Here is a 72,089-nt window from a genome sequence, read left to right as displayed (position 1 = left end):
TTTAATATAAATATTTTAGATATATATTGTATTTTTATTATTTTTGGTCAGATGCCGGCATCGCTTATTAGTAACTTATTTTGAATATATCATTTTTAATATATAATTTTTAAATTATATTTATTTGCATTTTGTTAAAATACATTAAATGTCTTATACTTATCTTGGGTATCCGTAAATCTTTTTATAGTATACACTATTTTTATTCACTTTTTTATCATCCTCTGGTCGGCTCTATATTGGAGCGCTTGTCCCACCCCTTTTGTTTTCTGTATATTATACACCTTTACCCCATACCTGAAACGCTTGAAAGGAATATACTGCTTGAATCCCAGCCTTCCCTTATACTTCATCAGGGATTCACCCATGCAAATATTCCTTCCAGGTGTATGGGTAATCAGGGAGCAGATTTTATACAGCCTGTCAAATTGGGGATGCTCCCTAGGGGGGCACAGGCTGTTGTCGCTGAAGTGCATGAAATGTAGAATAATTTTATACCTCTTCCTCTACATACATTGGGAGAAAATGGGGGTAGAGCAGATGGGGCTACTGCTCCAGTAAGAACGAATGGAGGGTTTCTTTATGATGCCAATCAGCATAGTCAATTCACAGAATTTTTTAAATTCTGGCACATCGATGGGGGCCCATTGCTGCTTTGCCAAATATGAGTCCGACTTTGCAGCACGGAACTAATGGGCATATAAATTAGTTTGGGCGACAATGTTCCCCAATACATCGGGAATAAATCCTGCAACATCCATATTTATGCCAGGATTTGCTGTGAAGAGTGGGATACCTGGCCTCTGGTGATGGACATTACCCACTCTTCAGCAGCAATGGCAGCTGCAGCAACACGTCTCCTTCTGGCAGGGGGGCTACCTGGAGGGGCTAGCAGCCACAGATGCATCACTATCAGTTGAGACTGTATCTAATGATGTATCTGAGCATATGGCAGGGTCAAAATTGGGGTCTGAGTCAGACATAGAGGCGTCTGACTCTGATGCAAGGATGTCATACGCCTCCTCAGCACTATATATTCTCTGTGACATTATTTTATCTGTCGCAGAAAAAAAAAATACTAAAAAAAATCAACACAATTTAATTTTAAATTAACTAAATGGCTCTGAAAAGAGCCTTTGGGTCTCACAATTTTTACTAAAATTAAATTAAACTAGCTAAATGACTGAAATAAAAAAATGCACAGACAGCAAAAAAGTGCAGCTATGCTACTGCCAGTGATTTATAGTGATCACTGGCAAGCTAGGGGTTAATGGCTCCGAAAATTAATTTAAACTAGCTAAATGGCTCTGAAAAGAGGCTTTGGGTCTTACAAAAAAATTACTAAAAAAAAATGAAACCCTAAAAAAATGCACAGACAGCAAAAAAGTGCAGCTATGCTACTGTCAGTGATTTTTAGTGATCACTGGCAAGCTAGGGGTTAATGGCTCTGAAAAGAACCTTTGGGTCTCTTTTTTAACAAATATACTAGATAAATCTCTCTCTCCTAAACACAGATCTCTCTCTCTCTCACAAAAACGCAAGTGAGGTGAGGGAGCGAGATCCACACTGGTCAGAGTCAATATTTACAAATATTGACATGATCAGACAAATTAAATATCTTTTTTTTTTTTAATTGTGACAAGCTCAGATTAGATGACCCTAGCCTGCCCATATGATGAGTGCAATGATGCACTGGGCATCACCATCTTTGAAGCCTCATGGGGGTGGGGGGCTATATATATATATTCAGTGGCGTCACTAGGGTTGGTGTCACCCGGTGCGGTAAGTTATGGTGTCACCCCCCCAGAAAGCAGACACACACAAAAACACAGGCACACACACATACAAACACTCAGACACACTTAAAAACATACTCAGATGCACACACAAACACTCGGAAACACACTCAGACACACACACACAAAAACACTGAGACACACACACAAAAACTCAGACACACACTTACAAAATATGTAAACTACACTGCATTAATTATAAAGCGCATGCCTAGAGCTGCTCCCTGGCTCAGCAGAACATCAAATGAAAGATAAACAGAGCACTCTAAAAATAAATCACTAAAGAAAAGGTTTAGGTGCAAACTATGAAAATTCTGCTCTCTGACTCTGTTCCAAGCCTGTCAGTGCACAGCCCCGGGCCGTGTGCCTACCGCTTCTTATGGCCAATCACCTCTGCATTCTGCCCACCCCCAGACCCCCGCCCGCCCTCCTACCTGTTCAGTGTGCACTTAGTGTACCGTAACCGTAATGGTCTGGTGGGCATCATACGTGGCTCCTTCACTTTAAAGACAGTGTCAAACAGTCATGCGGTCAGGTGCCAGGCATCCCCTCATGATTTGCCAGTTCCCGTTTAGAGAGACAGCACAGCAGTGAGTGACTCCACTGCTCCACATGTCACTGAGCAGTGAGCACAGATAGGCAGGCAGGTTTAGGCTAGCAGCGCAACATTGCAAGCCCCACGGCATGCCCACAACATTCATAGCGAAATTGCGAGAAGCAAAGTACAAACAAGCAAAAGCAGCCCGGAAAACTATTTGTTGAAATTGCAGCACTGGCTCAAGGGGCAAAAAATGTGTGTGTCTACAACTTCCCCAATCCCACCAATGTTCACAAATGCCAGCCCCTCTAATAAAAAAAAAAAATCTATGCATCTCAACATTGTATTTCTTTGAATTTCAATAAAATAAAAAAAATAAAAAAATAAAAAAAAAAAAATTTTTTTTTTTTTTTTTTTTTGGTGTCACCCCCTGGAGGGTGTCACCCGGGTGCGGCCCGCCCCCCCCGCCCCCCCCCTAGTGACGCCACTGTATATATTTTTTTTTTATATTATTATTACTTACTAAGTGCCTCGACCCACTGAGGCACTCAGCACACAGTCAGAGCATCGGAAGCCTGTCTGATCGCTTCCAATGCTCTGCTAGACTGCCAGGCTCCACGTGGAGCGAAACCGGAAGTGATCACTTGTGGCGAGTGATCAATCCAGGTTCCGGCAGTCAGGAACAGTATTGCAGGATGCCTCGACATTGAGGCATCGCTGCAATACTGTTAGAGTGGCTGGAAGTGATCTCGATCGCTTCCAGCGCTCAGATTACCGGAGGACGTACAGAATATGTCCTTGGTCGTTAACGACCGTTCTTTGTAGGATATACCCTGTACGTTGTCGGTCGTTAAGGGGTTAAATATAATCCTCAGAAATACTACACTATTGAGGCCTCCTCTTATGAATTGTCTTAAACTTTTTTTTAAAAAAAATATTCACAGCTTATTTTTGTGCATAGCTTAATAACAAATGTGGGGAAAATCTTCTCAGAGATTATTTTTAGTCACATTTAACGTAACAACTATTTAAAGGGACAGTCAACACCATAATTTTTGTTTTTTAAAAAGATAGCTAATCCCTTTATTACCTATTCCCCAGTTTTGCATAACCAACACAGTTATAATAATACGTTTTACCTCTGTAATTAACTTATATCTAAGCCTCTGCAGACCGCCCCCCTTATTTCAGTTCTTTTAACAGACTTGCATTTTAGCCAATCAGTGCTCACTGCCTCTACAATTGTAACAATGAGTCATATGTACTGTTTTTCCCCACCTTTATTAACCTATGTTCTTGGGTACTATGAAGAGCATTAACCAACTGCCTTTACTTTCAAGGTTGCAAACTCAGGTGCCATGTTGTCATTCATATTTAGGACTTCTGTAAAGGTTATTGGTTATTCTGAAGGCTGAATAACCATTGTATAACCACTAGAGGATGCTCTCTGTAATGTCTTCTTCTTGTCTAACACACTGAGTTTAGCACGCTTTGTTTTACACATATCTTCCTAAAAAAAAACAGTCCAATGTTCAATTCCACTAAATCATCTTCTCATGACTATGGTCTTCTGCAGCTTCCAAACTAAAACTCTGGTAGTGACAACACAGAAGCTAATATTTGCAAACACTCGGCTAGACAGGTCCTAACGCTGCTTTTTCACTACTGCTGCTATTTCGAGCCTTGCAGGTTTAGGGGCACCGCACACTTCTTTGGCCTTACTGTAAACCGACTTATGTAAACTTCGTAAACCCTTTTTTCTATGGGACTTACATAGCGCTGGTATTACGAGTCTGTCCTGGGAGGCCAAAAAGTGAGTGGTACACCCTCTACCTCCAAGATTCCTAACGCATTCTAAAGTCAGTAGTTATGAGTTTTACACTACAACGCTGTAGCATAAAACTCATAACTAAAGTGCTAAAAAGTACACTAACATCCATAAACTAACTATTAACCCCTAAACCGAGGCCCTCCCGCATCGCAAACACTATAATAAAATTTTTAACCCCTAATCTGCCGCTCCGGACATCGCCGCCACTAAAATAAACATATTGCCCCTAAACCACCGCACTCCCGCCTTGCAAACACTAGTTAAATATTATTAACCCCTAATCTGCCGCCCCTAACATCGTCACCACCTACATTATACTTATTAACCCCTAATCTGCCGTCCCCAACGTCGCGCCACTATATTAAATGTATAAACCCCTAAATCTAAGTCGAACCCTAACACCCCCTAACAAATATAATTTAAATAAATATAAAGAAAATTACTATAATTAACTAAATTATTCCTATTTAAAACTAAATACTTACCTATAAAATAAACCCTAAGACAACAACAATATAACTAATAGTTACATTGTAGCTAGCTTAGGGTTTATTTTTATTTTACAGGCAAGTTTGTATTTATTTTAACTAGGTAGAATAGTTATTAAATAGTTATTAACTATTTAATAACTACCTAGCTAAAATAAATAAACATTTACCTGTAAAATAAAACCTAACCTAAGTTACAATAACACCTAACACTACACTAAAATTAAATAAATTAACTAAATTAAATAAATTAAATTAGCTAAATCACAAAAAAAAACTAAATTACAGAAAATAAAAAACAAATGACAGATCTTTAAACTAATTACACCTAATCTAATAGCCCTATCAAAATAAAAAAGCACCCCCCAAAATTAAAAAAAACCCTAGCCTAAACTAAACTATCAATAGCCCTTAAAAGGGCCTTTTGCTGGGCATTGCCCCAAAGTAATCAGCTCTTTTACCTGTAAAAAAAAATACAAACAACCCCCCCAACAGTAAAACCCACCACCCACACAACCAACCCCGCAAATAAAAGCCTAACTAAAAAAACTAAGCTCCCCGTTGCCCTGAAAAGGGCATTTAGCTCTATTGCAGGCCCAAAGCCCTAACCTAAAAAATAAACTCACCCAATACACCCTTAAAAAAATCCTAACACTAACCCCCGAAGATTCACTTACAGGGAGAAGTCTTCATCCAAGCGGCAAGATGGCCTCAAGGAATCCGGCAGAAGTGGTCCTCCAGATGGGCAGAAGTGGTCCTCCAGACGGGCAGAAGTCTTCATCCAGACGGCATCTTCTATCGTCATCCTTCCGACGCGGAGCGGCTCCATCTTCAAGACATCCGGCACGGAGCATCCTCTTCAAACGACGGCTTCTTCGGAATGAATATAACTTTAAGTAACGTCATCCAAGATGGCGTCCCTTAGATTCCGATTGGCTGATAGAATTCTATCAGCCAATCGGAATTAAGGTTAAAAAAATCCTATTGGCTGGATTGAGCTGGACTAATTAAATAGGACTAATTTAGTTAATTATAGTAATTTTATTTAGATTTATTTAAATTATATTTAAGTTAGGGGGTGTTAGGGTTAGACTTAGATTTAGGGGTTAATACATTTAATATTATGGCGGCAATGTTGGGGGTGGCAGATTAGGGGTTAATAAGTGTAGGTAGGTTGCGGCGACATTGGGGGCGGCAGATTATGGGTTAATAAATATAATGTAGGTGACGGCGATGTTGGGGGCAGTAGATTGGGGTTAATAAGTATAATGTAGGTGGCGGCGGTGGCCGGAGCGGCAGATTAGGGGTTAATAAATATAATGTAGGTGTCGGTAATGTCGGGGGCGGCAGATTAGGGGTTAATAAGTGTAAGATTAGGGGTGTTTAGACTCTGGGTTCATGTCAGGGTGTTAGGAATCAATGGGGCTGCAGTACTGAGATTTACGCTGCTTTTTGGCAGGTGTTACATTTTTTCTCAGCCGGCTCTCCCCATTGATGTCTATGGGGAAATCGTGCACAAGCACGTATGACCAGCTCACCGCTGACTTAAGCAGCGCTGGTATTGGAGTGCGGTATGGAGCAAAATTTTGCTCTACGCTGACTTCTTGCCTTTTAATGCCGGGTTTGTAAAAACCTGTAATACCAGTGCTGCAGGTAAGTGAGCGGTGATAAAAAAAACCTGCTTGTTAGCACCGCACAGCTCCTAATGCAAAACTCGTAATTTCGCCGACTGCTTGCTTAGTGCTGCATCCAAATGTTTCCCATATGCAATTTTGAAAATGTACCTTACATTTTTTTTTCTAATATAAAACAATTTCTATATTATATTGCATTTGTAGGACTTCCATTATGGTTTGTTATTGGTTTTAAGGGTGTTATAATATACTCATATTTTAATATTTAGTAAACTCTAATAGGCATTCATCTCTACATTCAGGTGAATTAAAAGTTCACCACCTCTGGGACTAACAACAGTGTGAGTACTAAACCCTAAATCGCAAACATCCAGACATGTTACAATATATTTTATTTATTTATTTATTTATATTTTTTAAGCTTTTATTGAGGTTTGTAAAGATTACAATGCATATATATATAATATATATATATATGATCATAGTTACAGCAGCATTATGTACAAAAATATCAACTCAAAGAGGTACACTGTAGAGTAAGAGTTGGACACACATCTAGAAATCTATTAATAGGTAATAGGACAAATATTGGAAAGTACAGCTAGGCACGCTTGTAGCCAATTGTGAAGATATCTCAACATATTTGAAATAAGTTAATACAGTCCCTTGCTAATACAGTGAGTGGAAAACAACCTACTGGATAAACATAGCTAGTAAAATAACATCATGTCTATATTAAAAATAAAAGAACATGCCAGATTCCATGACAATAAGAGAGCAGATATAAATAAAACCTAATTTTTTGATTATAATTTAGAATAGGGTCCTCACTAAGGGCCAATCTTGGGCCTAATAACATTGGTTATGCAAAGTAGAGTGGCCCTAAGCTTATGAACAGGCCACTTTTGGGCCCTAAAACAATTAGGATTAATCCTAATTTGGAAAGGAGATCCAACTTGTAATAAAATAAGATGGGTTATGCAATGTAAGAGAGGTTAACGCAATGGATTTCAATGGATTACATAGGATACAATGAAATAAAATTATAATATTGAGTCTGGAACCTCAGTTTAGGGTATATTTAAATAGGTTTACTAGGGCCTTTAATTAACAAAATGATAGCTAGTAATGAGAACTAAACTAAGATCAAGATGGACATTAGAGCTCTCATAAATTGCAGGAGTAAATGTTGTTAAATAGCACATGGTCCTATGATGCCCTGTTTGAGGTATATGTTTAATTGGAACATGTTAGGGGCAGCAGAGAACACCGACGGGAACGAGTACATGAACAGAGTGTACAATCAACTAGTAATACTGCATTAAACAGACATAATATAGTACACAGCATAAATGAGCAGGTATTAGTAAACTGTGTTTACAAGCATATCATAGAACTGCCTGGAGTAGACATAATGAAGCATAGAACACAAATGGGACTATGCTAGGGACCGTTGCTCGTAGTCATACAATAATACTTACTGAAGAAAGGGTAAAAACAAACGGATTGGTTTAAAACAGATTTTTAACTGAGAAAGTGGGGTAGAATATAAGCAGAATGTAACTGTCCTCTGAGATATTTGATCCTACGGTTAAAGGGACAGTCAAGTCCAAAAAAAACTTTCATGATTCAAAAAGGGCTCGTAATTTTAAACAACTTTCCAATTTACTTTCATCACCCATTTTGATTTGTTCTCTTGGTATTCTTAGTTGAAAGCTAAACCTAGGAGGTTGATATGCTAATTTCTTAGACCTTGAAGGCCGCCTCTGCATTTGACAGTTTTTAACCACAAGAGAGCATTAGTTCATGTGTTTCATAGAGATAACATTGAGCTCATGCACATGAATTTACAGATGAGTGAGCACCGATTGGCTAAAATGCAAGTCTGTCAAAAGAACTGAAATAAGGGGGCAGTCTGCAGAGGCTTAGATACAAGGTAATCACAGAGGTAAAACGTGTATTATAACTGTGTTGGTTATGCAAAACTGGGGAATAGGTAATTAAGGCATTATCTATCTTTTAAAACAACAAAAATTCTGGTGTTGACTGTCCCTTTAAGGCTTCGGACTGCAGAGTCCTCATAAAAAGTTCCATCCAAGGAGAAAATATTGTAAAAAGTCCTAATAGATATAGGGGTACAGGAGAGATACCCAGGGCCGGATTTCCCATTAGGCACAGTAGGCATGTGCCTACAGGCGCCTTGCAGTGAGGGGCGCCTGCCTGTCAGTAATTTTAAAAAAAAAATTTTTTTTTTTTTTTGTGAGGGCATTCATTTTAGTAAGAATTGTGCTACCAGGTGATTACAGAGTCGAGTGTTTCATTGGGAATATGTTACAGCAGTTGAGGGAGCCATGAAGGAGAGAGGGGCAAAGATTAAAACTATATTTTAGTTATTTTATGTACTTCTGTTGCCTCACACAGCCAAGCTCCATGCTGATGTGTAGCAGACAATTTTTGTTGAAGGAATGAAAGCTTCAGAACAACAGGTTAGGACTGTACAAGGCTTCTAATGCTGCCTAGAATGACAACATAACAAGCAGAGCACTTTAACCCCTTGGCTACCAGAGAGGGTTGCAGTGTATTCACTTGTTATGTGCTGTAGTGCATTTTGATAGCCAAGGGGTTAAATTCTGCTTCAGGATGAATGTTTTTTTTCTATAAAGGCCTTGGAGGTGAGGAGGTTATGTGGGACTAGCTGCTCTGCTCTTTATTAAAAGCTGCCAATAGTGATTTACAGCCTTTAGGGCACTTTGACAACAAAGTTTGTAGACTGTAAGGCTGTAAAATGTGTATGTGTGTAAACCACTCACATGGCATATTTGTTTGTATGTATATGTATGTGTGTAAACCACTCACATGGCATATTTGTTTGTATGTATGTATGTATATATATATATATATATATATATATATATATATATATATATATATACATACATACACACACACATCACATTAAAATTTGCTAATCTGTTCTTTTATCAAGTAAGTGTGGTATGTTTGTGTTTTGTGGTAAATTGAATTTCTAATTTCTAATTTTAAACACATTTGTTGACCCCTGGATTACATATAATCTACAACATTCCATTTTTTCCTTTGAGAGCAACATCATATTATATTTATATTTCAGAACTAAATAAATGTAAGATCTGTGTGTATTTGTACCAAAAATATCAGAGTTCACAAGATTTTTTTCATGTAGTGGAAAAAAGACCTACATTTTATATTTTCTTCCACTGTGCAGGTTGTTGATGAGCTTGCATGCTGCTAGTTTTAATATTGCTATTGTTTACACAAAACTGTGTTTAACTCCAACAAAATGTTAAGCACATAGTCAAAGTCATCTCCAGAAAAGCAATACACTAAGGGCTTGTAAGTAAACATGTCCTCTGAGCCCATCTGGGTCTGCACAGATGTGTATTGCTGTCTCAGAACTGACATTGACTATGTGTTTAACTCTTTTGCAAGAGACTAACACACTTCTGTGCAAGCACTAGTGCAATAATAAAATGCCCTAGCAAACTGTCACATTTTATGTCCCTTTAAATAGGGTTTTCTTTAGAATATTTTGCATTAAAAGTTTAACATGATTTGTTTGTTATACATAATAGAAATTGTATGGCCATTTGAGTTAAGTGAATATTGATTTTTGGTGTAGCTTCCATTACAAATATTGCAATTGGTGTGGGTATTTGTGTATCTCCATAAAAGGGAAAATTTAATTTTACATCTAATATTTATTTTTAGTTGTCCTAAATAATAATAAAAAAAAGTCCTCATTTTTTCCACTTTTTTTTTTTTGGGGGGGGTAGCTTCAGGTTTTTGTGCCTACAGGCACCTGAGATGTAAATCCGGCCCTGGAGATACCATCTTACCCCACACCAGCTATCCATATAGCCAGCTTTGTATAAGGAGGCCTACTGGAAGGCGGGATAGGAGTGTGTTCATTTAAATATTTAAGTCTCATCCAGCCTCTTATTTTCATATGTCTCCGGTTGTCAGGATAGGAGCAAAAGTTCCTCTCTCACCATGTTCCTATGTGCTGTCGACGTCAGGAACGGATGAGCTTGAGTAATCCCTCTCTTTAGGTTCAACAGCTCCAGCCTTGTGGATCTAGCACTGCTCCGCTTTCTTTTAGCAGTTATAGCTTTGTTGCTGGGCTCATAGTTGGGAACTTTCTCTTTCATTGGGCCAGATAGGGTATCCGCTCCGGATTCTGTTACAAATGCGTTTCGTTCACACATGGCAGCTGGGTCTGCAGTGCCAGACTTGGTTCCCGACATTATTGTTCTCTCTGCCTGGGGTTCCAAGGTAAGCAGAGGTGTTTTGGTAGTGGTAGCTTAGTGTTCTTTATGAGTTTAGGTGTTGGGGACCCCTTTATCATTATCTCTAGCCACACTGCCACACTAGGCATAGGATCATTAACCGGTTCCCTATTAAGCTGATCTTTGGGTTCTAATATCGCTCCCTCAGTGTTCAGAGTGTTTATAAGTAAGCCACACAGTTCCTTCTCTAAATTCTAGAAGTAACAGTCTATGAGCTTGGTCATTTGGGATTCCCATCTACTCAGGCCCTCCATTTTCAGTGTAGAATCTAGGTGGATTGTTGTGGAGACACCTTGCTGCGGTTTTATTTGAATAGGTGAATCCCTCTGTATTGTAAGGTAGGTTAACTAGGCAGCACAATAAAACAAAGAACTGTCCAGTTACAGTTGAACTGGTCTGGTAACCTAGGGTTCTGTGTGAGGGGGGGGGGTATGTACACGGTAGCCTCAACAACACTGATAGTCAGAGGATTAAGGCCTCTCAACCTCGTGGCTAGTCACAGTGAAGTTAGCTGGGGAACAATACATAGGTAGGTCCGTAGTATGCTAGATATTCCTAGACTCCTCTTGAGTAACACAAGTTAGTTTAGCTTGAGTTTGCCAAGAAAAAAAATAAGTAAAAAATAACTCTTAAAAGGCTGATTAAGTCCAGGAGCCCCTCAAACACACACACGTCCTGCCGCAACAGCTATAGGCTCCGCCCCAAATATTTTTGTATGGGATACATTACACATATCTTAACCTTTTAACGCCGTTATGCCATTCCATTCCGTCATAATTACACTGGGCTTTAGAGCCGTTATGACGGAATAGAACGGCATAACGGTTTTCAGCTCCTGTGCCCCCTCCAATATTTTGTTTGTTGTGGATCCGGTTGGGGGATGTGCCTAGCACCTCTGGCACTCCCCCAGGATCCAATCAGCATGGAGGGGGTGTATTGATTGTCCCCTGTAACACTGTAGCAGCCAATGAGTGGAATCATTGGCTGTTACAAGTGTATCCGCTTCCTCTCTGCTCTCAGTGCGATCTGAGAGAGAGAGGAAGACAGTTTAGTGTTTGTAGTGCTAGAGAGGGGGAAAAAATATATATATAAAAAATAAATACAATATATATATATATATTTTTTTTTGCTGCTGGTCACAGAGCTGCTACTGTGATCAGCCTAATATAACTTGGTTATCCAGTTAGGGCTTTGATCAGTGTTGATCAAAAGCTTTGGGGGTTTATTTGTGGGGGTTACAAATATATATATATATATTGTTTTTGCTGCTGATCACTGAGCTGCTACTGTGATCAGCCTAATATTACAGTGATCAGCCTATCAGGGCTTTGATCAGTGCCCAAAAGTTTATTTGTGGGGATCTTTAGTTATTATTAACCCCTTCCCTGCTGTTCCCAATCACTACCCTTCCCAGTTCCTTTTTTTTTTTTTAGTTTAGAAAAAATAAATAAATAAATATATATATATATATATAAAGAAAAAATCATTTTTTTTTTTTTTTTTTTAAATCTGAGGGAATAGGGTGGGTGGGAATAGGTGGGTGGTAATTGGGAGGTGGTAATTGGGGTGGTTTAGTGGGATTTTGGGGAAGGTGAAGTGGTAATTTGTACTGAAAAAAATCCCTTACGGCACGCTATTCAGCAGAAGAGGCTTATGCCATTCTTGCCGCAGATTCAGGGAGTGAAACCCTCTCTGCTCTGTCCGACAGCGCAACCCTTACGGCATCAGATATAGAGCCCCTGATACATCTGATGCTGGTGCTCCCTGCCCGCCACCTAAAAGGAGGCGTCGCACAAATGACCAAAATTGGATACCCCCAAATTTCACTGCCCCAGAAATGCCAGAATTTACTGAGACTCCTGGCATCACAAGTGATGTTCCAGTATGTGAGCCAATAAACTATATGTCCCTGATTCTGACAGATACCATGTTTGAGCATATAGTTGCTCAAACAAATTTATATGCCAGCCAGTATCTGTCCAAAAATGCCCAATCTCTGTATGTCAGAAAAAATAGCTGGCACCCCACTGACATACCAGAGATTAAAAAGTTTTGGGCCCTGACATTAATAATGGGGATTGTGAAGAAACCCAGCATTCGTTCATACTGGAGCCAGAACCCCATCCTGGCTACCCCTCTTTTTCCAGGGGTTATGAAGAGGGACAGATATGAACAATTGCTGCGGTTTCTCCATTTTAATGATAATACCAAGTGCCCCCCCAAAAATGACCCCCTGCATGACAGGTTATATAAACTAAGGCCCCTGATAAGCCACCTGTCCCAAAAATTTAAAGAAGTTTACATACCTGAGCAGGACATTTGCATTGATGAGTCGCTCATGAAATTTAAGGGGAGATTGCTTTTCAAGCAATATATACCATCCAAGAGGTCCCGCTATGGGGTAAAATTTTATAAGCTCTGTGAATGCAGTACTGGGTATACCTGGGCATTTCGCATCTACCAGGGAAAGGATAGCCACTTGGATCCACCTGGCTGCCCAGATTCCGTTGGCACAAGTGGGAAAATTGTGTGGGATCTCCTACTACCCCTGCTAAATAAAGGGTACCATTTGTGGCTCGATAATTTTTACACCAGCACAGAGCTATTAAAATTTTTATCTTATTTTGAAACCGTGGCCTGTGGCACAACAAGAAAAAATCGCAAAGGTTTCCCCCAGAAGCGGACATATGGAAAAAAAAGTAGGGGCACAACGTCAGCTTTACGCCACAATGAGCTACTGGCCCTTCAGTACACTGATAAAAAAAGATGTGTACATGCTCTCCACAATGCACGATGAAGCTACAGTGCCAGTGTCTGTGAAGGGAAGATCTGCACAGATCCTAAAGCCAAAGTGCATTGTGGAGTACAACAAAAACATGGGGGGGGTAGATTTAGCTGACCGGTGCCTGCAGCCATATCTAATTCAAAGAAAAACTAGAACTTGGTACAAAAAAGTAGCCTTTTATATTATGCAGATCACAGTATATAATGCATGTGTGCTGTACAAAAAAACAGGCACAGGGAAAACTTATACTTTTTTGGAATTTGTGTTAAATGTAACATCTGATATTTTGTTTAACCAGACCCCTAATCCTCCCACTGTTCAATCTGAAAATGTCGAGCGACTCTGTGGCAGGCATTTTCCCACTAGGATCCCCCCCACTGCCTGCAAATTAACACCCCAGAAAAGATGCAGAGTCTGCTATAAAAAAGGAGGGAGGAGGGATTCTAGTTACCATTGCCCTGACTGCCCCTCTCAACCTGGCCTCTGTATCACTGATTGCTTTCGAATATATCACACAGAGTTAAACTTTTAATTTGAAAGCAATCTGTATGTGTTCCTAATTTATTTTATTTTATTATTCTGTATTCCTAACTTCATAAATCCCCTGACCTTGTCCTGTCCCTTTATATGTTAAGCCCATCCACTCTAAGGCCATTATAAGTTATACAAAACAACTAAAATACTCCTTTTAGAATATCCTGAGTTATCCACTTTTGCAAATGGTATGTCATGAGGGGGGTAATTTTCATTCCTGGGCTGCCATACTGTCTCAAAGGCAACATAGGTCCAGAAAATCAATGTGCCAAATTTCTATGCAGACCCTATATATATAAAACCGCATAAAACCTGTGCATAGGGGGTATTGTTGCACTCATGGGAGATCACTGAACACAGATATGGGTGTATTATAGCAGTAAAAAATATAATGATGTTGATCTAAATAGAAAAAAGGCAAAGTCTGTGTGAGAAAAGCAAATAAAAAAATATGACTACTAAATTTGACCAGGTTTTGTGACTAAGTGGCTACAAAAAAAGACTAAACATAGTCCTTTTTCAATACCCTGGGTTGTCTACTTTTGCAAATGGTATGCCATGGTGGGGTAATTTTCATTCCTGCGCTGCCATACTGTCTCAAAGGCAACAAAGGTCCATAAAATCAATGTGCCCAATTTCCATGCAAATTGGCAGACCCTATATTGGGCGTTGTAACTTCCTGAAACCACATAAAACCTGTACATAGGGGGTATTGTTGTACTCATGGGACATCGCTGAACACAAAGATGGGTGTATTATAGCAGTAAAATATACAAGGATGATATAAACAGCAAAAAGGCAGTGTTTTTGTGATAAACTAAAACTGAAATATAGTATGTATGGAGAGAGTGGTGTGTACTCAGTGGACACACCACGCCCTTAGGGGGCGCTTCCTCAGTTCCAATATAATAGGTGATATGGTAGTGCTTGTAATGTCTCAACAGAAAAAAACAGGCCTAAATCTAAAAATATGATAATAGCAACAATAATAAAACTATAAATAAAACCCTAAAAAATCTAAAATGTGGACATAAGTAAGTAACCACAATGCTGAAAATGATAATAGTAAAAAACTATATATATATATATATATATATATATATATATATATATATATATATATATGAGAATATATATATATATATATATATATTACTGGAATATATACATAGATTGGAAAAAATATTAAAACCAATTCAAAACCAAATAATGATAATGTGAAAGTCTATGAGTCCAGGGTAATGACAGTTCCCAGATGTTTGAGGCTGCACTCTGTCAAAGGATGGCTATCCTGTAGTATGGAATCTAGAAAAGAATAAAAAACAGAGGCGCCACCATGGCCTAATATCGCCAGTACAGGTAAAATGAGCAGCAATATGAGAATGTGAATACTCACAAACATAAAGCACCCCACTGGTGCTAGTAGAGCAGACTGACACTTCTCAGTGGTTCAGCACACTGTATCCAAAGCGCAGAGACAGTCAGGAATCCTCTGACACTCCAATGTATATGTGCCTATGGATAAAGGAAAAAGCAACACGACATGGCCCAATATCATCAGGACAAGGGGAAAATAATACCAATTGCTTGCACTTACAAGATGGTGGGCACCTGCAGGTGCAATCTCAGCAAACTGGAGCCAAAACGTCGCCCAGTTTACTTAAAACAGCAATCCTCAACAGGAACCAGGATCAACGATATAATTTATCACAGGAGGTGAAAAAAATACACACAATAGCAAGTGTATAAAAGTATAAAAAGTCTTTATTAACACAGCAACTAGTTTCTCAGCCTACTCTGGGCTGTTTCATCAGGCTATACAAGGATGATATAAACAGCAAAAAGGCAGTGTTTTTGTGATAAACTAAAACTGAAATATGAACATTACCTTTGGCCAGATGTTGTGACTAAGTGGCTACAAACAAAGACTAAACATAGTCCTTTTCCAATACCCTGGGTTGTCTACTTTTATAAATGGTATGCAATGATGGGGTAATTTTCATTCCTGGGCTGCTATAATGTCTCAAAGAAGACAAAGGCCCATAAAATGAATGTGCCAATTTTCCATGTAAATGGGCAGATCCCATATTTGGCCCTGTAACATCTGTAAACCCCATAAAACCTGTACATTGGGGGTACTGTTTTACTCTTAGGACATTGACAAACACAAATATGTGTGTTTTATAGCAGCAAAACATAAAAGGTTGATGACAGAAAACAGCCAAAGGGCAGTGTTTGTGTAAAAAACGCATGCAACAAAAATGACCACTACATTTGGCCATGTGTTGTGACTAAAGGGCTTCACAAAAAGACGTGACATGGCCCTTTTGGAATACCCTAGGGTATCTACTTTTGTAAATGGTATGCCATGATGGGGTTATTTTCATTCCTGGGCTGCTATAATGTATGAAAGGCAACTTAAGCCCAGAAAATGAATGTGCCAGATTTCTATGTAAATGGTTAGGCCGTATGTTGGGCCTTGTAAATTCCAGAAAACTCAAAAAACCTGTACATGGGGGGTATCGTTATACTCATGGGACATCGCTTAACACAAGTATGGGTGTTTTATTGCAGTAACATATCAGGATGATGATATTCACAATGAAATCCTTTGGAAAGCTTCAAATTTCTTAATTTCTCACACGTACTTTGATTTTTTTTATATAAAATTATAGTTGAGAAATAAATCTTTTATGCCAAAAGAAAGCCCTATCTGTCCTCTAAAAAACAATATATAATTAGTGTGGGTGCACTTAATGTGAAAGGGGTAAATTATGGTTGAAAAGACATATAGCTGAAATTCAAGGTTTTGTTTACGTTCAGAACTTGAACAATTGCCTATGTCATGAAAGGGTTAATCATGAGAATTATCAAACCATAGATCTCATAACATATTGCAAAATATTAAAAACATCCAGCTAGGATGAAGGCACATCATGAATTTTCAATATGTACGTATGTAATTCTCTGGTTATTCTGCCTAACTGAGAATTCCTCCAGCCATTATAAGTTCTCAAGTGAATAAAACAAATGAGACAGGCAGACAATTATTTTGACTCTAGCCTGTCAAGGAAGATATGTTACTGGTTATTTCATCATCTGTGTCAAAATATATTTCTCTATTCAGTTCTGACAAAGGATATCTTATTTTGGGGGTGGAAAAAAAACTTTTTTTTAAAAATGGCTAAACCTTGACATTTGACCGATTTGATTGGCTTTTATTAAATACCAAATTTCAGCCAAATTCAGTATTGCAGTTTAAGGAATAGAAATTGAATGAATTTTGCATGAGTGCATTTCATTTTGAAATAAGCATTTTTGCAATATACTTCCCTTAGCAAAAATGTTTTTAGTAAAAGTTATTACTATTTTTAAGCGGGATAGGGGCCCATGCACCAGTATTCAAGCACCATGCCTGCTCAGAGAGGGGCTGTGGTGTGTATTGCTTCTGAAGATGTAATTTGTGTCATACAAGCTATTGCTGTGCGTATGCTGCAAAAAAAACGAATAACGTACTAGAAGCATTTTTTGCTAATGAAAGTATATTGCAAAAATGTTTCTATTTTAAATAGAAAACAGAATTTATGCTTACCTGATAAATTACTTTCTCCAACGGTGTGTCCGGTCCACGGCGTCATCCTTACTTGTGGGATATTCTCCTCCCCAACAGGAAATGGCAAAGAGCCCAGCAAAGCTGGCCATATAGTCCCTCCTAGGCTCCGCCTACCCCAGTCATTCGACCGACGGACAGGAGGAAATATATATAGGAGAAACCATATGGTAACGTGGTGACTGTAGTTAGAGAAAATAATTCATCAGACCTGATTAAAAAACCAGGGCGGGCCGTGGACCGGACACACCGTTGGAGAAAGTAATTTATCAGGTAAGCATAAATTCTGTTTTCTCCAACATAGGTGTGTCCGGTCCACGGCGTCATCCTTACTTGTGGGAACCAATACCAAAGCTTTAGGACACGGATGAAGGGAGGGAGCAAATCAGGTCACCCAAACGGAAGGCACCACGGCTTGCAAAACCTTTCTCCCAAAAATAGCCTCCGAAGAAGCAAAAGTATATAATTTAAAAAATGTGGTCAACAGGAACCTCATTCTTGAAGGCCCATGTGGAAGCCACAGCCCTAGTGGAGTGAGCTGTGATACTTTCAGGAGGCTGCCGTCCGGCAGTCTCAAAAGCCAATCTGATGATGCTTTTAAACCAAAAGGAAAGAGAGGTAGAAGTTGCTTTTTTACCTCTCCTTTAACCAGAATAAACAACAAACAAAGAAGATGTTTGTCTAAAATCTTCAGTAGCCTCTAAATAGAATTTTAGAGCACGGACAATGTCCAAATTGTGTAACAAACGTTCCTTCTATGAAACTGGATTCGGACACAAAGAAGGTACAACTATCTCCTGGTTAATATTTTTGTTGGAAACAACCTTCGAAAGAAAACCAGGCTCAGTACGTAAAACCACCTTATCTGCATGGACCAGATAGGGCGGAGAACACTGCAGAGCAGATAACTCAGAAACTCTTCTAGCGGAAGAAATTGCAACCTAAAACAAAACTTTCCAAGATAATAACTTAATATCTACGGAATGTAAACGGAACCCCTTGAAGAACTGAAAGAACTAGATTAAGACTCCAGGGAAGAGTCAAAGGTCTGTAAACAGGCTTGATTCTAACCAGAGCCTGAACAAATGCTTAAACGTCTGGCACAGCTGCCAGCCTTTTGTGAAGTAAAACAGATAAAGCAGAGATCTGTCCCTTCAGAGAACTCGCAGAAAATCCTTTCTCCAAACCTTCTTGTAGAAAGGAAAGAATCTTAGGAATTTTTATCTTGTTCCATGGGAATCCTTTAGATTCACACCAACAGATATATTTTTTCCATATATTATGGTAAATTTTTCTAGTTACAGGCTTTCTAGCCTGAATAAGAGTATCTATTACAGAATCTGAAAACCCACGCTTTGATAAAATCAAGCGTTCAAACTCCAAGCAGTCAGTTGGAGGAAAACCAGATTCGGATGTTCGAATGGACCCTGAATAAGAAGGTCCTGTCTCAAAGGTAGCTTCCATGGTGGAGCCGATGACACATTCACCAGGTCTGCATACCAAGTCCTGCGTGGCCACACAGGAACTATCAAGATCACCGAAGCCCTCTCCAGATTGATCCTGGCTACCAGCCTGGGAATGAGAGGAAACGGTGGGAATACATAAGCTAGGTTGAAGATCCAAGGTGCTACTATTGTATCCAATAGAGTCGCCTTGGGATCCCTGGATTTGGACCCGTAACAAGGGACCATGAAGTTCTGACGAGAGGCCATCAGAACCATGTCTGGAATGCCCCATAATTGAGTTATTTGGGCAAAGATTTCCAGATGGAGTTCCCACTCCCCCGGATGCTCCTCCATCGCCAGGGAACTCCTTGTTACCCCCTGATGGTTGATATATGTAACAGTCGTCATGATGTCTGATTGAAACCTTATGAATTTGGCCTTTGCTAGTCGAGGCCAAGCCTTGAGAGCATTGAATATCGCTCTCAGTTCCATTATGTTTATCGGGAGAAGAGAGTCTTCCCGAAACCATAGACCCTGAGCTTTCAGGGGTTCCCAGACCGCGCCCCAGCCCACCAGACTGGCGTCGGTCGTGACAATGACCTACTCTGGTCTGCGGAAGCTCATTCCCTGTGACAGGTTGTCCAGGGTCAGCCACCAACGGAGTGAATCTCTGGTTATTTGATCTACTTGTATCGTCGGAGACAAGTCTGTATAATCCCCATTCCACTGTCCGAGCATGCACAGGTGTAATGGTCTTAGATGAATTCGTGCAAAAGGAACTATGTCCATTGCCGCAACCATCAAACCTATTACTTCCATGCACTGCGCTATGGAAGGAAGAAGAACAGAATGAAGTACCTGACAAGAGCTTAAAAGTTTTGATTTTCTGGCCTCTGTCAGAAAAACCTTCATTTCTAAGGAAACTATTATTGTTCCCAAGAAGGGAACTCTTGTTGACGGGGACAGAGAACTTTTTTCTATGTTCACTTTCCACCTGTGAGATCTGAGAAAGGCTAGGACAATGTCCGTATGAGCCCTTGCTTTTGACAGAGACGACACTTGAATCAGGATGTCGTCCAAGTAAGGTACTACTGCAATGCCCCTTGGTCTTAGCACCGCTAGAAGGGACCCTAGTACCCTTGTGAAAATCCTTGGAGCAGTGGCTAATCCGAATGGAAGTGCCACAAACTGGTAATGCTTGTCCAGAAAGGCGAACCTTAGGAACCGAAAATGTTCCTTGTGGATAGGAATACGTAGGTACGCATCCTTTAAGTCCACCGTGGTCATGAATTGACCTTCCTGGATGGTAGGAAGGATCGTTCGAATGGTTTCCATTTTGAACGATGAAACCCTTAGAAACTTGTTTAGAATCTTGAGATCTAAAATAGGTCTGAATGTTCCCTCTTTTTTGGGAATTATGAACAGGTTGGAGTAAAAACCCATCCCTTGTTCTCCTAATGGAACAGGATGAATCACTCCCATGCTTAACAGGTCTTCTACACAGTGTAAGAATGCCTGTTCGAAGATAATTGAGACCCGTGGAACCTTCCCCTTGGGGGTAGTTCCCTGAATTCCAGGAGATAACCTTGAGAAACTATTTCTAGCGCCCAAGGATCCTGAACATCTCTTGCCCCAGCCTGAGCAAAGAGAGAAAGTCTGCCCCCCACCAGATCCTTCCCAGATCGGGGGCCAACACTTCAAGCTGTTTTGGTAGCAGTGGCAGGTGACTTGGCCTGCTTACCCTTGTTCCAGCCTTGCATCGGCCTCCCGGCTGGCTTGGTTTGAGAAGTATTACCCTCTTGCTTAGAGAGTGTAGAATTTGAGGCTGGTCCGTTTCTGCGAAAGGGACGAAAATTTGGCTTATTTTTAGCCTTAAAAGACCTATCCAGAGGAAGGGCGTGGCCCTTTCCCCCAGTGATGTCTGAAATAATCTCTTTCAAGTCAGGGCCAAACAGTGTTTTACCCTTGAAAGGGATGTTAAGCAAAAGCGCTCTGCGCGCCACGATAGCAAACCCTGAATTATTCGCCGCTAATCTAGCTAATTGCAAAGCGGCATCTAAAATAAAAGAGTTAGCCAATTTAAGAGCTTGAACTCTGTCCAAAACCTCCTCGTACGAAGATTCTTTATTGAGCGACTTTTCTAGTTCTTCGGACCAGAAACACGCAGCTGTAGTGACAGGAACAATGCATGAAATTGGTTGTAGAAGGTAACCTTGCTGAACAAACATCTTTTTAAGCAAACCCTCTAACCTTTAATCCATAGGATCTTGAAAGCACAACTATCGTCTATAGGAATAGAAGTGCGTTTGTTTAGAGTAGAAACAGCCCCCTCGACCTTGGGGACTGTATGCTATAAGTCCTTTCTGGGGTCGACAAAAGGTATGCCGGGCCTTTCCCACTCCTTATTTACTATGTCCGCCACCCGCTTGGGTATAGGAAAAACATCGGGGGGCACCGGAACCTCTAGGAACTTGTCCATCTTACCTAATTTCTCTGGAATGACCAAATTGTCACAATCATCCAGAGTAGATAATACCTCCTTAAGTAGTGCGTGGAGATGTTGTAATTTAAATTTAAAAGTTACAATATCAGGTTCTGCTTGTTGAGAAATTTTCCCTGAATCTGAAATTTCTCCCTCAGACAAAACCTCCCTCCTGGCCCCTTCAGATAGGTGTGAGGGTATGTCAGAACAGATATCATCAGCGTCCTTTTGCTCTTCAGTGTTTAAAACAGAGCAATCACGCTTTCTCTGATAAGTAGGCATTTTGGAAAAAATGCATGCAATAGAATTATCCATTACAGCCATTAATTGTTGTATGGTAATAAGTATTGGCGCACTAGATGTACTAGGGGCCTCTTGTGTGGGCAAAACTGGTGTAGACACAGAAGGGGATGATGCAGTACCATGCTTACTCCCCTCATTAGAGGAATCATCTTGGGCAATATCATATCTATGGCATTATTATCCCTACTTTGTTTGGACATTATGACACAAATATATCACATATATTTAAATGGGGAGACACATTGGCTTTCATACATATAGAACATCGTTATCTGATGGTTCAGACATGTTAAACAGGCTTAAACTTGTCAACAAAGCACAAAAAACGTTTTAAAATAAAACCGTTACTGTCCCTTTAAATTTTAAACTGAACACACTTTATTACTGAATATGTGAAAAAGTATGAAGGAATTGTTCAAAATTCACCAAAATTTCACCACAGTAACTTAAAGCCTTAAAAGTATTGCACACCAAATTTGAAAGCTTTAACCCTTAAAATAACGGAACCGGAGCCGTTTTTACATTTAACCCCTATACAGTCCCAGGTATCTGCTTTGCTGAGACCCAACCAAGCCCAGAGGGGAATACGATACCAAATGATGCCTTCTATAAGCTTTTTCAGTGGTTCTTAGCTCCTCACACATGCATCTGCATGCCATGCTTTCCAAAAACAACTGCGCATTAGAGGCGCGAAAATGAGGCTCTGTCTATGACTAGGAAAGGCCCCCAGTGAAAAAGGTGTCCAATACAGTGCCTGCCGTTTTTATTAAAACAATCCCCAAGATTTAACAACTATTAAAAGTAATAATCTGCCAAATATACTTAGTAAAGTAATCGTTTTAGCCCAGAAAAATGTCTACCAGTTTTTTAAGCCCTAATGAAGCCCTTTATTCTTTTACTTAAACTAAGAAAATGGCTTACCGGTTCCCATAGGGAAAATGACAGCTTCCAGCATTACCGAGTCTTGTTAGAAATGTGTCATACCTCAAGCAGCAAAGTCTGCCCACTGTTTCCCCCAACTGAAGTTACTTCATCTCAACAGTCCTGTGTGGAAACAGCTATCGATTTTAGTAACGGTTGCTAAAATCATTTTCCTCTTACAAACAGAAATCTTCATCTCTTTTCTGTTTCAGAGTAAATAGTACATACCAGCACTATTTTAAAATAACAAACTCTTGATTGAAGAACAAAAACTACATTTAAACACCAAAAAACTCTAAGCCATCTCCGTGGAGATGTTGCCTGTGCAACGGCAAAGAGAATGACTGGGGTAGGCGGAGCCTAGGAGGGACTATATGGCCAGCTTTGCTGGGCTCTTTGCCATTTCCTGTTGGGGAGGAGAATATCCCACAAGTAAGGATGACGCCGTGGACCGGACACACCTATGTTGGAGAAATGCACATTTCAGTTTTGATCTTTCTTTCTCTTTAAGAGTGAATTTGAACTATAGCTGTATGGTTTATATTATACATTAATGGGTGGGGGGGATTAAATAATTTGACTAAAATCTTGATTTCCAGTGCACTACAAATCATTGCAAAGTAAATCTGATAATACTTTGTTTAGTTAAATAAGGGCAATGAGAACATTTTAGCAAGGCTGAGAGCGAAACAATTGGATCTTCTTTCAAGAAGTTACACAGAAAGAATGTAGAATGGTAGAATATTCCTGGCTTAGTTGAACAAAGATGTACTAATTTTGAATAACAATTTTAATATATGCAAAAGGCGACAATCTAGTTGTTCAATTAAGACGTTCTTAAGAAAATGCTAAAATTTCCAGCTGTGCTTATTTCCACTCCTCCATTGCTTCCCTTGAACCCCCTTAAATCCAGCTGTCTGTAGATCACCTTCTTAAGAGCTAATTACAACAGTGCAACTCTTGACAGGGCCCTCTACTCATTTGATCCCTTTAATTGTTTTGTTGTACTACCCTCGGTTTACAGCGCTGCGGAATCTGTTGGCGCTCTACAAATAACTAATAATAATAATATGCAATTACAATTTAACCCCAAAGTTGTTTAGAATTTCAAAAAGTAAATCAGTGAAAAATATCTTAATTTATAAATGTAATGGTGTCTGGGATACACTCAGATATTTGCTGTAAGGTTGCAATATTTATTTACAACCCAATATCCAGTCCTTTTTTTATCTTTATCCATGTCAAAAAAAGGCATTCATGTCTAAGGTCTTCCAACGTAATAAAGCAGAATTACAAGTGATGCTGTCCAAACAAAATTTGGAAACCAGTTTTTATTCATAAATACTTTGAAAGACACAAAGTTTGAATACAAGAGAGTACCAATGTTAGGGCCAGATTCTCTAAAGTTCACCAGTAATAATGATGGAAATTCCAGCAAGTAGCAAATGTGATGAGTGCACTGATATTTTTTTTTCAAGCGAAGACAAATAAAAATGATAGTGATTTGAATGTGGTTGCTTTCACTTAAGTTTCACATTTGTCGAGAAAACAGACCTGAGTTGTGATAAGACCTGTGAGAGCACTTCAGGCATGCCCAAGGAATGCCCCTGTTTAGCCTAATCACAAAGGCTTATTTTACAACAGAAAACGTAGTAGAATTTGAACATTGTATTTAGAAACTATGTTGTACATTAAAGTTTTTTTTTTTTACGGTGTACTTAATACACTTTTTTCTGTGAACCTTTAATATGAATGTTAATGCACGGATTATGATTTTTACTTTGTACTTTCAATATGATTATTTACCCCTTAAGGACCAGGAATTTCAGCGAAGAACTTGCCCAAAAGACCAGAAAATCTTTAGCATTTTTGCTATCACTTCATTTAAACAGAGAGCTTTGTTTGTTTTTTTATTTACCTGTCAAAACCAAATTTCTTTTTTTTAGTAAAAAGAAAAAACAAGATATTGATCTAGGCACATTGTTATATTTCATGACAACGTTTCGCTGCCAAATGCGATCATATTAAAAAAAAAACCCACAAACTTTGGGGTTCTTACTGGAATTATTTGAATACTGTGTATGCAGTCATAACACAAATGATTGTAAGTTTCTCTGGGATCCCCTTTGTTCAGAAATAGCAGACATATATGGCTTTGCCATTGCTCTTTGGTAATTATAAGGCCACTAGTTGCAGCTGCATACCACACTTCTGAAATCCCCCGATGGTGAAGAGGTTAAACAGGTAACTTGCAAGGATAAGTTTATATGTAGTAAAGAGATTACCCTCTCAGTTGATCCTTTCACCCCCTGATCCCCCCCCAAACAACTCTCTCCCCTCCCTCACCACCCAATGGTCACCACCATCTTAGGTACTGGCAGACCTGCCAATATGAAATTTTAGGGCAAACCCCCCCCCACCCACACTGTATTGTAGAATCCCCCCCTTTTCCTCCCACCTCTCTGATCCCTTCAAGCAACACTTTAACCCTCCTACCCTCTCCAGTGTATGCCATCTTAGGCACTGGCAGCTGAGAAAACGGCTACAATTATGATATATAGATATTCTAAGATCAAGGGGTTTGAATTCTTATCCCACCACCCCCAATCTTAAACTCTGTGAAGCAGCCTGACACTTCCAGGAGAAAATAAAAATATGTAGATTCAGCACGCCACTGTCATCATAGTCTGCAGCACTTGATAGTGGGGTTAATTTAACTACAGTTTTTATTTTTTTTTAGAAATGAGGGTGTCAATTAAGATGAAAGAAAACTTAGATTAAAGCAAAAACTTTAATTTACATGGATGTATTGGTGGGAGCCACACTCAGGAGTGCTACTATTTGGGGGTCAGAAGTTAATGATAAGGTTCTGGAAGAGTAGGATGATTAAGAGGTGAGGTTCTATTATATACAGTTTCTATGAGGTATATATTAAAGCAGGGGTGGCAGTAGCTTTGCAGTGCATTGTAACCCTCTCAGGATAGTTTAGCAGTTAATGATTTGGTGGGAGGTTTGATCTGTCTGCGTTTCTCAGTTGGCTAAAAACAAGCAAGTTAATTTGCACTGTGAATAAACAACAATACTTACAGATTAAGAGCAAGTAGTAGCCCTCCTAAATAAGTGATTGAACTTTTCAAAATAATTAAAAAAAATCAAAAAAAAAAAATCACAAAAACTTCACAGAAATTAAGATAAGAAACTAGATTAAGACAAAAAAAATGCTGTTCCAAAAAAAATCAATATATTTATTATACATAATATATAGTGAAATACAGCATCTGATCACGTTGCCAGGTTACATTAAAAAAAGGCATTAAATGCTTAACTCGGTCAATTAGCTCACTGGTCAAACAATTTGTTGTGGCTTTAAACAAAATTACCTGCACTATTATTATACATAGCATTGAATACCCTTATTAGAAAAAGGCATTTTACTGTTGTAGCAGCCTTTAAATACAATGTATAAATTCTATTTTTGTTTTAAGATTTCAAAACACAAGAACTGTCTGCTCATAGAGCAGATACCACATGCTGGTTATTATCCAATGAGGATCTTCATATCAAAGCCACATTGCATGACATTTTTTTTCTTACTAGTACACAAAGCATTACCTAAGAAGGGACACTCAAAATGTTGGCATAACGTTTTTATCGGAATCTCATTCTAACTGGTAACTTCTATTTATATGAGTGAACAAAAAACGGGCATGTAGTAAAAATGCAACACTGCGAATTACAGATGAACCGGTAAAAGACTGGGTACATTATTCCTTTCTATACCGATGTAAATATAAAATACAGAGGAATGATAAATCATGTAATTTTGTTAAGATTTGTTTAGTTTTTTTTTTGTGATGTTTTCCCCCATTCCTGTATTGACTAGATATAAGATTATAAAAATATACGTTTAATATTGTAATATATATATATATAAAAAGGTTCAAAATATCAAATTCAAAATATTCCTATAAATAACCTAGTAGAAAAGTTGTCATTTATAAAGTCAAAGATAGGATTAATCTAGTTTAATTTCTTCTAAATTACACAAGAGTTATAGATAAAGTAATTTTGCCCCCCCCCCCCCTTTCCCGATTGGTATAATGATTTACCATATATAAAACTTGTTGGCCTTTTTTTCTTCACTTTGTTCTTATATTTGCAAGGAAATAAAGAAAAAAAAATTGTATTAAGTTAGCAGAAAGTTTTTTGGTCTTCATTTTATAACAACGTAATCCATAATGTGTGTAGAGTGTTAAGTGAATTATTTACAAATAAATTATGTAGCAGGGATGGCATTGGTGAACGTTTAAACAATAATCTTTGAAAATCGAGTTGTATTAGCAAGAATTCAATTCTCTATTTTTGTTTTTTTAAAGAGCTGTTCTACTTTGAACCGTTTTTCATTTGCTAGTTGTGTACGTTCTGTAGATATGCCGTTGACTAGATGTGTACGTTCTGTAGATATACCACAAAATATTTGATCATAGCTAATCGGTACAGAATTTAAAAAAAAAAAATCTCTTATACTCTGGGCTTCTTATGAGGATGATCTTGCAGAGTTATTTTTGGAATATCGGCTGTAGGTGTAAATGGGATTGGAATTCTCTTGGATGCTACCTTTTTCCCAATGGTCTCGACCTGCAAAATAAAGTAATGTATTTAGTTACTAACATAATATAATCAGATGTTCCTCATAAATGCAACAAAGATTGTTTATCATAATGTGTTCCTCCAGGGCATTGTCTGGCTCTTCATTCCCTAACCAATCAGATTTCTCCCGATTTGCAATAAAAAAAAAAAGTGTTTCTCTTGTCCTCTATGTGAATCCAATGTATACACTTTTGGATCTGTGTGTATATGGGGGTTGAAGAATTGTTCATCTGAAGTTTGTTTATATATTTATGTTTTATTTATTCACATAATTTGAAATGGTGGGATACCCTACTAAGTTTTAAAAAGGTATATGAAGCCCAAAAAAATATATTTTGTGATTCAAACAGAGCACAACATTTTAAACAAGTTTCTAGTTTACTTCTATTATCAAATGTGCTTTGTTTCCATGATATTCTGTGTTGAAGAGATACCTAGGTAGGCATCTTGAGTACTACATGGCAGTAAATAGTGCTGCTATCTAGTGCTCTTGCAAATGGATAACATTCTTGCAAAACTGCTGCCATATAGTGTTCCAGAAATGGGCTGGCTCGTAAGCTTACATCCCTGCCTTTCAAAAAAAAAAAAAGATACCAAGAGAAGAAAAATTGATCATAGAAGTCAAATAGAAAGTTGTTTAAAAATCACATGCTCTATCGGAGTCATGAAAGAAAATAAAAAATGTGGGTTTCATATCCCTTTAATTAAATCGCCTTTTTTTTTATGCCAGAACTACAGATCTGTATGGATAGAGATGATAGAGATATAGACAAACACACTAATTATATTATTCTCTTATATTTTCTTTGTTGAATCCAAAAGAGGGCATTGCAAATGTATTGCAGAGGTTTACTTGTGTTTTGTTCACATTCTGTGGTACCACAGATCCCCCACCGTACCAATCCTCAGCATTAAATGATGACATAACCCACATTTCTAGGGCATAAAAGGCCTAGGATTCCTGCTACAGGCACCTACTGTCGATCAGCTTTAATGAAGGGGAATACATAAAAACAGCAAAATATTGAGTTTTCACTTTTCATTCAATTTCACATAAAAAAATTGAATTCTTAGAACACCTAACATGACTTGATACACATTGGGGATTTCAGGATCAATTACTGTTTGTATTCTATTTATATAAGGCCACGTAAAAAAACATTTGTTTTCTTTTAGTGCATTAGGAAATGGTTAATATGCAAAACAGAATAATCATAAAATTGATACAGTCCAAGATCACCACTGGTCAGTGAACTCCCTCATAAGAGTAATGTAACATGAACACGCTACAGTGTATGTCTTGCCAAATTCTTTTGCAACAGCATTTAACCAATTCCTTTTGGCTTAGTCAAGTCTAACAGAACATCTGCACAGCTACACCCAATATATAGAAGGAATGAGTCATCATAATGGTAACATTACTGCAACATTCACTTAAAGGGCCATAATACCCAAATGTTTAAACACTTGAAAGTGATGCAGCATAGCTGTAAAAAGCTGACTAGAAAATATCTCCTGAACATCTCTATGTAAAAAAGAAAGATATTTTACCTCAAAAGTTCCTCAGTAGCCACCTCCCATTGTAAAGGATTTCTAAGCAGCATTTTAGTGTGTCTGTCCTAGGACAGCTTAGGGGATGAGCCTCGTGAACTCTCATATTTCAACAATCAGGTAAAGGAAGCTTACTATGAAATCTCATGAGAGTTAAGTCAAATCTCATGAGAACACAGTAAGAGTTCATGACCTCAGCACTGCTGATGCTGATTGGCTGCTGTTCATTTCTTCATTTTTTACCTGCAGCTGGGAGCAGGTGAAGTATAACTTTTTACACAGAACTTACTCTGCTGAGCTGAGGAGATTATGTAAAAAAGGAAGATATTTTACCTCACAGAGATGCTCAGGTGATATTTTCCTGTCAGCTTTTTACAGTTATACTGCATCAGTTTCAAGTGATTTAGCATATGAGTATTATGTCCCTTTAAGTGGATACCAATTGATTTTTTTAAATGTTTAATGTATTTTCTAATGGGGTGGGGAAAAGATACAAATTTACGTGTTTTTTTTTATACTGAATACAGCATCTAGTGAGATAAAAATACCAGTTTCCTATGTAGATTTTAGGATCATTATATTTATTTTGTTACAGAAGGTGGTACATTTTCCTTGACTGATTTTTTTATTTTTATTTCTCTGAACTTAGTGTCATATTAGATTAAATATTTACTTTTTTTTACCATATATTATGGCATCTAGGGAATCATGATCTCTCATTCACAATAGGAGTCTCATGGATGTACAGTATGGGTTTAATTGCGGAGAAGTCAGTTTCAATGCCCCCCTGAACTTGTTGGTGAATAAAGGGTTAATAATTTGCAGTCTGTACACCAACCACGTGACATCTAGAAGGTCAAGTAATTTATCATTTAAAACAGGGGATTTTTCTCTTAAGAATATTGTCTCTTTGGTGTATGGATTTTTGGCAGATAGACACAAAAGTTTAGAGCCTCCCTACATTTATAACTTAAATCCTGGTGTTTAACGCATTAGACAGCCATTTTCATTAAAGCTCATTTGACAAGTAGAGGATCAACGTGATCATCTATTGAAGAGAAAGAGATTCTCTTTCCAATTGTAAGAAAAAAGGTCCCTGTCAAGTTGCCTGGGATAGTATTAAAGGGACAGTCTACACCAGAATTGTTATTGTTTAAAAAGATAGATAATCCCTTAAAGGGACACTAAAGTCATAATGAGACATTCATGATTTAGACAGAACATACAATTTTAAACAACTTTCCAATTTACTTCTATTATTTAATTTGCTTCCTGCTGGTGTTATCCTTTGCTGAAAGGTTTATCTAGGAAAGCTCAGAAGCAGTAAAGAACCTAGGTTCTAACTGTTGATTGGTGGCTGCATACACACACAATGCCTTGCAAAAGTATTCAACCCCTTTGGCATTTTTCGTGTTATGTTGCCTCACAACCTGGAATTAACATGGATTGTATGAGGATTTGCATCATTTAATTTACAGAACATGCCCACAACTTTGAAGATTTTTTTTTTTTATTGTGAAGCAAACAACAAATAGGACAACATAACAGAAAACGTCAATGTGCATAACTATTCACCCCCCTAAAGTCAATACTTTGTAGAGCCACCTTTTGCGGCAATCACACCTCCAAGTCACTTTGGATAAGTTTCTAAGAGCTTGCCACATCTTACCACTGGGATTTTTGCGCATTCCTCCCTGCAAAACTGCTCCAGCTCCTTCAAGTTGGATGGTTTGCGCTTGTGAACAGCAATCTTTAAGTCTGACCACAGATTTTCTATTAGATTGAGGTCAGGGCTTTGACTAGGCCATTCCAACACATTTACATGTTTCCCCTTAAACCACTCAAGTGTTGCTTTAGCAGTGTGTTTGGGGACATTGTCCTGCTGGAAGGTGAACCTCTGTCTTAGCCTCAAATCACGCACAGAGTGGTACAGGTTTTGTTCAAGAATATCCCTGTATTTAGCACCATCCATCTTTCCCTCAACTCTGACCAGTTTCCCAGTCCCGGCTGCTGAAAAACATCCCCATAGCATGATGCTGCCACCACCATGATTCACTGTGGAGATGGTGTTCTTTGGGCGATTCAAGGTGTTGGGTTTGCGCCAGACATAGCGTTTTCTTTGATGGCCGAAAAGTTAAATTTTAGTCTCATCAGACCAGAGCACCTTCCTCCATACATTTTGGGAGTCTCCCATATGCCTTTTCACAAACTCAAAATGTGCCTTTTTGTTTTTTGCTGAAAGTAATGGTTTTCTTCTGGCCACTCTGCCATAAAGCCCAACTCTATGGAGCATACGGCTTATTGTCGTCCTATGTACAGATACTCCAGTCTCTGCTGTGGAACTCTGCAGCTCCTCCAGGGTTACCCTATGTCTCTGTGCTGCCTCTCTGATTAATGCCCTCCTTGCCCGGTCCATGAGTTTTGGTGAGCGGCCAACTCTTGGCAGGTTTGCTGTTGTGCCATGTTCTTTCCATTTGGTTATGATAAATTTGATGGTGCTCCTGGGGATCAACAAAGATTTGGATTTTTTTTTTTTTTTTTTTTTTATAACCTAACCCTGACTTGTTCTTCTCAACAACATTGTCCCTTACTTGTTTGGAGAGTTCCTTGGTCTTCATGGCAGTGTTTGGTTAGTGGTGCCTCTTGCTTAGGTGTTGCAGCCTCTGGGGCCTTTCAAAAAAGGTGTGTATATGAAATGACAGATCATGTGACACTTAGATTGCATACAGGTGGACATCATTTCACTAATTATGTGACTTATGAAGGTAATTGATTGCACCAGAGCTTTTTATGGGCTTCATAACAAAGGGGTGAATAGATACGCACATACCAATTTTCTGATGTGTATTTCTAAAAAATAGTTTTATGTATATATTTTTCTCATTTCACTTCACCAACGTAGACTATTGTGTTCTGATCCATCACATAAAATTCAGATTAATAAAACATTGAACTTAAGGCTGTAATGTAACAAAATAGGTAAAAAGTCAAGGGGGGTGAATACTTTTGCAAGGCATTGTACATACATACATACATACATACACCGATTGTCATTGGCTCACGCATGTGTTCAGTTAGAAACCAGTAGTGCATTGCTGCTCCTTCAACAAATGATACCAAGAGAATGAAGCAAATTTGATAATACAGGGAGTGCAGAATTATTAGGCAAGTTGTATTTTTGAGGATTAATTTTATTATTGAACAACAACCATGTTCTCAATGAACCCAAAAAACTCATTAATATCATAGCTGAATAGTTTTGGAAGTAGTTTTTAGTTTGTTTTTAGTTATAGCTATTTTAGGGGGATATCTGTGTGTGCAGGTGACTATTACTGTGCATAATTATTAGGCAACTTAACAAAAAACAAATATATACCCATTTCAATTATTTATTTTTACCAGTGAAACCAATATAACATCTCAACATTCACAAATATACATTTCTGACATTCAAAAACAAAACTAAAACAAATTAGTGACCAATATAGCCACCTTTCTTTGCAAGGACACTCAAAAGCCTGCCATCCATGGATTCTGTCAGTGTTTTGATCTGTTCACCATCAACATTGCGTGCAGCAGCAACCACAGCCTCCCAGACACTGTTCAGAGAGGTGTACTGTTTTCCCTCCTTGTAAATCTCACATTTGATGATGGACCACAGGTTCTCAATGGGGTTCAGATCAGGTGAACAAGGAGGCCATGTCATTAGATTTTCTTCTTTTATACCCTTTCTTGCCAGCCACGCTGTGGAGTACTTGGACGTGTGTGATGGAGCATTGTCCTGCATGAAAATCATGTTTTTCTTGAAGGATGCAGACTTCTTCCTGTACCACTGCTTGAAGAAGGTGTCTTCCAGAAACTGGCAGTAGGACTGGGAGTTGAGCTTGACTCCATCCTCAACCCGAAAAGGCCCCACAAGCTCATCTTTGATGATACCAGCCCAAACCAGTACTCCACCTCCACCTTGCTGGTGTCTGAGTCGGACTGGAGCTCTCTGCCCTTTACCAATCCAGCCACGGGCCCATCCATCTGGCCCATCAAGACTCACTCTCATTTCATCAGTCCATAAAACCTTAGAAAAATCAGTCTTGAGATATTTCTTGGCCCAGTCTTAACGTTTCAGCTTGTGTGTCTTGTAGCCTTTCTTACCTTGGCCATGTCTCTGAGTATTGCACACCTTGTGCTTTTGGGCACTCCAGTGATGTTGCAGCTCTGAAATATGGCCAAACTGGTGGCAAGTGGCATCTTGGCAGCTGCACGCTTGACTTTTCTCAGTTCATGGGCAGTTATTTTGCGCCTTGGTTTTTCCACACGCTTCTTGCGACCCTGTTGACTATTTTGAATGAAACGCTTGATTGTTCGATGATCACGCTTCAGAAGCTTTGCAATTTTAAGAGTGCTGCATCCCTCTGCAAGATATCTCACTATTTTTGACTTTTCTGAGCCTGTCAAGTCCTTCTTTTGACCCATTTTGCCAAAGGAAAGGAAGTTGCCTAATAATTATGCACACCTGATATAGGGTGTTGATGTCATTAGACCACACCCCTTCTCATTACAGAGATGCACATCACCTAATATGCTTAATTGGTATTAGGCTTTCGAGCCTATACAGCTTGGAGTAAGACAACATGCATAAAGAGGATGATGTGGTCAAAATACTCATTTGCCTAATAATTCTGCACTCCCTGTAGAAGTAAACTGGAAAAAGTGGTTTAAAAAAAAATAAAATAAAATTGTATGTTCTACCTTAATCATGAAATAATTTTTTTGGGGGTTTCATGTCCCTTTAATTACCCATTCCCTAGTTTTGCATAACCAACAGAGTTATATAAATACACTTTTTACCTCTGTAATTACCCTGTATCTAAGCCTCTGCAAACTTACCCCTTATTTCAGTTCTTTTGACAGACATCCATTTGAGCCAATCAGAGCTGGCTCACTGGAACTCCACGTGCATGAGCACAGTGTTATCTATATGATACACATGAACTAACACCCTCTAGTGGTGAAAAACTGTCAAAATGCCCTGAGAGAATAGGCGGCCTTCGAGGGCTTAGACATTAGCATATGAACCTCAACTAAGAATACGAAGAGAACAAAGCAAAATTGGCGATAAAAGTAAATTGTTTAAAATTACATTCTCTATCTGAATCATGAAAGTTTATTATGGACTAGACTGTCCCTTTAAGGGCGGTTTTACTTACTATTCCCAAGATCAAACTCTAGACATGTACCTAAGCATCTACAGGTTCTTGTACCACCCAACAATAAAGAAGAAAATCCTCTGATTAGCTATGTGTGTAGCAAAATGTATGCAAGGGACACTGTAAACTCAGGGTTCCAATCCTCCAGTAAGGAATGACAAAACCTCAATTCAGCACTAGTCTTAAATATATCTATTGCATGTTTATATGGTTTATTACCTGGAAGCCAATGTTTTGAAGCTCCCCATGAAGATCATCAAGGACCCGTCTTCCATCAAAAATGAATGCTGGCTTCAGCATCTTACTGTGGATACGATGAAAGTCCAGCTCCTAAAGAAAAGTGGGTAATGATTTCCATAGTAACAAAAAAGTTTTTATTCACAATGGAGGTAAAATATGCAAACTTTGCCCTTGTCTCATATAAATCAATATGTATCTGTGTCTGCTTTAAAATGGCACACATGCTTTCTAAAAGAACATTTTGAATGTATCATTTTTGTAAGATAGATGTTCCTGCATTGTGAAAAAATGCTTGGTGAGGTGGGTCACTAACTGTCCACCAATAAAACAGTGAGTTATGCTTATTAGCCAGTGAGCAGTCAGCCAGTTGCACTTCCTGTTGGCTTCAAAATCAAGACATTATCCTAATCTACTCCTCTCGTTACCTCCTCACACTCCCGCTTACAGGACTTCTCCAGACTGGCTCCCATCTTGTGGAACTCTCTACCTCGCTCCACAAGACTCTCCCCTAGCTTTGAAAGCTTCAAACGCTCCCTAAAGACTCTACTGTTCAGGGATGCATACAACATACACTAACCTTTCTTTATACCAGTTCCTCTCCTCCATTGCTATCCCCTTGAATCTCCTTAGCATGTAAGCCTAAGAGTCCAGCTGTTTGTAGATTACCTTCTTTAGAGCCGACTACAACAGTGCGACTCTTGGCAGGGCCCTCTACCCATCTGATCCCTATAAATGTTTCCTTATATTCCGCCTATGTTTATAGCGCTGCAGAATCTGTTGGCGCTCTACAAATAACTAATAAAAAGGGACAGTATACTGTAAAATTGTTTTTCCTTCATGCGTTTCCAATTACTTTTTTTTTTTTTTTACAACTGCAGAGTATAACATGTATGAGATTTGCTTTTTTAAGGTTTGTGTATATGAATTTGCTTATTTTGTGTTTTGAAGCAATAATCTAATAAAATGGGTTGAGCTTGTAGGTATAATCAGATCTCATTACTGTATCAACACACATCTGTCCGTAAACCAATCAATACTTGGAGGGAACAGTGGAAAATTAACATTTTATTACCTTATCTGTTCTATACCACACTGGGAGTGTCATTTCTTCTGCTGACTTTACACAGCTTATCTATAGCTTGGACCTAAGGCCAAAAACCTTTCAGGATAGGTGGGGATACCACAGGCTAAATCAACTATGTTGAAGGCCAATATCAGGGTAAAGGAAATACTTGTAATCAATTTAATACACTCCAGCAAGTAAAGTGGATCATTGGAAACGAAAAAAAAAAAAAAAAAAAAAAAAAAAAGGGAGAAAAGAAATTGTTGAAAATGTCCCTTTTTCCCCCATGCTAAAATATTTTTAACATGTTTTAATAGTGCTCATTCATATGCAGAAAATACGTATTAAGATTATTTTTTTTGTCCTTCTAAGCTAAATATACAGTTTCCAACAACCAGGAGCAAAATCATGAAGCGCTAAGAACAAAATTAATTTAATTCAGTGGCACCTGCAGAAAGTTATACAAGGTAGCCCTCAGTTTACGCCGGGGTTAGGTTACAGAAGGAATGGTTGTAAATCGAAACCGTTGTAAATTGAAACCCAGTTTATAATGTAAGTCAATGGGAAGTGAGGGAGTTAGGTTCCAGGCCCCTCTCAAAATTGTCATAAGTAACACCTAATACATTATTTTTAAAGCTTTGAAATGAAGACTTTAAATGCTAAATAGCATTATAAACCTAATAAAATAATCACACAACACAGACTTCACTTGCATTTTTCTGCAAACAGTTCTTTCTATGCATTCCAATCTGGACTGATTTATAGACAGGAAGATCGTGTTCCTTTGCAAGCTGCTCAATAGATCAGGTCTGGTTAAACTGAGTAATTTCAGCTTGCTTGGCTGAAACAGAAGCGGACAGCTCCACCTACTGGCTATTTTAATAAATGCACTGCTTCTCAACGCTTTTCAATAGCAGTCACATGACTGTAAAAAAAGGTTGTTATTCTGAAACGGTGTAAATTGAACCGTTGTAAACCGAGGGCCACCTGTATTACATTGACATGGTGAAAATTTGGCAGTGCAATTATGAAACATGGGATCTGGCAAAAAGCAAGGAGAAGAGCAGAGAAGAGCATGTAACAAGTCAGTGTGAAAGCACAAAACAAACAGATATTGCTGTAAAAGTTTTAGCAAGATTCAGCTTGTTTTTGTACCAAGTATAAAAACACCCAAACCATACTGTATGGCTAATGTGCAGCCAAGTTTATAAGGAACTATTACCTTAAACATGTCCCACTCTGTACAAATAACTATTGCATGGGCACCATCACATGCTTCATAAAGGTCTGTAGTAATATGAACCAGCTCTGAAACTAAAAAGACAAAGCAGAATTAGTCATATTTAGGTCATCTTGAACCCACCAGAGAAGTGTGTATATATCTATATCTTCTTTTACCCAATTTCCACTGTTCTCATGATAAACTTTGTTGAAGAGGATACAAAGGTAGGTAACGTGCAGCAGCAAACATGCTGCCATGTTGTGCTCTTTCGTTGTTAAAACATTCTAGAAAAACTACAGCAATATAGTGCTTCAGACGTGCAATCATCCTAATCCTACCTACTTTTTAACAAAAACTACCAAGAGGACAAAATTAAGATTTAAATTTTTTTTTATATTTATTTCACATTTTTCATTCTATTTGAATTATGATAGAATTTTTTTGGGGGGGGTTACAAATTACCCATCATTACAAAAGGATTCATTATTATTTTTCATTTTTTTTTCAATCGAACAAAAATTATAGTTTGTGTATTGCAAGCTTATATCAGGTATGTTAGAAGGCTCCTACCTCGGTTATCAGCAGCAACTCCAGGCTGAGATAGGTCCATAATGATTTGCGCTCTTGGAACCTTTGGATCAAAAATATACAGTCTGGCACCTTCATCCATGAGGTATTTGCTTATGTAAATACTGGATGACTCCCTAAGGAAGACATATACATATTAATAAGAATGTGCCAACACAATCCTGAAATATCTGTCAACACAAGATAGGGGTTACTAGAGACAAAGTTATATCACAAAATCATTTAGAAAGAGACAGATGCTTCAGAATAACTAATTTCACAGTGTTTTACTTAATATTTTCTAATATAAGAGCCAGGAGCAGAAGGTGGAACGTGCTTGACAGAGAAATTCCAGAATCTAGACTATAAATTGCACTGCTGCTGTGAATAGGTTTTGACATGATTATTTTACAGGAAAAAAAAAATCCTTAGGTTTCATGAACCCCTGAAAAATGGCATTGAAAACACCCTAAAAGGAAACCGATTTTACATTACACTGTCCCTGGACAGCTATGTTATAAATATTACAATACATTCAAATAAATGGAGGAGGCAAAATCATTGAGCCTTTAGGCACTGCTCTTGTCCTTCCTCTTGGCTTCAGTTCATCTATCAGAAATATAATAAAAATGTATTTATATTTTCTAACAATTCAATTACATCACACTCTTAGAAGAACCATATCACTACTGGAGGAGAAACATCTCCCCCTCCCTTGCCAGGTTAAAGAGGAACCAATTTGTAGAATTAGAAGATAATGTCTTGACCCCAAAATGACTCAAGTGAGTAGGAACGGTCAGTATAAAATCTTCTGGAATCAGGTAAATGCAAAACAGACTAGCAATAGGGTGGAGATTTTGTTAGTGACTTCAAAAGATCCATTTAATGAGTATGACACTATCAAGTTTGTGTACAATAGCCTTTTGTTTCTTCCTAGGAGTTAGACAAAATAAATGAGCTATAATATAGTTAAAGAGTGAGAGGGAAAAAAAATAAAAAAATAGAAGAGCATGTTTATGTGTGTGTTTAAAGAAGCCATATTATACTCACGATTGAACAGAAAGGACAATGGGAAAGAGGAATAAAATGTTGCACTGAAAAAAGCTAATTGGAACAAGGCTTAGTTTGTCTTGTATAATAAGTTATTAATAAAGTTACAGGTAGTGAATTTATGCGAGTACAAAAGACTGAATCCAGTATACTTGAACCTCCATTTAAAGTGGTGGACTCTCTTACATATCTAGGTATACATCTGCATAAAAATCCGCATAATTGGTATAATCTAAATTTCCAAACACTCTTTCAAAAGGAAATATGGACAGCTTTTCCGCTGTCAATATCAGCAAGAGTTATTCTTATTAAGACAATTATCTTTCCACAATTCCTATACCCACTGCAGAACCTTCTGTTGCTTTTAAAAAAATCTGATATAAATAAAATAAATGCTATGTTTGCTAAATTTATCTGGCATGGTAGGAAAGCACGTATCTCTATTGATAAGTTAACCCAAAAACGTAACACAGCTGGTCTTGCCTTACCCAATATTAGCTTTTATAATCTGGCTGCCCTGGTCAAAATTGCAATTGACTGGTTAGCAGAATCCAATTGGTTTTCCTCAATCGACATTGAAAGCTATATGATCTATCCTCTCTCTTTGAAAGCTATCTTACATAATCTACCGGGTGAAATTCCTGGTAACATAGGTAGTCTAAGTACTATTAATAATGTACCCATAATAGGTAAGGCAGAATTTGCCCCTGGAAGTAGTCAGAAAACATTTAAGATCTGGGAGGAGAAGGGCCTGAAATATGTCCACCAACTTTTACTAGATACGGGTCAGATGGCAACATTTGAATCTCTCATAATACAATTTGATCTTCCCAGAAATAGTCTGTTTGCCTATTTTCAAATACGACATTTCATTAACAGTAAGGACTGTGTACTGGATAGTAGTGGTCCATGGTCGGATATCAGAACATGTATTCAAAAATCTGTTGGGGGAACCTCATCTATATCACTAATATATAATATAATGCTGGCTAAACAGAGTCAAATTTTTCTAGATAAAATATGCAATACATGGATACCCTACTTTCCGGATATGAACCATGAAAAAGTAAAGACAAGTTTCACCACATTAAGTAAATGTAGGGTCTCAATAAACTGGAAAGAGTCACACATGAAATTGTTGAATAATTACCATCTTACCCCTGCTAGATTGAAAAGAATGTTTCTAGCGCAAACATTCGTATGTCCACGCTGCTCATATTCGAAAGCAGACATTCTGCACATGTTCGGCCTCTGTCCAAAGATCTATCAATTCTGAATAAGGTTATTTAATGGCTTAATAAAAATTATAGGGTTGATATCTCCATTGGGCCAGAAGAGATCATATTCCTTAAAACCCAAACAGATAATCAAAGTCTACATGGAAGCAAATCGAATACAGTAATCTTATTGTCCAGACATTTAATATTGAAAGCCTGGAAGGGAAGAACAGCCCCTAGTTTCTCACTCTTTATCAGAGAAATACAGAACCAAATCATTTTTGAATCGTTCCATATACAATTAACAGGGGGGGGGGGATTAAAAAGTTCCTAGTAGGATGGCTCCCTATAATTAAAATTTACTCCCACAAGATACAAAGACGTATATTAAATCCTTTTTTGGGTTCCAATAGTTTTGCAGAATTAGTGTTGTTAGACAAATTCCCAGCATCATGGATCTCACTATACAGAGAAGTACACTAACAGTTATAGAATCTTTGTGTTAATCTATGACCCTGAATAGTGTTGCATAATTAGGGGTTTGGGCCATGGGAGACGGGGGGGGGGAACTAAATGTTAATTTTTTATACCATTTTTTTTTGTAATTTGGGTTGTATTATTTGCAGGGAAAAAGAACAAAAATGTAATCCAAGTTATACTTTTGAACAAGAAGGTAAAAATTATTGTGATGAGCTGAATTTATGATGTTAAATATTTCCAGCCAAAAACGTATGTTAATTTTCCTGTATTTTATGATTGGATTGTATTTAATAAATATATACCTTAAAAAATAAAATAAAGTTACAGGTATTTTGAAAATTTGCCTAAAGGGCCATAGTAGTTTAGTTATAATTCATTAGGTCATGTAATTTTAAAGCTATAGATTTTTACACTTCTGTGTGTATAACCCCTTTGTGGGGGGGGTTAAACACACAGTAGAAGTGCACTGCAGGTCCATAGTGGAAACCACCACTGATCCAGTCAGCAGCTCTAGTTGCACATCTGAGTTTTGAGACTGAGGCAAATCCAGTTAGGAGCTCTGCTTCCTCTTATTGAAAGATGCTTGATCAACAGAATAATCTCTCAAGTATATCGGATACGTATATTCAGATCTTCTGAGATCCAGCAGCCATTTTGTCTGAATATATCTATCTTTTTTATTTATTTCTAACTTTTATACGCTGCATAGAGTACCATGTTCCAGGCAACTCACTCACTGCCAACGGCTTTAATATCATGCCAGTTTGCCTTTAATAAAATTGTTCCTCTCATTAGTCTCTTACCTGGTATCTCCAGTGTCTTTCTTGAATGCAAAGCCAAGAACAGCAATTTTTTTGTCTGTGACGGTGTTGAAAAGGCAGTCAATAATCCGTGAGGTAAACCTTCTTCTCTGATAGTCATTCATATCAATGACCTGAGATGTAAAAGCGGTTTAGTGATAGTTTAACATGCTAAAAAACATATTGCACAAACCATCACACACATCCCATAGTCTCAAAAAGAGAGTCTTAAATGAGACATTGTAGGTAGAATGTGTCTTAACTATTTCAATGGCTTTTATATATTTTATCATTTATGAAAGACCAATAATTAATAAAACCAGCAGAAATTCATGTTGTCTTTTTCAGTATTCATCCTCTGTGGCTGATGAGGAATAGTCCTGCATTTCTACTGGTGGAGAAGGAAAAGCCTCCGTGAAAAGTAGGTTTCAAACCTAATACACCTTAAACAACAAAGGCCAAGTTACTCTCCCTTTTAGCTTTCTTATTTCCCAAAGCTTCACTTCTGTCACCCTCTCATTTCCACCTCAGCATGCCAGATAGAATCATGTATTCAAAGCAAAGATTAGCCTGAAAAAATTGTGAAGTGGTTTAAAATTGCATGAGCTATTTGAATCATGAAATAAACATTTTAAAAGGGACAGCCAAGTCCAAAATAAAAAAAAACACGATTCAGATGGGGCCTGTAATTTTAAACAACTTTCCAATTTATTTTTTTAGCACCAATTTTGCTTTGTTCTCTTGGTATTCTTAGTTGCAAGTTAAACCTAGAAGGTTCATATGCTAATGTCTTAGACCTTAAAGGCCGCCTCTAATCTAAATGCATTTTGACAGTTTTTCACCACTAGAGGGCGTTAGTTAATGTATTTCATAAAGACAACATTGAGCTCATGCACTTGAATTTACAGGAGTGAGCACTGATTGGCTAAAATGCAAGTCTGTCAAAAGAACTGAAATAAGGGGGCAGTCTGCAGAGGCTTAGATACAAGGTAATTATAGAGGTAAAACATGTATTATTATAACTGTGTTGGTTATGCGAAACTGGGGAATGGGTAATTAAGGGGTCATGTTTTAAAACAACAAAAATTCTAGTGTTGACTGTCCCTTTAAAAGTTTGACATTTGCTAAATTCCACATTTTATCTGCTACAAAGTGTCCTCAGCAGAAGCTATAAGAGAAGATTAACCTAGATTTTCAATATAGCAAACACTCTATGTTAAAGAAACTCAGGGGAACTGGAAAGCCCACAATATTCAGTGTAAAAATTACTGGAAAAAAAATGCTAAATAATGTATGTTTTTTGGGTTTTGTTACTATGCATAATTAAACATTTTATATATTAATCTCAAAGAGCGTGTTAACTTTTTGTAACCCTATACATTTACTCTCTTGGCAGTTATTAGCACATAACAGTACATACCTGCTGCCAGTACCTCGCTACCTCATGCAGGTTCAGAACCTCACACAAGTACACTAGGTTCAGGACGTCCTTCTGAAAGCAGCTACCTCCAAAACCTACAATGTAAAAAAGAGACACATTAGTAATAGAAACCAAACTACTTACTGCCTTTGCCAGCTGAAATAACTGCATTTAATTTTCCTTTTTTGTATTTACGAATTACGTCTAAAAAGGTTTACAAGCCATTTTACAAAACCTTGCAAAAAAAAAAAAAAAAAAAAAAAAAAAAAAAAAATAAATGCATAAAACAAGCAAGTTTAGGATTAAAAAACTTAATTTCAATCATTATTAAAATTTCTACATTTTTAATGTAATGGCCGCTGCCATATTGAAACCTAGGTTCCCCTTAGCTAATCTATTCTGAGCACTATTAGGGACAGATAAACGTTGGCTGTGTGGAATATACCATATTAAAGTCATTTTATTTACCAGGGTCTAAAGTCCTTTTAACGTTGCTACGTTCCACACAACCTTTGCTTCCACACTTTGTCTGCCCCTAATTGTCCTTTATATCCAACAGTTTTAAACAGTTGGAAATAACTAGGGCAAATTGATATATAAGAATACTAAAAAAGTAACTCAATCTACATTACACATACAAATAATAAAGTAGATGCCAGTTACGGTAACTGTTCCATCATCTGAAGAAAATGAAATACCCAGTTCAGTCTATGCAGAGTGACGTGCAGTCACTAGAGGCAGGGCTTCACCTCCGATATGGGCAAAAATATATTTTTTTTTATTGGCTATAAAAAAAAAAAAAAAAAAAAAAAAAAAAAGAATACTGCATTTTTTTTTCACAGCTACATGTTGTGCAATGGAGAGGCACAAGCAGGTCTGCCGGCTGCTCCCCTCCATTACACAGCATGCTGCGCCACCTACTGGATGAAAGTGGTTAAGATCATTTCATGGCCCATAAGTGCTTATTTGAGCTGACCCAATCCAGTGAGAGGCATCAATCAGGGGAACTTAGGGTTGGGGCTGGATGTTAAATCATATAAAACAAAACAAAAACGGAAGAAAAAAAAAAAAACTACTTTCATTTATTTTGTTGCTGCCCTGTGCAGCTGCCAGCTTTGCTTCAGTGAAAAAGAGAGTGCTGTACTTCCCCTCCAAGTGCAGTGGAATGTGCCACTGTCACTTCCTTACAGAGCATGACGAGATGCAAAGAGCAGTGTTTTAGCCACATTTTATTAAAGTAAGTGCTGCAACCTTAGATTTTGCTGAAAGGGATTCTGTTAGTAAAAATGATAATTTAATGAATGTGGTTTAGTGTTTTTTTACTCTTTTACAGCATTTTATGGATCATTTTTGTATTTAATGTTACCTTAGCAGCTTGACTCTGTACTGCACACTAGTATATAGTCAAACTCTCTTACTAACTTATTAATGTTACCTTAGCAGCTTGTCTCTGTACTGCACACTAGTTTATAGCCTCACTCTCTTACAGACTTATTAATGTTACCTTAGCAGCTTGCCTCTGTACTGCACACTATTTTATAACCTCACTCTCTTACTGACTTATTAATGTTACCTTAGCAGCTTGCCTCTGTACTGCACACTAGTTTATAGCCTCACTCTCTTACCGACTTATTAATGTTACCTTAGCAGCTTGCCTCTGTACTGCACACTATTTTATAACCTCACTCTCTTACTGACTTATTAATGTTACCTTAGCAGCTTGCCTCTGTACTGCACACTAGTATATAGCCTCACTCTCTGACTTATGAACTCTCTGTAACTGTTTTCTCACAACATTATCTTACTATTATGCTGTTTGTATGGATGAGTTGTTATTTGACCAGAGTAAGCTAGACCAACAGCATGGTAATGTAAAATGAAACCAAGCAGTTTAGAATGAGTTATAGCAAATATGCTCCATGGCTCCTGTAGCTATAGTATTTCATTGTCAAACTGTATGTCTGACAAACCTGATGTAGACAACAATAATAATTTATTAATGCTCCCATTCATATGTGCTGTTCTGTTTCATATATTTAAAAGAGATACTTTAAAAAAATCAGTGGTGTCTCCCCCCTTTCAGTGGTCCCTCTTCCCCCCCTTGTGTGTCTCTCTCCCTCTCTCTCTATCCATCTCTCTCCCACTCCCTCTGTCTCTCTCCTTATGTGTCGTTCTCCCCCATGGTCTCTCTCTGTCTCTCTTCCTCCCCCTCTGACTCTCTCATCCCTTATGTGTCTCTCTAACCCTCTGTGTGTGATTGTTTTAAACATATTTTAATGGGCCTGGATTTCTAGGTCTCATAATCAGAGCAAGCATTTTGTTATCTGGCAAGGAGTTTCTGTTACAATCCTTTAGACTAAAATCAGATGTTTACTAAGTTGACCAGTTTTCCAAGACACCATTTAAAGGGACATGAAACCCATGTTTTCTTTCATGATTTAGAAAGAGCATGCAATTTTAAATAACTTTCCAATTTACATCTAATTTTCTTCATTCATTTGATATCCTTTGTTGAAAATCATATCTAAATATGCTCAGTAGCTGCCGATTGGTGGCTGCACATAGATACCTCATGTGATTGGCTCACCCATGTGTATTGTTATTTCTTCAACAAAGGAAATCTAAAGAATGAAGGCATATTCTAGCCACTGCCTCACCAGCCTCTGACGTCACTACTTTCCTTTATCATTATGGGACACTAAACCCCAAATTTTTCTTTCATGATTCAAATAGAGAATACAATTTTAAACATTCCAATTTACTTATATAATATAATTTGCTTCATTCTTTAGATATCCTTTGTTGAAGAAATAGCAATGCACATGGGTGAGCCAATCACACAAGACATCTATGTGCAGCCACCAAGCCTATCTATATATGCTGTTCAGCAAAGGATATCAAGAGAATAAAGCAAATTAGATAACAGAATTAAATTAGAAAGTTGTTTAAAATTGCATCATCTTTCTAAATCATGAAACAAACAAAAAAAGTGGGTTTAATGTCCCTTTAGGATTAGTTTTATATTTCACACAAGCCTATAAATAACCCACGGCTATAACAATAATAATAATGCTCAATTACCAACACTGGCTTTCAAGAATTTATTTCCAATTCTCTGGTCCATCCCAATGGCTCTTGCAACCTCCTCTACATCTGCTCCTGTTGCTTCACACAAGGCACTTATTGAGTTAATGCTACTGATTCTCTGAGCTAGGAAAGCGTTGGCAGCCTGGTTACATGGAGGGAAAAGAACTTGTAAAAATGTTTCACTTAATCAGAAAATAAAATAATTTGGAAATCTTTGTTTAATGTTACATTAATGTTACAGTAAACTAGGGCTTATACTGAAAAGAACGTGGACTAGTTACATTGTTCCTTGTGGACTACATGGAAGAAACAAATTTCATGTAACGCCTACAGTGTAGTAGTAATAAAAAAAAAAAAAAAACACAAAACACTACATTTTAAAGAAATATAGCATCTATTTTTATTATTTATAACTTGCTATCTTACAGCTTATTTATATTTTTTCCATTACAAATGAGTTACTATTAGATTAGTAAAGACAAAATAGGAGAATACACACAAATAAAATACCAGTTTTGACAGCTCTGATGACCAGGTGTTGGTTGTAATTATTTTTTCTTTGGGGACCCAGTGCTCATAAACTGCACATAGAGCTTGCACAGCCTTCTGCCCCTCGGGGGTTTCATCTCCACCAATCAAAACCCTGTCTGGATTCTTTAGATCCTTAATCGCTGTTCCCTCTGCCAAAAACTCTGGGTTAGAAAGCACCTAAGAGAAGACAGAAAAGTACTGGATTGTTACTATACACAGAGAATTACTATCACCCCATTATATAGATACAGGGCTCCTTAGTGTTCTCCACAGAACCTATTTAATGGGCACACCAGCCAGCTGATTTCACTGACTACTTGACTAAAATGTAAGACAATATTAAGCTAAAAATTAGCCAGTATTAAATGTTTTCAATATTTGTTGGACAATTTATTGCTCAATTAGTTTAGTTTCATTTTTGCTTTGGATAGCTTAAAGTAACATTTATAAAATAATAATAAAAAATAACAATACATGTATTATACTGCCTCAAGTACCTCATATTTCCACCTGGATTGCACCATTGTCTCCTTAACTTTACATTTGGGGGGGAAACAAACACACACAGCTATACCAGAGGCTGCCTGATTTAGATTAAAAGGGACATGAAACCCAAAATGCTCTTAATTCAGATAGAGCATGAAGTATAAAACAACTTTCCAATTTATTTTATGATCTTGCTAGCCTTTAGAAAGAAAAAAAAACCCTACGAAGAGCAAAGCACTATTGGGAGCTAGCCGTCGATTGGTTGGTGTACACACAAATGCCTCGTCATTGGTTGATCGGATGTTTTCAGCTAGCACTCAGTAGTGCATTGCTACTCCTTTAGCTAAGGATACCAATAGAATGAAGCATATGTAATAATAGAAGTGGGAGTGGCTTTTATGTGTAGACTATCTGAATCACGAAATAACGTTTCAGGGTTTCATGATCCTTTACATCCCCAGATGCTAAACAGGATAACAAGAAAGGAATGAGGTTTGAACAAGTCACACAAGAAGCCGATTCTGGTCTCACCTGTAGGTTCAGATTAGGTTTAGTGTTGGCATCAAATATCCGCCGGATGCTCTCTGCTGCGCGTACTGGTACCGTGCTCTTTTCTGTAACTATTTTATAACCATTTGAATTTTGCACAATACGTCTAGCACAGGCTTCAATGTACTTCAGATCTGCTGCACGCCCTTTACCCATCCCATAGGTCTTAGTCGGAGTGTTAACCTGAATGTAGAAGAAAAACAAACAAACGTTGTGTTAGACAAAAAAAATATAATGAACAAACTGTTTCAGCGCACACACACACACACTTACCGATATGAAAACTAAGTCTGCCTCCTGTATGGCACTGTCGATATCAGTAGAGTAGAAAAGATTTTTGCCTCTGCAGGATTCTACCACTTCTTTAAGACCTGGCTGTAATATAATAAAGATAAATAAATAAAAAGGACATATAAGTGCAAAAATACAATGCAATCAATTGTCCAATAATCTATTGCTTTAACTATGTATTTAACCCCTGAAAATCATTACCAGATCCGCAATGCACTACTTAAAGGGACAGTACACCGTAAAATTGTTTTTAAATTAATGTATTTTCAATGACTTGTTATACCAGCTGCAGAGTAGAAAATGTTTGAGAGTTTGCATTTTCGGGTTTATTTATGTATATGAATTAGCTGGTTTTGTGCTTTTCAACCACAGCCTATTACAATGGGTTGAGCTTCCAGCTAATATCAGATCTCATTATGTTATCACTTTTATTCACACAGACTTGCATCCTTATCTTATATCTGTTTGTAAAGCAAACTCAATGCTTAGAAAGAACAATGGAAAATTAACATTTTATTACTTAAACTATCCTGCAACCCACTGAGAGTGCAATTTCTTCTGCTGGCTGTGTTTACATAGTCTGTCAATAGCGTATACTCCAGTATCAAAATTTTAAGTATAGGTTGTGATACCACAGGCTAAATCAGCTATTTCATATGCTGAAATAGGTGTAAAGGAGCTACTTGTAAACAATTTAATACACTCCAGCAGGTAAAATGGATCATTGGGAACAATTTAAAGGGGAGACATTTTTTGGGTGAACTGTCCCTTTAAAGCTAGCTGAACACATCTGGGGATCTTATGACAAAAGGCATGTGTGTAGCCCCAATCACCAGTTAGCGCCCATTAGTTAACTGCTGCTCCTGAGCCTACCTATGTAAGCTTTTCATCAAAGGATCCCATGAGAATAAAATAAGTGAGAATAGAAGAAAAAAAAATTCTATTAAACACATTAATTTCTCGGAATCATGAAAGTTTAACTCAATTTTGACTTTCATGTCAGTTTAAGAGTTATCAGATTTATAAATGTATTAATTTTGCATTGAACAGAGTTGTGTCCTTAATACACAAACGCCTATCTATACGCTTTAGATTGTAAGCTCTCATTTAAGCTTCCCTAAGGTCTCCAATTGATTTAATAATATACAGTAAATATAGCTATGAACAGTGGAACTGCCCTGAGGTTACATTATTAGATAATATCTATTTACAACGGACTTTCTAATGTAGACAATGCTAACAATATTTAGTGAGAGCGTGCAGCTTTTGGTATTGCAGAGCCTAAACAACTGTGTGCTTAAAGGGACAGTGCTTAAATGATCCCTTTATTACCTATTCCCCAGTTTTGCATAACCAACACAGTTATATTAATATACCTTTTACCTCTGTGATTACCTTGTATCTAAGCATCTTCTGACAGCCCCCTGATCACACAACATTTTATTTATTATTATCTATTGACTTGCATTTTATCCAATTAGTGCAGTGTCTGCCACGGGCGTGATCACAATGTTATCTATGTGGCTCACATGAAATAGCACTCCCCTGTTGGGAAAAGCAAATAAAAAGCATTTGATAAGAGGCAGTCTTCAAAGGCTGAGAAATTAGCATATGAGCCTACCTAGGGTTAGCTTTCAATTAAGAATACCAAGATTACAAAACACATTTGATGATAAAAGTAAAATGGAAAGTGGTTTTAAATTGCATGCCCTATCTGAAGCATTAAAGTTTATTTTTTGACTAGACAGTCCCTTTAAACGTACATGATTCCGATAGGGCATGCAATTTAAAACAACTTTCCAATTCACTTTTATCTTCAAATTAGCTTTGTTCTCTTGATATTCTTTGTTGAAAGCTTAACCTAGGTAGAGTCATATGGTAATTTATAATCCCTTGAAGGCCACCTCTTTTCTCAGTGCATTTGGACAGTTATTCACAGCTAAACAGCACTAGTTTATATGTGTCCTGTGTATTTACCTAGGAGTCAGCACCGATTGGCTAAAATGCAAGTCTGTGAAAAGAACTGAGGGGTCATCCGGCAAAGGCTTAGATTCAAAGTAATCACAGAGGTAAAAAGTATATTAATATAACGGTGTTGGTTATGCAAAACTGGGTAATGAGTAATAAAGGAACTATCTATATTTTAAAACAATAGAAATTCTTGAGCAGAATGTCCCTTTAACCTTTGTAAAAAAAAAAAGGACACATCTTGTGCTGCTGACTGGTCAGGTTTTGTTCAGGAGCAGCAGGGCTGGCAATTCTCAAGTGGAACTTTACCCATGGATTTAAACACATTTTTTTAGGCTCACTAATGCAAAAATGACACTTTGCAAGGAATAAGAGCATTCATACAAAAGTACTCCAGCACTAGTGTAAACTTTCCAAATTGCAAAGCCCCCGCACTACAAGGCTCGTACAGATTGGAAAAATGCAGTCAAAAAGCAGCAGCATTTATCACAAAGGAATGTTTATTTCAGAAGACAAGGTTTCAGACAAATCAGTCTTGTATCAGGGCTTTAAATACATGATTAAGGACCGATGTGTCTGAAACGTTTTTGTTTATACCTTCTGAAATAAACATTCATTTGTAATAAACGCTACTGCTTTTGGGCTGAATTTTCCAAGGAATGAGAGCATGCATTTATTTCCATTTGAGTTTAAACATATTATTTACAAATGTAAAACTAGTAACACTTTTAAAAAGGGAATTTTGTTTATACTTAGTAAGCCATAGCAATGATGATGAACATATTCCAAGGAGGTGATACTCAATTACTTTAACATTTGATATTTCCTATGAGCTATAATAAAAAAAATAAAAATCAAATAGCTGCTGACTCAGAGGAAGTGCAGACCATTTACAAAATAATGTAATGGTTAATATTCACAAGGTCCTTGTGAATTAGTTTCCCAAGTGTCATTACTCCATATGATTAATAGGCAATACTCTAAGAGGGTCGGTTATATGAGCAGAAGTACCAACATATTTGAGACTAAACTGTATAGGATTACTATAAATACAATGGACAATAATTACTCTCACATTATTGTAATTAACTACAGGTGGGGTCCTTGCAAAAGACTGTCACCTTTGTGACTTTGGTCTGCGAGTTGGCACATTTAAAATTCAGGAACCAAACTAGATAAGAGGTGCCAGACAACTCTTTAGGAGCCAAACAATGGTGTTTATTTATAAAGCTATGTGCCTGTTGGAGTCTATGCATGTCATTGGGGCTTTGTTTTGGTTTGTTTTCAAGGGGAAAAACAAACAAACCCACCCTTATCTGATATAGGTCTATAGAATAGAGAAAGGTTTAATGGATATCAAGTCTATCAGGAGACGTCCCCACCGACCCTCAGTTTTTAAATAAGGTTTGTTTTATTTTGTCCAATCAATCAAACGTGAATTGGTAGGAACAGTGAGTCACAAGCTGCAGGTATTGTCACCTAAATCACCAATTTGCATGCAGTAAAAATATTTTAAAGCAAATAATCACAACCTAAAAACAAACACTCAGAGCCGCTCCTTACCCTGCTGTTACACAGACATGACTATAAACCATTCAAGAATTCTAGTATAATGGGTTTTTTTCTGACATTCTATGCACTTAAAGTGACAATATCCAGAGGGAGAACACAATTTGAGGAAAATCAATTATAATTTATTTTTGTTGAAATACTTTTACATTGCAGCATACCTAAATAGGTTCATGGTGTGCATGTGTTTTTAGAACTATAATGGCAACAGTGTTTACAATTTATATATAAATTTGTTCACACACTCCTAATACTACCTCAGTATGCGGTTATAGAAATGAGTTTCAACAAAGGATACCAAGATAAACTGGTAAATTCAATAATAGAATAAACTGGAAGATTTTACAATTAAAGTGAACACACATATATATATATATATATATATATATATATATATAAAAAAAGGCTATGGCTATACATCCTTGTCTAAGTTATTAAGACACAATTTAATTAAATTGTGTCTTATGTATATTTATTAAGGAGAGTTGTGGTCACATCCTGCTCTAGTGACAGATGTTAAATTGCCACTGATTATGCAAGTGAACTTTACACATCTTAACTATCATGTACTTTGTTTATTTTTTCCCCGTTGTTGAAGGAGCAGCCTTCAGGGACTGTATTGATATGTTCTTGTGTGTCACTGTTTATCAATAGCTTCCTTCAAGACAAACAATTAAATTCAATTATGGTTATGATTACCACTGCAAACATATTGTACAAATGCAGAATGAAGGCTTGTGAAAGCTTAAGTTTTTTTTTTGTCTTAAAAAGATAGCTAATCCCTTTATTACCCATTCCCCAGCCTTGCATAACCAACACAGTTCTATTAATATACTTTTTGCATAAATAAAAAGAGAGAAGCGCTCAACCTGGGAACGAATAACAGCATAATAGCTTGTTCTATGGCTAGTTACCACCCAAGAAGCAGCCTCTTTTTGCTCACATGTGCCCTTTACAGAGAAGAACTCTCCTGTAGCATATCAGTCTGATCCTGAATTAATAATACACTTTTTATCTAAGCCTCATAAACCCCCCTTAGCATATAACTTTGTTATCTATTGATTTGCATTTTAGCCAATTAGTGCTGTGTACAACTCCGGGAGGGAGCAAAATGTTATCTATATGGCTCAGATGAACTAGCAGTCCCCTGTTGTGAAAACATAATAAAGCATGTGATAAGAGGCTGTCTGTAGTAGCTTAGAAAAAGGCAGAAATGTAGAGGTTTAAAGGTTATAAAGTAAATTAATATAGCAATGTTGGTTGTGCAAAACTGGGGGATGGGTAGTAAAGGCAATATCTATCTTTTTAAACAATAACCATTTTTGTGTAGACTGTCCCTTTAATGGAACTTTTTTTTTAAACAACTTTCCAAAGTACTTCTATTTTTAAATGTGCTTCATTTTTTGGTATCTTTTGTTGAAGGGGGGGTCACTGGGAGCTAGCTGAACATACTGGCTGAGCCAATGACAAGAGGCATGTTTGTGCAGCAACCAAACAGCAGCTAAAACCCAGTAGTGCACTGCTGCTCCTGAGCCTTCCTAGGTATGCTTTTTACACATAGGGTACTAAGAGAAAGAAGCAAAATTTGATTATGGAAGCTGTCTGAATTAAGAAAGAAAACATCTGGGTTTCATGTTCTTGTATCAACATGGTCCCATTACCTCATAGATGGGCAATGTGTCCGAGTTCCAGGCGTTGATCCTCGTTTCATTCACATCAACAACAGTCACTTTGATATCTGGACACATCTGGGCAATGACACTGCATGTTGGCCCTCCAACATAGCCGGCACCAATGCAGCAAATCTTCTTAATGTGAAACATGGCCATACTAAAAGAAAGTTTAGAAAATGTGAAAAGCGTGTTAGACCACAGTATCAAACACTGCTGTTTGATGTTTTGTTTGTCAGAGTTAATTTTACACAATACAGGTGTACCTGTGAGATATAGCGGGTTCGGTTTCAGATCACCGCAATAAAGCAAATAAAAATAGGAGTCGCACTTATTGCCAGTGCATATAAAAGCTTTTACACTATACTGTAGTCTGCTATGTGTTTTTTTTTTAGACATAATGCTATTGCACAAACAATGTACATAACTTAAAGGGTCAGTCAACCCAAAAATTATAATAAATTATTCCTATGTAATTACATTTTACAGCTATTCAACTGAGCAGTATTCTTTAGTTGCGTGTATAAAATGAACCCCCCCCTCCCCCACGAAAAAGTTGGAGAGAACCAAAGAATAGTGGTTGTCATACACGGCAGATTTTTTTAAAAATTTGCGATTGTGCGAAGTACGTGCGCGATCAACACAAAGCTGCTATTTTCAAGTGAGCCTTCTTTTAAGATGACGTCAGGGAAAGGAGGGGTGTCTGGTGCTCATTTTAAAATGGCTGGAGCGCAAATAAGTGATTTTACATTAAAACTATATGCACGTTAAACATGAGCTACAGGGTGAGTTAATCATAATTACATACTAAGAAATAATTTATTATAATTTTTGGGTTAACTGTCCCTTTAACTTTTTTTTTTTCTTCTTTCTTTAAATGGCTTGCTCGACACAGACTTGGCACAAAAAAAAAAAAAAGGAGGGGGAGCGATAGATCTGCAAAACTATCTCATAGTGAAGTACAATAAAAGCGAGGTATGCATGTACATATAGATCTTACTGTGTGTTTGGCCACATTAGTTTAAAACAAAATGACCTTTACAAAATAGGACTACTAATTAAATCATATTCATGTTACAACAGTACTGAACACTACAGGACCAATAGGATATTTGTATACATGTAGAATGAGATCACATTTACCAGCAGTGAGCATTTAATAAAAATAATCTGGTTACAACTGAAAAGGAAGTGCACGTCATTAGAGGGGGCGAGGAGATGGGGCCAGTTACTCTGGAGTCTTCAGCTCAGTTGCACAACACAAGATTACGTAGATAATTCTCCGTACATCTCATCTCCCATAATAGAATTACTATAATACAAAGATCCTCAGGATTCAAAGACCAGTAAATACAGTGGATTTGCAGAACTAACAAATGCATGATAACAAGACAATGCAATTAGTCTGAAGTTCAATTGAGTAGTAGATTTTTTTTTCTGACAAAATTCAGTTATGTCTATTGCCACTCCTCCTGTATCATATGAAAGCCATCAGCCAATCACAATGCATACACATTCTGTGAATTCTTGCTCATGCTCAGTAGGAGCTGGTGACTTAGGGCTAGATTTATCAAAGGCTAGGCGAACTCTGTACGTTCTTCGCCTGTAACTGCGCCCCAGCTCACCTCCGGAGAGGCGCACATGTGCGCCTCAATTTATAAAAAAAATAGACGTAACTTTGCGCAGGCGAGCTGGGGCGTAGTAATGATAAATTGCGCCTGTCGGGAACAGCATTTACTCCCTATAAATATTTGCGCCGCCATGTTTTGATTATTAAAAAAACGTTTTTTAGGTAACTAATTAGCTAATATTTATATTACACATTTTGCCAAATGAAGTAAATTGGAAAGTTGTTTAAAAGGGCATGCGCTCTCTGTATTATAAAAGTTTAATTTTTACTTGAGAGTCCCTTTAAGCACAGTGTAATACCTCCACAACTACTAAAGTAGCCCCAATGTAGATTTGTTCAGCAATGTCATATTTTGTACCCATTTTTAAAATTAGCAGCCAGAACTTTTTTTTAATTTTTTACTTACTTTTTAGTGAGGGAAGGAGGTCAAATTTTATTTATGAAAAATAGTTGCAGGCATCAAAGGAACATCTACTTTCCCCAAACTTGTAAATGATTTATTTTAAGAGGAGGTAACAAAATAATTATGCCCTTTTACATCCATAAAGAAAAGTCACTTTTAACCCTAAGCTGTCAAACCACCATTGCAACCTTTATTGCGTTGGCAGAATATCATTCTGACTTGCAATAAAACCTAGCAGTAAGGCTGCTGTCTAGCAGACGTGGCAGAAAAAGGGAGTATTTATACCCAGTCATTTCACATTCCAAACCTTTACACAAACTGCATATTGTCCCCAGGTATTAAAGAAGCCCATTCATTTACTGATTAGTTAACAGACCAAGCATTGGATAGAAAGAAATGTATTCCAGTAAAAAGCTCTTTTTTTTTTTATTATTTTTTTTTTTTTTTACAGACAGTATACCCAGAAAAACAAAAGTAAAAATATGATCTACATAATAAATGTGCATTATTATATTCTATATGTTAAAAACTGGAGAAGGAAAGAAAAATCTAAAACAGAGAACAGTAACTTTCAAATACAGGATGGGAACTAACACTCCATTAAGAGACCGTAAAGTAAAAAATCAATGTTCATGATTCAGACACAGCATGCAATTTTAATCAACTTTCCATTTTACTTCTAGCATCTAATTTGCTTTGTACTCTGTATTCTTTGTTGAAAAGCATACCTAGGTAGGCTCACAAGCAGCAGAATACCACTGGGCACTAGCTGTTGATTGGTGGCTGCACATATATGCCTCGTCATTGGCTGACCCAATGTGTTTAATTAGCTCCCAGTAGTGCATTGCTCCTTCTAGAACAAAGGATACCATGAGAATGAAACAAATTTAAAAATAAAATGACATTTAAAATTGCACACTCTGAATAATATGAATGAGTTCTTGCTTTAAATTAAACCTGACTAGAATTAAGAGCTCACATGGAAGTCTAAATGTTTAAAAAAGAGACAACATATTAAAAATAGAAACTTTTATTTCAAAATAAGAAGTTAAAATTATTTTCCCAGGTATCGGTTTCCAACATTTTTCATCAATACATATCAGCTGCTTGAAGATAAATATTACTATTATAAAACAAGGTTAATGAAAATTTCTGTCTGGTTCTGTCAAATACATAGGGTCACACGCCTTAGTTTTCACAGGACTGATACAGAACATACATAAAACTATAATACTTTTAAAACTGAAAGATCAGCAGAACAAATTAATCTGCAGGAAGTGCTAAACTTGACTCACAAATCAAAGACATTGGCTGGATATAAAAACCCCAGGGACAAATGCTATGGATTATCTTCAAAATCTGCCTCCTGTCATTGCTATTGAGATTTGACAGAACTGAAGAAATCTGTTATTCTGTCTCACACACACAGAACAATGTTGTTATCTGTTACAAGTAAATTTAGTGATCCTTGGCCGCCACTAACACAACCATATTAATCAGTGATGTGACAGCCAAGTGTGGTTAATAATGCCTAGGTCATCAGTTACACAGAGGACAATGATGCATCCTTGCATTGCACAGTAGAGGGATTCTCTCTTGTGCAGAGTGGTACTTGGATATCCAGAATAACCTGGACATTTGAGACAGTACCACAGAAAAAGAAAGTCTGTTTAACAGAACACACAGATTAGCTGGAAAACTATGTATCTATTTGTGACTTCTGGAAACTGCTTACTGTTACTAATGTGCAGCCTTTTTAGTTTCTGAAACACTATAAAAACAAATTAGCATTTGTGTGGACCTCACTGCAGGGCCCCCATGTGCTTGCCTTGTTAGCATTCTATAACAGGGCTTGACAAACCCAGGAGCCTGAGAGTCACTGGCTCCTAGAATTGTACATCTGGCTCCTAACAAATACCACTGTCTAGCTCCTAAAAGCGTGCCTGGCTCCTATATATTCTTACCGGCTCCTAAATTTTAAACAGATTTGTCGACCCCTTCTATAGCATCAGGGTAGATAATAAACCAAAGTGAGGTATATTTTACATGTCTGCTAATTACCTAACCATCTAATCTCTATTTTCTTCTTTGCATAAACGATCCATTTATATAGCTCATACAGTTTGTTTTTGTTTTAAAATGTATAGTTTTGCTTATTTTTAAATAACATTGCACTGATTTTCAGACTCCTAACCAAGCCCCAAAGTTTTAGGAGAATACTGATGTATACCTACTCCAGCTTGCTCCTGTTTGTGTAAAGTGTCTTTTCATATGCAGAGGAAGGGGGAGAGGGGTCTGCTTTTTTTTTTTTTTCCTTTCTTTTGAAGCACTTGCAGTGGGTGTTCTAGCTAATCTCTTTAACAGAGTTAAACTGTGAGCTTCTAAGTAAGTTTTTAAATGGTTAACATTTTATTACTTAACTATCCTGCACCCTGGGAGTGTAATTTATTCTGCTGGCTGTGTTTACTTAGGCTATTCAATAGCCTAGACTCCAGTAAACAAACTTTACTATAGGTGGGGATACCACAAGCTAAATCAGCTATTTCCAATCCCAAAATAGGGGTAAAGGGGCTATTTGTAAACAATGTAATACACTCCAGTAGGTAAAATGGATCATTGGGAACAATTTAAAGGGGAGAAAATGTTTGGGTGAACTGTCCTTTTAAGTCTAAAATTATAGCAATATTCTTTCATTATTTATTTTGCTGAAGATTGTTGAGTTTCCAGTCCTGAAAACTAAGAGTGGATGGCAGGCTTCACAAACCTAACCATGCCATATACTTCTCCCTAATTTGTAATTAGTGATCTTATCTTCTCTGCTGAAGCTCAACCATGGAGATTGTGTTAACACATATACAGTGACAATCCATGTCTTGAGCATTGGAGAAACAATTGCAGCAAACAAGGTGTTAATCTGTTCTAATATAGTTCAGGCTCTGCTGATATGTTAATCTATTGGAAGACTTCAGAACACTATAGCAATTACAAGTTGTTTACAGTCCCTTTAATTGAAGAGCTCTTCTGAGCTTATACTGAAGGATACTGTAGTTAATAAAAAAGGGCTTCTTCAAATAGCTATTATAAATGCTAGATAGAATGATGTATTTATAAACATAGATAAGCCTGAGAATATGTAGATCTTTAAAATGTATACAAGTTGTTTACTCTTATTTATTTATTTTTTATTTTTTAATTTAAAGTTTTATTGTCCATAAAGCAATGGGTGCCACCATGTTGTAACCTAAGTTTCCTTCTCTGCTGAGGCCAATCAGGAACGGTTATAAAATAAGTTACTATGCACACCTAATGGCTGTGTGGAATATAGCAGTGCTAAGTTCTGGAGTCTGCATTTCACTTTTTACAGCAAAAAGAATTAATTTTCAGAATTAAATTACAGGAAAATGGAACAAAAATAATCAAAGAATACTGCAACGTTGTTTTACTACACATAATCTAATATTTAATACTACAACTTCAGAGTGTTTAATGTCCCTTTAAAGTTTGCCTTGCTGTTGCACCACCTTTACAATCCATATAAAATTAAATTGTCCCATTGCAGCCTAATTATATTTTGCATGTCAGCTTGTACAAAACAAATAGAAGTTCTGATCATCCATACATAGCTAAAAAGGCACAAACAATGGAAGTTTGGAGGGTCTTGCTTCACCTTACAACATCTGCCGCTCCCCATGGGAAAAGAACATTTGGTCAGTGGCCCCCAGATACATTTAGTTTTTAAACATTGTTCTGTTACTTGTAAGACAGGGGTATCAAACTCATTCTAAAGAAACATCCTACTCAACATATTTTTGGTCTAGAGGCTTAGGTCAAGTCAGGGAGATCCATGGGAGTTCTGTGGGCAAGACTGTGATGTCATGGGTTGTGACAGTGTTCTAGAGCTTGACCTCTCCCTCTTGGTAAAGACTGCTAGACAAAAAAAAAAAACCTATGTGTGAAGCTGATGGGAATGGGTGTTAGTTTACATTATGTGGCCACAAAAACAGTATGGCACATAAACATTGCATCTCCCCCAAAGAAGAGCCACTTCCAGCCCAAATTGGGCGCTGGCCAGGTTTAACTGTGAAGACCATAACATAAGCAAGATGAAGATAGCTCTCGCGTCTAAACATTTTTAAAGTGATCAGAATTTTTTTATATGCTCTGACATTAGCATCTCATGCCCTCTGCCATGGGTATTATGGGAAAAAAATATTGCAAACCTGCTGTACTGCACTAGAATAGTTTGTGCTTTTGTGTCCCTTTAAAGGGACAGTCTAGGCCAAAATAAACTTTCATGATTCAGATAGAGCATGTAATTTTAAACAATTTTCCAATTTACTTTTATCACCAACCAATTTTGCTTTGTTCTCTTGGTATTCTTAGTTGAAAGCTTAACCTAGGAGGTTCATATGCTAATTTCTTAGACCTTGAAGCCCACCTCTTTCAGATTGCAATTTAACAGTTTTTCACCACTAGAGGGTGTTAGTTCACATATTTCATATAGATAACACTGTGCTCGTGCACGAGAAGTTATCTGGGAGCAGGCACTGATTGGCTAGACTGCAAGTCTGCCAAAAGAACTGAAAAAGGGGCAGTTTGCAGAGGCTTAGATACAAGATAATCACAGAGGTTAAAAGTATATTATTATAACTGTGTTGGTTATGCAAAACTGGGAAATTGGTAATAAAGGGATTATCTATCTTTTAAAACAATAAAAATTCTGGTGTAGACTGTCCCTTTAAGAAATAAAAGCTTATGTAAGAAATCCGTGAGTCTATTTGTGTCACACACTGAAGGGTTATGAACAGCTCGTTATTACATGAAGGGCCTTGCATAGCAAATTTGAAATGCACAATATCCCAGGTTTTGTGATCTCACTTCCAGTAAAGGCAACATTGAACACATGGCAGGACATTTCCCTCTCACTTCAGTGTGAGCGTTGCCACATATACGTCACAGATGTTTTATGTCAAATTTCTATTCTGTTTCCATTTCAGCACTACAGAACTTGCTATTGCTTTACAAATAGGTTACAAATGTGATAAACATGTATTTTTATAACAGTTTGGTTGTTTGGGGGGGGGGGGGGGGGTTGCTTTACATATTTGAGAAAATGAAAAATCTATTTCCATACTGTTGCTTCATCTATATTATGTTTTGTCTGTAAAACAGAACCTCTTTGACTTTGCAGATTAGAGGTTAAACAATAAAGTGAAAATTAAACTTAAATTGATGGATAGAGCGTGAAATTTTAAATAACTTTCAAATTTACTTATATTATCAAATTGTGCATAGTTCTCTTTGTATCCTTTGTTAAACAATAATCGTAGGTGAGTTTAGGAATGTGCACAAGTCACAACAATTTGATAATAGAGCATACAATTTTAAATGACTTCCCAATTTACTTCTATCTGAATCATGGAAAAAAAAAATTGGGTTTCATGTCCTTTTAAACCATCTGGCAGCAGTGTTTGCAACATTGTTTATAGCAAAACTAATACATAATTACAAACACTGCTGCCATAGACTGCTATAGATATGTGCACGCACCTAAGCTCCTATCAGCCTACCTAGGTTTAGTCTTCAACAAACAATACCAAACAAAGCAAGTACATTTGATAAACATACATTCGAAAGTTGAATTGCATTTTCTGTCCGAGTCATGAAAGTTTAAATTTTGACTTTACTGTCCTTTTAACAAGAGAATATTGGAGCTGCCGAATACATATGGTTTTCTTTTAGATCCATGTAAAGATTTATAGAAACTTAATTTTTTGTTTTCAGCTCCCCTGGAATTTATCAAGCTTGGCATACATCCCCAATGAGCCTTTATTTCATCAACAGAAGTCTCTGGGTTTATTTATTCTCAAATAAACTCTTATCCTTTTGGATACACTACATATGACCTACAATGTACTCTTTAACAAGAAAGAATAACAGTGTTATAAAAATCTGTAAGTACTATATCTGCATCAGCTATAGCCTCTAATTAAATATTTAAGGACATCCATGCAAAACAGAACTACATTAAAAAGGAATAGCCTAGTCAAAATTAAACTTTCATAATGAAAGATAGAGCATGCAGTTTTAAGCAACTTTCTAATTTACTCCAATTATCAATTTTTCTTAATTCTCTTGGTATCTTTATTTGAAAAAGCAAGCATTTAAGCTTAGAGCCGACCCATTTTTGGTTTAGAACCTGGATAGCGCTTGCTACATTTAGACACTAATCAGCAAGTGCAACCCAGGTTCTTGCTTGTTTAAATAAAGATACCAAGAGAACAAAGAAAAATTGATAAGAAATTTGCATTCTCTATATGAATAAAAGTTTAATTTTGATTAGACTATCCCTTTAAGAATACTACTGCCAGAGCTGTTGAACAACTGGAATTTAGTCTGTCCAGTTTCCCCCCAGCCAAGCAGCCCCCTACAAAGATTAGGACTCTCAGAGGGGCCTCCCCTTATTTCCTGCATGAATCTACTAGCTATCAAGTTACCACTCAGTGCCTTTTTCTAGCTGTATGGTATCAATTAAGAAAGGGAATAGTTTTTACTGCTACAGGGAGAATTTTGACAAACTATTAATGACAAACAGATGAAGGGAGAACTATAAACCTACAGACACTATTATTTTACAGAGAGCATCTAATGAACAAAAGGTCTGTATATATATATATATATATATATATCCTACTCTTTCATATACAAAACTGGAACAGTTAGAACTTTAGATAAATGTACACACAGGACATTACAGTAAGGCATATAAACATGACAAAAATGTCTATGAAATCTGGCCCATTGGCTTGTAGGTTTGTGTAATGGAATTACCCCTCAGGATGAAAAAACGGGTTAGTCTTTCCCTGGGTAGAGTAAAGCTAGCCATGAGCCACTATACAAGATCAAGAGTAAAGTGATCAATCATTTACAAGATGTACCACACAACAAAACCAGTCCCAAGAGGCTGACACAACAATCAGAACAAAAGTGGAGTAATCAGTTACACATCTTGTATGAAGATTTCACTCTAAAGTTGTGCTGCAAACTTTTAAAACCAGCCCCAAGAGGATGTGCAACAGACCTTAGGTGGCAGTTCCATGTATAGCAGACAAAATAAATGGTCTCACCACTATTCAAACTAAATAAACAATTATATTAATCAGCACTTCACGTACAAGATATATTAGAAACAATTCTTACACAAAATGTAGAGCATAAATGGCCCATCAAGTTCTCACAGAAGATGTGAAACAAAACTGTAGTGATAAAAAAAGTAAATTGTACAGAAAACGTATATGGTCAGATCCCATAATCACAGAGCATCTAATTAGCTAGAACACAATACCCCTTCTGTATTACTATACTAACTGATACTTGCTGTTTTATGGAATCTTCATATGAAACACAGCAAAATTAGATTTTTAATAGGATTCCTATAGTCCATTGATGTCTACTTCATGAATTTATTCTACCAATAATTCTAAAATGTACTTCTAAATCTGCACAGGACGTAAATGAATCCAGGTGCGATTCCATTACTAGACGCTGTAATTAAATGTTTCAATGAGATTTCCCTATGTATGAAGCTATATGGAAGTGCGCTCTAAAGACAAACAAACCCCATCAGTTCTACAGTCTCACTAATGTAATCTCACCTAGTAAGTGGGAAGAGATGAACAGAGCGGTGCTGTGTAAAAGGCTTTATCCCAGTAGATATTGCTGCTGGCAAACTCGGATAATCCATATACCCGTTACCAGACACTGGCTACACCCACAGGGAGGGGAGACTAAGGATAGGCACTAGGCAGGGGACGTGAGTGGGTGTGGAAAACATGAATGTAGGAGGCAAAGTGTACGTGTAATCATCAGTTGATGAGATGGGGTTGGGGAGCTTCTGAGGAGGGGTAGATAAATGTAACAGGAAATATACAGTGGGATCTCTTTGGTCAGCGGGAAGCCGTGGGTGGTGGAGCAAAACGCTCAGATCACGGAATTACCACAAAGGATGAATGGGCTCACGGTGTCTCCTTGCTCCGGATGTAATTGTCTATGGCTATGCTGGTCCCTCCTCCTCACTCACTGCACGCCGGGCATTGGGTTCTATAATCCGATCCTCTAAGTAACGCTGTGTACTTCCTTATCGAGATACTGTCTGGTTTACTACACTCTCCCTGGGCTCTGTGCTGTTTATTTACAGTCTCTGCCTGTTGGTGGTGTTTTAGAACACAAGTTTACTTTGTATTGTTATCAACTAAACAAAAAGCCTCATCCTCTATCACGACTGAATTAGTGTCTCTTTATGTCAGTGTGTAAATCCATTAGTAGTATTGGTTCCAATAACGCTATCCTTATTAGGGCATGAAACCTATTTTTTTTTTCTTTCATGATTCAGATAGAGCTTGTGATTTTAACACTTTAATGACCACTGCACTTTTCCATTTTCTGTCCGTTTGGGACCAAGGCTATTTTTACATTGTTGCGGTGTTTCTGTTTAGAGGTGTTTCTGTTTAGCTGTAATTTTCCTCTTACTCATTTACTGTACCCACACATATTATATACCGTTTTTCTCGCCATTAAATGGACTTTCTAAAGATACCATTATTTTCATTATATCTTATAATTTACTATAAAAAATTTTATAAAATATGAGGAAAAAAATGGAAAAAAACACTTTTTTTTAACTTTGACCCCCAAAATCTGTTACACATCTACAACCACCAAAAAAAAACCATGCTAAATAGTTTCTAAATGTTGTCCTGAGTTTAGAAATACCCAATGTTTACATGTTCTTTGCTTTTTTTTGCAAGTTATAGGGCAATAAGTACAAGTAGCACTTTGCTATTTCCAAACCACTTTTTTTCAAAATTAGCGCTAGTTACATTGGGACACTGATATCTGTCAGGAATCCCTGAATATCCATTGACATGTATATATTTATTTTTAGTAGACATCCCAAAGTATTGATCTAGGCCAATTTTGGTATATTTCATGCCACCATTTCACCGCCAAATGCGATCAAATACAAAAAATCGTTCACTTTTTCACAAGTTTTTTCACAAACTTTAGGTTTCTCACTGAAATTATTTACAAACAGCTTGTGCAATTATGGCATAAATGGTTGTAAATGCTTCTCTGGGATCCCCTTTGTTCAGAAATAGCAGACTTATATGGCTTTGGCGTTGCTTTTTGGTAATTAGAAGGCCGCTAAATGCCACTGTGCACCACACGTGTATTATGCCCAGCAGTGAAGGGGTTAATTAGGGAGCATGTAGGGAGCTTTTTGGGGTAATTTTAGCTTTAGTGTAGTAGACAACCCCAAGTATTGATCTAGGCCCATTTTGGTATATTTCATGCCACCATTTCACCGCCAAATGCGATCAAATTAAAAAAAATGTTAAATTTTTCACAATTTTAGGTTTCTCACTGAAATCATTTACAAACAGCTTGTGCAATTATGGCACAAATGGTTGTAAATGCTTCTCTGGGATTCCCTTTGTTCAGAAATAGCAGACATATATGACTTTGGCGTTGCTTTCTGGTAATTAGAAGGCCGCTAAATGCTGCTGCGCATCACACGTGTATTATGGCTAGCAGTGAAGGGGTTAATTAGGTAGTTTGTAGGGAGCTTGCAGGGTTAATTTTAGCTTTAGTGTAGAGATCAGCCTCTCACCTGACACATCAGACCCCCTGATCCCTCCCAAACAGCTCCCTTCCCTCCCCCACCCCACCATTGTCCCGCCATCTTAAGTACTGGCAGAAAGTCTGCCAGTACTAAAATAAGTTTTTTTTTAAAAAGTTCATTTTTTTTAAGCATATTTACATATGCTGCAGTGTAGCATCCCCCCAAACAGCTCTCTAACCCTCCCCATCTGCCTTATTGGGGGCCATCTTGAGTACTGGCAGCTGTCTGCCAGTACCCAGTTTGCAAAAAAAAGGGCTTTTTTTGTTTTGTTTTTTTTCTGTAGTGTAGCTTCCCCCCCCCAGACAAACCCCCACCTCACTGATCCTTTTTTTTTTTTACTTATATTCCCTTTTTTAAACACTATTTTTATTATAGCTTTTTCTGTAGTGTAGCGGTTCACACCTGCTCCCTCACTGTGCACGCGCCCTCCCGTGTCCGTGCGCGCTCCACGGCCATCCCCGCCCACGATCCCGCCCCCCTCCACATGACTAGGGCCATCGATAGCCGCCACCCGCCTCCCAAGTCTGCTCCCACCCACCAACGAGGAAAGCCACCGATCTCCGGTGCAGAGAGGGCCACAGAGTGGCTCTCTCTGCATCGGATGGCTACCAAAGGTTATTGCAGGATGCCTCCATATCGAGGCATCACTGCAATAACCGGAAAGCGGCTGGAAGTGAGCTGGATCGCTTCCAGCTGCTTTCCACACCGAGGACGTGCAGGGTACGTCCTCAGGCGTTAACTGCCTTTTTTTTTTTGAGGACGTACCCTGCACATCCTTGGTCGTTAAGGGTTTAAACAACTTTCTAATTTACTTCTATTATCTAATTTGCTTCCTTCTCTTGGTATAATTTGTTGAAAAAGCAGCAAAACACTGCATTGGGTGAGACAATAGCACGAAGCACATATGTGCAACCACCAATCAGCAGCTTCTGAACCTACCTAGGTATACCTTTTCATCAAAGGATACAAAAAAACAAAACAAATTAAATAATAGAAGTACATTGGAAAGTTGTTTAAAATCACAAGCTCTTTCTGAATCATGAAAGAACAAAATTCGGTTTCATGTCCCTTTAAAGGGACAGCCAACACCAGAAATTTTGTTGTTTAAAAATATAGATAATCCCTTTATTACCCATTCCCAAGTTTGGCATAACCAACAGTTATAAATATACACATTTTACCTCTGTGATTACCTTGTATGTAATCCTCTGCAAATTGCCCCCTTATTTCAGTTCTTTTGATAGACAATCAGTGCTGACTCCTAGGTAACTTCATATGCGTGAGCTCAATCTTATCTATATGACTCACGAACTAACCCCTCTAGTGGTGAAAAACTGTCAAAATGCATTCAGATTAGAGGCGGCCATCAAAGTCTAAGAAATTAGCATATGAGCCTACCTAGGTTTAGCTTTCAACTAAGAATACCAAAAGAACAAAGCAAAATTGGTGATACAAGTAAATTGGAAAGTTGTTTAAAATTTCATACCCTATCTGAATCATGAAAGTTTATTTTGGACTTGACTATCCCTTTAAATTACAGTCACTTCCCTAAACTTTCTAGCAGCACTAGCTTGTTCGTACGTTTAGTGGTATCTGGCTCACCCAACATGTATTAATGTCAACTCTGACGTTTTATAACAAATAGCTCCTGGACTATTGGCCCCTGGACATATGTAAATAAGGAGAGAGATTCTATTGTTACAGTAAAATAGACCCACTATTGTTTTGTTGTTGTTTTTTTATCACATACAGACACACATAACCAGCATCTCATCATATGGAAGACATTTCTATCTACCAAATATTTTTTTATAAATGATCCCTGATGGCATCTTCAAAAATTGTTTCAGGATTAAAAATAATAATGTATTAAAGGCTGATAAATACATAAATGTTGTATAATTCTAGCGATCGTTTTGCAGGAAAAAATAATATCATACGGAACTACCATATGGACATGGACTCTAAAGATCAGAAGAATAATATCCAAAATTGTCAGATAGTGAGCATTGTTTGTTACTTTTGTTTTTCCCGGTTTTCCCAGTTCTACCTTTTTTCCTTTCTCCAGAATTCTCTGCCTCCCTCCTACCCTCCCTCACTGTATAACAAGCATGCCTGAAAACTCAATCTATTGACATGGTAACTTGATTGTAACAAAAGGAGATTTGTACTTGTCAGACGTACATTTGTAAAAGCTTTAAAAATAATAATAATAAAAAAAAAAATATACAAATAAATGTATATAATTTTTTTCTGCAGTGTAGTGATCCTTCAACCTCCCTGATCCACACCAAATAGCTCTCTAACACCCCTTCCCACTATTAGGGGCCATCTTTGGTACTGGATGTTGTCTGCCAGTACCTAATACACACACATATATATATATTTTTTTTTTTTCTGTAGTGCAGTGGTGCCCCCACCCCTCCATTACACATGTTTTTTCCTGTAGTGTAGCTCCCCATCCCTTCCTCTCCTTTCATTTATTTTTCTGCAGTGTAGGGTCCATCCCACACCCACCGGCACCAGCAGATGAACATTACAGATGGTGAAACACACAGTGTCAATGTCTGTAACAATCTGGCATCTGCCTTCTGCATGACGTATAATATATATATATATATATATATATATATATACACACACACACACACATACAAATAATGTTTATGTGTGTACATATGTATTTACAGACATATAAGCACACACACACATAGTGTATGTCCTATTGGGTAAAGGGGCTAACGGACCGCCATTCTGTTGGTGAATACTGTTTGCTAGCAGATGGTGCTATAGAGTTTTTGTTTGTTTATGGAAAGGTACCATGGGTGAAGAAATTCACCCATCTCCACTATCTTTTTTTTGCCTCCGCCTGGCGGCTTTGCCCCCCTTTTAAACGTCTTTCTCCAAGGTTCACTTGGGGTGGATGCCATAGAATCTGCAGAGCACCCTGCTAAGTGTGACAAACATAAAGAGCAGCAAGAACAATGCAGGGGAAAATAATAAAGCACCAAAGAGGGAAGTTATGTTTCTAAAAATAATGGTAGTTTTCCATTAGCTAACCAAAACTCTATAGTGCCATCTTATGGCATTCTGTATTCACCAACACGGTGGCGGTTAGTGTAATGTATATTGTAAATATCAGTAAGGGCTAATTATTTCCTAAATATTTAAATTTTATCGTCCCACACTTAACATCAGTTCCCCAAACACAAACATTTCAGATATTATAACTATACTGTTCAATAACAATAATTATTCATTTACCACTTGGTTTCATCTTGCTGTGTATGCAGAAAATAAGTAGGTATAACATATCTAACTATAAAAATGTAATATACATTTTAAACATAATTAAAATTCTGATATTCCAAAGGGGTGATTTAACCCATTTTGACAATATTTTCATGCCCCTAGTCCTATCCAAACTAGAACCAGTGATGAGGGGTATTTGTTATTGTTATAAAAATCAGCAGCTGGATTGACACAAGAGCACACACTTAAAAGGTGATGATTTCTGTATTCAAACAAGGGGTCTCAAGTTTGTCTATATATTGTGGGGGATACCGCATCCACCTGATGTTGCTTCACATAAATATTGTTCGTCAAGTGATTTTTTTTTGTAATGGTGATCACCTGTGCATATGATCCCTTCTTTGAAAAAGGGCTTCATGTGCCTTGTTGTAGTGCTTATTTCATAAGGCTAGGGTTGCAATTTTTATGGCAATCATATACTAACACCCTTAACCCTTTAAGGACACAGCTTTCAGTTTGCTCAATTGTTTTATGACGGAAAAATTCCGTCATATGTCCTTAAGAGGTTAATTTGCAAATAGATTCTACCTGCTATTACATGAGGGATTTTGTGTATATGAGTTGTTGTTTTTTTCTTCTTTTGTTTTGGAGCCACTGCCACCATACAGTAAATACATTAGATAGTGCCAGGTGATCACCTTTTTTTTTTGTAATCACCTACTAATTACTTGCCATGTGCATTTGGATTATTTGTGATGATCCAAATGCGGATGAAGGTTGCCACTCGTTGCATTTGGCTCTTTTTGGAGCTGGATTCCTTCTTGTTAAAATACAACACACTAAAATCTGGATTTTCAAGCTGTATTACCCCCTCATTAAATACTAGCTATGTGCAGTTGGAGGTTTCGGATACCTCAAAATGTGGAAGAAGGCGGCGGCTTGTGACGTACGGCTATTTTCAGAGCAAATTTTCTACTTGTGAAACTGCAACCCACTAAGATCTGTGAGAATCCAAGTGTGTTGCAGTTCACAAGAATAATCTGAAACCTCAGAATGAAGCAGATGTTCACACTTGACCCCTAATTAAATCAGAGGAAGAGATAGGGGGTTCCATTATTATTATTATTAGCCTCAATCCTCCCTATAATTGCGCTCGTGTGCAATGCTGAATTCCGCCAGAGGAATTCAGCCAGCCAGAGGCGAGCTGCGGCAAACAGGGGCGCGTATGTGCTCCCCTGTCAGCCACAGCTTGATAAATTGCCCCCTTAGGCTGCCGATATTCAAAACATCGACAGACCGTCGGTTTATCAATAAACTAGTTCTAAAGCCGTGTACATGGGACATTTTCTGCAGTGCAGCAGTTCTGCCCGGCCACACCTGCTCCAGTTAAACCCAAAAGTTTCTACTCACCCAACTTTATTCTGGCTCCTACAGGATCTGCTCTAATCCATGCAGGCGGTTTCCATCCATCTTCGGCCATCTTTGTCCATAGTGGCACTCTGCTGTGGCTGTCTTCTTCCACCTGGTATTCATCCATTGTGTCTTTTGATCTTCTTTTCTTCTGCTCTTCCGTCCGACGTCCTCTTCATGTGGTCACCGCGGCACTCTGAAGTCTGAATACGGTTCCCCCTTATATAGGGGTGCCCTTGCATTCCTATTGGCTGATTTTCAAATCCAAATCAGCCAATAGAAAAAGCTTTCATTCTATTGACTGATTTGGATCTGAAAATCCTTTAGGGAAATGTCCAACAAAATGCCATTCTAAGAGCATCTTTTTTTAGGATAGTAACTTTTTTTTATTTTTTACTTAGGATTTGTAAGGGTTTTTTCCCTGCTTTGTTTGCCATGTGCTGCTGTCAGCCATTTTACTCATCTCTCTTGCTGACATAGTGTGTGATGCTGCTCATTTCCTGCACGCCCTTTTATGGCCAGACTGCTGTACATCATCCGTGTGAGACAGGTTGCAGTCTCAGAATTGTGACGTCATCACTTATTATTTAAAGGTCCTCTGTTCAGTATGCTTTGCCCTTGCGTTGTCTCAGACCTGTTTGCGAGTTCCAGTTCCTGTGTATTACCTGGCTGACGTTCCTTCTGGATCCTGATCACTGGATTGTTCCTGACTCTGCTGTTCTCCTTGTTCCTGATTCCGGCTCGTCTGACTACTCGCTTTGGCTCCTGACTCGGCTCGTCTGACTATTTGCTTTGGCTCCTGACTCGGCTCGTCTGACTACCAGCTCTGGTTATGTTTTCTGGCTTATTTGACTTGTGGACTTTTTATTATTTTTTTGTTATTAATAAAGGTGTGATTATTTTTGCACTTCTCGTCTCAGTCTGATTCCTGGCACCCTGACAGGATTTTGTTATGCAAAAGAGCTTAATCCCTTTAGGGCAATGCCCTATTAAATGCCCTTCTAAGGGCAACACCAACCTTTTGCCCTTTTCAGGGCAATCTTTTTTTTTAGAATAGGGGTTTTATGGGCAAAATAGCTATAATCACTTCTGAGGCATTTTTAGGAAAGGGTTGCTTTTTTTAAACAAGTTTTTTTTAGTATACATTATTTAAGAATATGGATTGATTTTTTTATGGATAAAAGAGATATAATCACTTTAGGGCAATATCCTACCAAATGCCATTTTCAGGACAATATTTTTTTTTAGGATAGGGTTTTTTTTTTAGGATAGGATTTATTTAAGAATAGGGCTTTTTTATGGCCAAAAGATCTATAATCACTTTAGGACAATGCGCTACCAAATGCCCTTATCTTGGCAATTGTTAGAAGAGGTTTTTTAAGGAAGCCTTTTTATTTGGGGGTTACTTTGGTTTTAGAATAGGTATTTTTTTTGGCGAGTAAGAGCTAAATCACTTTAGGGCAATGCTCTACAAAATGCCATTTTCACGGCAATTGTTAACCCCTTAGTTACCAGACCATTTTTCAAAGGACCAGGGCTATTTTTACATTTCTGCGGGTGTTTGTGTTTAGCTGTAATTTTCCTCTTACTCATTTACTGTACCCACACATATTATTTACCGTTTTCTCGCCATTAAATGGACTTTTTTTAAAAAATTATTTTCATCATATCTTATAATTTACTATAAAAAATTTTATAAAATATGATGAAAACATGGAAAAAACACTTTTTCTAACTTTGACCCTCAAAAACACATCTACAACCACCAAAAAACATCCATGTTAAATAGTTTCTAAATTTTGTCCTGAGTTTAGAAATACCCAATGTTTACATGTTCTTTGCTTTTTTGCAAGTTATAGGGCAATAAGTACACTTTGCTATTTCCAAACCCTTTTTTTTTTTTTTTTTTAAATTTTTAGCGATAGTTACCCTGAATAACCCTTCACATGTGTGTGTGTGTGTATATGTATAATATATATATTTTTAGTAGACAACCCAAAGTATTGATTTAGGCCCATTTTGGTATATTTCATGGCACCATTCACCGCCAAATGCAATCAAATAAAAAAAAATTGTTAACGTTTTCACAGACTTTTTCACAAACTTTAGGTTTCTCATGGAAATTATTTACAAACAGCTTGTGCAATTATGGCACAAATGGTTGTAAATGTTTCTCTAGGATCCCCTTTGTTCAGAAATAGCAGACATTTATGACTTTGGCATTACTTTTTGGTAATTAGAAGGCGCACCACATTTGTATTATGCCCATCAGTTAAGGGGTTAATTAGGTAGCTTGTAGGGTTAGTTTTAGATTTAGTGTAGAGATCAGCCTCCCACCCCCTGATCCCTCCCTGACCCCCCTCAAACAGCTCTCCTCTCTCCCCCACCTAACAATTGTCACCACCATCTTAAGTACTGTCAGTTTGCCAGTACTAAAATAAAAGGCTATATATATTTATTTATTATGCAGTGTTAGATCCCCCCCTTAGCCCCCAACCTCCCTGATCCCCCGCAAACAGCTCTCTAACCATCCCCCCTATTTGCCGCCATCTTGGGTACTGGCAGCTGTCTGCCAGTACCCAGTTTAGTCAAAATGTGTCTTTTTTTTTTTATGAAATAAAAAATACCCAATTTTTCTGTAGTCTAGCTGCCCCCACTCAATACCTCTCCCAGATCCCTTTCCCAACACATATTCTTTATTACCACTCCCTCCTTCCCATATACAGCACTAATATCGCGCGCTCCCTCCGCCAATTTGCCTTTCTAAAACCGTGGGAATTTTGAGTACTCAGGAGCTTTCTTTGATAATCTCACTGGAGCATGGAGCTTTAGAGAATTGGGCCATTGTGTCTTTTCCTGAGACATATGCCAAATAAAAGAAATCACACACACACACACATACGCATGTATAATAATCATTTATTAAGTCAATAAAAAGTGCATAGTACAAGCCCTTTACCATATATCATTGGTTAGCCAAATTGTACAATCAAACATATTTTACCCAATCATTACATACCTTAATTTGTTAAAATCATAGAAACATGTATATTCTGACATAGCTACAAACTACTTAATTTATTGAGTAAACCATTTATGGGGAATTACAGTGAATAATTTGAAAACAAAATCAGAAAAAATCAGGAAAGAAAAGTGCATGTGCTGGGGAGCGGAGCCATATCTGTAGCATAACGTGGCATTCATTTGGGTTTTATTATTGTGGAATCCCAAAGCAACCTAAGGAGAGTTATTATAGAAGGTAATTTAATAATTATAATATTTCCTATCATCATGTTTGCTAAACAATCAGTTTTATTCTGTATTTTCTTATTTATATATGCAACATCATTTAAACGTAAGCATTGTTAAGATATATATGAGACCACAAATATTAAACAAAATGAC

General features: G+C 37.5%; 2 protein-coding genes across 2 annotated transcripts in view; both read right to left on the bottom strand.

The window, feature by feature from the left end:
- Positions 1-25,911: 25,911 nt before the first annotated feature.
- On the bottom strand, positions 25,912-62,362 carry UGDH (UDP-glucose 6-dehydrogenase). The gene is made up of 12 exons (XM_053704045.1): positions 61,996-62,362; positions 52,299-52,467; positions 47,083-47,184; positions 46,792-46,992; positions 45,754-45,951; positions 45,238-45,385; positions 42,157-42,251; positions 40,740-40,870; positions 37,193-37,326; positions 36,623-36,714; positions 34,317-34,427; positions 25,912-27,330 (listed from the first exon to the last, which is right to left on the bottom strand). The coding sequence occupies exons 1-12, from the start codon at positions 62,082-62,084 to the stop codon at positions 27,214-27,216; spliced, it is 1,587 nt and encodes a 528-aa protein (XP_053560020.1). The 5' UTR covers positions 62,085-62,362; the 3' UTR covers positions 25,912-27,213.
- A 9,221-nt stretch (positions 62,363-71,583) lies between these two features.
- Positions 71,584-72,089, bottom strand: part of SMIM14 (small integral membrane protein 14) — a 285,054-nt gene continuing 284,548 nt past the window's right edge. Inside the window, exon 5 of the mRNA XM_053704044.1 lies at positions 71,584-72,089. This exon is cut by the window's right edge and continues 7,903 nt beyond it. The gene's annotated coding sequence lies outside the window, so the exon portion shown is untranslated.

Source organism: Bombina bombina, chromosome 2, assembly GCF_027579735.1.
Source record: "Bombina bombina isolate aBomBom1 chromosome 2, aBomBom1.pri, whole genome shotgun sequence".
NCBI lineage: Eukaryota > Metazoa > Chordata > Amphibia > Anura > Bombinatoridae > Bombina > Bombina bombina.
Note: the sequence above shows the minus strand (reverse complement) of the source record. Positions and strands in the feature narration are given on the sequence as shown.

Excerpts from the sequence above, each read along its gene's own strand:
- UGDH (XM_053704045.1), bottom strand. The coding sequence starts at position 62,084 with ATGGATTATCCGAGTTTGCCAGCAGCAATATCTACTGGGATAAAGCCT. Across the intron at positions 42,252-45,237 it reads ATTCTTGAAAGCCAGTGTTG|GTTTTGGAGGTAGCTGCTTT; the intron begins GTAATTGAGCAT and ends TTTACATTGTAG. Across the intron at positions 34,428-36,622 it reads CAGAGTGGGACATGTTTAAG|GAGCTGGACTTTCATCGTAT; the intron begins GTAATAGTTCCT and ends ACTTTTCTTTAG.